General features: G+C 34.5%; 4 protein-coding genes across 5 annotated transcripts; 3 read left to right on the top strand and 1 right to left on the bottom strand.

Annotated features, from left to right (window-relative positions):
• Nucleotides 1–6,058: 6,058 nt before the first annotated feature.
• Nucleotides 6,059–10,071, top strand: LOC143913261 (uncharacterized). 2 transcript variants are annotated; one of them, XR_013260699.1, is made up of 4 exons: nt 6,061–6,242; nt 6,341–6,703; nt 7,998–9,869; nt 9,934–10,071. XR_013260699.1 is itself a non-coding variant. In XM_077432942.1 (3 exons), the coding sequence occupies exons 1-3, from the start codon at nt 6,135–6,137 to the stop codon at nt 9,105–9,107; spliced, it is 1,581 nt and encodes a 526-aa protein (XP_077289068.1). In that variant the 5' UTR covers nt 6,059–6,134; the 3' UTR covers nt 9,108–10,049. The 2 variants fall into 2 exon arrangements, 1 of the variants encoding a protein (XP_077289068.1); XM_077432942.1 differs by having other exon boundaries at nt 6,059–6,242; nt 7,998–10,049.
• Nucleotides 10,072–15,185: 5,114 nt separating this feature from the next.
• On the bottom strand, nt 15,186–20,279 carry LOC143913050 (kelch-like protein 7). Its single transcript, XM_077432561.1, has 11 exons — nt 20,195–20,279; nt 19,974–20,115; nt 19,757–19,896; nt 19,491–19,666; nt 17,572–17,769; nt 17,341–17,502; nt 17,110–17,265; nt 16,876–17,039; nt 16,593–16,812; nt 16,323–16,503; nt 15,186–15,474 (listed from the first exon to the last, which is right to left on the bottom strand). The coding sequence occupies exons 2-11, from the start codon at nt 20,084–20,086 to the stop codon at nt 15,332–15,334; spliced, it is 1,653 nt and encodes a 550-aa protein (XP_077288687.1). The 5' UTR covers nt 20,087–20,115; nt 20,195–20,279; the 3' UTR covers nt 15,186–15,331.
• A 2,743-nt stretch (nt 20,280–23,022) lies between these two features.
• Nucleotides 23,023–25,577, top strand: LOC143913651 (kelch-like protein 41b). The gene is made up of 11 exons (XM_077433554.1): nt 23,023–23,107; nt 23,187–23,328; nt 23,406–23,545; nt 23,614–23,789; nt 23,854–24,051; nt 24,121–24,282; nt 24,358–24,513; nt 24,584–24,732; nt 24,801–25,020; nt 25,116–25,296; nt 25,370–25,577. Exons 2-11 carry the CDS (start codon nt 23,216–23,218, stop codon nt 25,495–25,497), a joined length of 1,623 nt encoding a protein of 540 aa, XP_077289680.1. The 5' UTR covers nt 23,023–23,107; nt 23,187–23,215; the 3' UTR covers nt 25,498–25,577.
• Nucleotides 25,578–26,483: 906 nt separating this feature from the next.
• Nucleotides 26,484–50,408, top strand: hfp (Poly(U)-binding-splicing factor hfp). Its single transcript, XM_077432248.1, has 14 exons — nt 26,484–26,603; nt 32,355–32,439; nt 39,817–39,891; nt 41,435–41,654; nt 41,727–41,930; nt 42,663–42,803; nt 43,256–43,417; nt 43,503–43,648; nt 45,636–45,944; nt 46,024–46,094; nt 46,191–46,354; nt 47,960–48,137; nt 48,208–48,385; nt 48,481–50,408. Exons 1-14 carry the CDS (start codon nt 26,583–26,585, stop codon nt 48,588–48,590), a joined length of 2,064 nt encoding a protein of 687 aa, XP_077288374.1. The 5' UTR covers nt 26,484–26,582; the 3' UTR covers nt 48,591–50,408.
• Nucleotides 50,409–61,557: the final 11,149 nt, after the last annotated feature.

The raw sequence follows: 61,557 nt of genomic DNA, 5'->3' as shown, positions 1-61,557 counted from the left end.
GAAACCCGATACTTTTGCGAGTTCTGTAACATTCCACTTCATAAAGGTACCTGCTTTGATAGATGTCATACACGCGTAAACTATTAATTACCATTTGTAAATATTGTATAAAACTATTATTTATGTTATAAGGCATTTTTTAATTAAAACTTTAAAACTATAAAACAATATGTATTTATAAGTGAAAGTAAAACTTTTTTGTGTTGTGGTGTTCATAAATAGAATCTGCAGATACTGGCGAGTACAAATCAAAAATTTTATTGAAATACAATGAGAACTTCGAGAGTTATACGAATTTTAGCGAGTATTGAGAGTAAACCGCAATATCGCGAAAACACGCCCACCTTCGCCTTTCAGGCGGCCGCGCGACCTACCCGCTTACAAAGTGTTTTAACATGAAGAAGATATGATTCATTTTATTTAGCAAGATAGCAAGGAGAAAAATACAATATTACCAGTGGTATAGCAATTTTAATTTTATACTGCATCAAATCTTGCCCTAATTTCATATAATGAAACTAGAAATTGCTGTAAAGTATTTTTTTCATGGTAGAAATTGACTGAAAATTATTGAAAAGTAAAACAGTGCAAATCGTAAATAGTAAATAAGCAAAACTACTTTAATTTCTAATATTTTACATTAATTATATTACTTATTTACTTTCAACCCATAAAGATTTTGTGATTTGTTGTGATATATAATCAGTGGCGGACTGGCCATACAAGCGAACATGCCCGATGGCATGTGGGCCCCACTATCTGTTAGAAAATATGGGCCCTCAGTAAAATTAAATAACTTTTTATATTTCACGTATGTAAAAAATTATAGGTCTTTGGGACCTAAAGTTTGGGTATTTCAACAAAATAAATTTCTTACGATATACACAAACAACTAATACCTGCTTTAACAGCCCAAGGATCGGTTAACTTTTTTTATTAGGCTCGAAATGTAAGTTGCGTGGGCCCTTTTGTCGGGCCCATTTCCAACCTCAATATTATGTATATTCCAATACCTATGTAACAACTACCTACTGAAATAAAAATGGGTATAAACTAATTTTCGTGAATAATATAAACTGAATTGCTTAAAACAATTTCGATAGGAAGATTCATCATCAACCAGCGATTTAAATTTACTTCATACTTTCAAAATAACATTTGATTATGCTTCGACGATATATAATAGTAAGATAATTAATAATAATACACAATTTTAAACAGTTTCCGAATATAAAATCTATTCCTAATCTAGACACATCCATGTATATAGAAATATAGGATAGGGGCCCCCTCCCCAAAATCCCGATTTTCGATTAATATTAATTGAAAATATTATGCATTTTTTTCAGGGGCGTAATTTGGGGGGGCAAAGGGGGGCACTCGCCCCCCTAAATTAAGGAATAGTGTGAATTTAGAAAATATTATGAATTAATGATTAATGAGATACTATGGATCTATGAATGCTACGTTTATTTCTTATGTATGTTACTTTTGGGTAACTAATAAAATAATCGCTGCTGTGTTTTGAAAAAAAAAGATTTTATTATTTCGAAACAAGTATATTTTGGTTTTTAAGTGGTATGCCTTGGGTAAAATTCTTTGAAATTGTTCATCCTATGGAGCGAATCGTTAGAAAGGTCCCCTTTACTTTATTTTGTCTCAAAAACAGATGTGTAACGTTTATTTTTCCCAAAGATCGTATATTTTTTGTTTTCAAGAAAGGTTTTAAATTAGTATTTTACTGAATTGGTTCAATCACAAATGATTTTATTTCTCGAAATTTTATTTTATTTGCAGACGTCCATTCTCTCACAAAACAACGAATAAGATGAATTTAAACTTTATGAGTAACGAATTCGGTCAAAAAAAAGTTTTAGTTATTTAATAAAATTGCTTTTATTATATTTAATTAATTATTAATTAGTTATTAATTATATAAAATTATATTTATTTTTTACCCTTGATTTTTAGCGTGATGGAAAGAAGAAAATTTTGTTATATGGGGGGGGGGGACAAATTTTTTTAACCCTGGTTGGGCCCCCTTTGACTCCTGGCATGCACTGATTTCAGTCCCAGTCCGCCACTGTATATAATACATATATTATAAAAGGTGCTTAAATGTTTGGTTTTGGAAGAACAGGTTTAGTGTCATTAAATACCTTAAAATATTTATAAATATTATTTTACTGATTCAACAAATAGTGGGATTTTTTATATTGGCTTCAAAAATTGAATAAACCGTAGCTCAGTAAATAAGATATGGATATAATGTACACAACATATGTACAAACACTCGCAAGCCCCTCATCTATAGTTGTTATCTTGGCGGTTTAAAGCAGTTCGGCTTGTTATATATAACTAGTGATGATACCGATGAAATATCAGCACATGGATTATGGCACATTAAATTATTCAATAAAAATATTAAAAGTAACAAAAAATAAAAAATCCAGAACTGAAAAAGGAATCCGGAACCGGATCTGGATCCAGAACTGAAATTGAAACCAAACATACATACATTTCGTCCGTTTTTATTATATGAAATGTTCGACGAGCGTCACTGAAGGACACACACACACCCACAGAATAGCATCTTCGTATGTATAAAATATTTAGTCTCCAAAAAAGGACAGTGTCCTCTTTTTACAACCTTTTTATTAGCTTTGTTTGTCTGCTATACGATTCAAGAACAATGCCTTCCATTTCGAAATAAATAAATTTGATGATCTAATGCCGTATTTTTCAATATGTACATATAATATTAATTGTTAGAAACGTAATATATAGTAGTAGATTAGGGAAAAAGCATTATAAAATTTGTTCTAAATTAAAAAATAAGCATAAAATAATTTATTTTTAACATGAAATATTAAAAATAATTAATATAACGATTTGGTTGAACTTTGATTTAAAAAAAAAAATAAAACTACTTTTTTCATATTAAAAATCAATTATTTACTGTCTCTAACATGAAGAGGAAAATTTAAACATTCAAGTCAATCAACGGTAAAATAATGCATTGCCATCAGTTAGTAAGGTAATTGGATTATTACGCACATTGTGATCACCCAAAAGACAATTTCTGCCATGAAAATCGCGAACACGGAATATTTGGCAATCGAGCTCTCGTTAGTATGATAGTTATCGTTAGTATGATAAACTTTCCGGCTGCCAGATGTTCCGTTATAGAGATTTTAGTGACTTTTGGACGAGCTCTTTGTGGGCAATAATCACCGAACCAGTTGGTACTGAACATAGTCGTCGTGGGTATAAAAGATTCTCAGTAATTTCACAGGATTACAATTTTTTTTAAACTAAAATCCATATGACCAACGACTTTGACTCAGTGGCGTAGCTACCGCACCCGCAGATGCTGCAATGCGGTGGGGCGCCACGAAACGCGCCTTTTTCAATGATTTTTTAATTTGTTCCGTAATTTTTTTGAAATAACTTTTTTAAAAACTTCTCTCATTTTTCAACCTATTTGTACTATATGTATGTATATAAATTATTATACTATGGGGACTGATCTAGTTGTGAAGGTGTTCTTCACCACCAGTCCGCCATGTATTATAGACGAGTTCGTTTGTGTTTTAGTAGTTAATACTGCTGTTTGTTTGAATAAGGTACTTTATTGTTTGAATATACAAGTGTATAAATATGTTGTTGAAGCGGCTGGAATCGTAGTGTTCTCGAGACGGCTTTTGGCTGTTGACTTGGTGTCGTGCGGACCGCTGGATCTGCAATGTGTCGTTGCTCTGGATCCGGCTATGTTCAGATGTCTCTGGATATGGCAGTGTGTTGCTGGCTCGGAATTCGGCTATGTTCAGATGTCTCTGGATATGGCAGTGTGTTGCTGGCTCGGAATTCGGCTATGTTCAGATGTCTCTGGATATGGCAGTGTGTTGCTGGCTCGGCATTCGGCTATGTTCAGCAGGTCTCTGGATACGGTAGAGTGTTGCTGGCTCGGCGTTCGGCTATGTTCAGAAGGTCTCTGGATGTCGACTGGTCCGCTGCTGTGTGTCGACTCTTGTTGCTGTGGGTCGACTGGTCTGCTGCTGTGTGTCGACGCTTGTTGCTGTGGGTCGACTGGTCTGCTGCTGTGTGTCGACGCTTGTTGCTGTGGGTCGACTGGTCTGCTGCTGTGTGTCGACGCTTGTTGCTGTGGGTCGACTGGTGTTGTTTTGGGGTGGACCTCTTTTTATATTGTTTTTGGGCATCACGTGACTCGTCGCAGATGGTGTTTATGCGTGTGCGAGGAATGTGTTTTTGTCGATTAGGGTGGACGTTTCTCGAACGTTTGGCGACGTTTCTACTCGATTTAGTTTTTACTGGCTGCAGGTGTTCTTTGACTGGTGTCGTTCCGCTCGACTTGTAGGGGTGGAACATGCTAGAATGTTTGGCGCCGTTCCACTCGATTTATTTTAATGGCTGCAGGTGTTCTTCGACTTCGGGTAACGTCAATGGTTGATCGTGGGAAATGTATTCTGCGTCGCAGTAAATGTTTTGATGGCGGTGACGATGACGAGATTCCTACAATACATATTTTGAATTCATCCTCATTGTGTAATTTATCTATGCTAATAAGACTAGAAGACTCGTCTTTTTCCATCTTTTGAACGTCAGTGCCACTTTTCAACCTATTTGCTGAGAGTTCTCTCTTATTCTTGTATATATTTTTCAATGTGTAAACAATAAAACAAAATTATATGATTAAAACCAATGTCATTCCTCGTTCACGCATCAACAACCACATGCGCTTACGCATCAACAACCACTTCCATCAATCGTTCCAGAAAATTCTACGCCTCGACAAAAGCAAATTCCTTTCTTACGCATCAACAAACCACCACCATCGATCAGGTGATTCCAGAAACACTATAAAAGGAGGTACAACCCAAACAACGCCAGTCGACCCACAGCAGCAAGCGTCGACATACAGCTCCTGACCAGCCACCACTACACTACGCGGACTTGGAAGATCAACCAGCCGGACGAGCCAGCAACACACTGCCGTATCCAGAGACCTTCCGAACATAGCCGAACACCGAGCCAGCAACACACTGCCGCATCCAGAGACCTTCTGAACATAGCTGAATGCCGAGCCAGCGACACTCTACCATATCCAGAGACCGCTGAACGACATACTTTTGCCCACAAATACCATACCTTTGTACAACCATAGGCAAACAATAAAACTTTATAAAACTAGCACAACAGTGTTTCGTTAGGCCGGGATACGGTCAACAAACATGTACCCCGCCTACAATATGAATAGAAATGTTATAAAATGACATATTTGAAACGGAGTCGTGCAGTGCTGTTAAGTATGAACAGACCTTTATGAGGCGATCGAGGGACACGTGCGGTTTTATCGTTTTACGACTTTTCTGGATCTGTGTCGCAGTGGCCTGATGAGATCATCGTTCGTTTGAGAATGCGAGCGTGTGCCATGCGTTAATGGGGGAAGCGTGTTCTTCATTTGTTCTTCGGGCACGGTCACAGGGATCGTTGCCCTTGAGTTTATGCGTGTTTGGACAGGATCGATGATGAGATAATATAGCATGAGTTGTACTATATGCCTACAGTAACATAACTAGAGGTAGGATAGCCAAGGGCCCGCTCATTGTCCCATTGTTGTAAATCCTTTGTAAAAAAGGTTCGGCAAACCTTTAACAATGCATTTACAACATTTGAACAATACGCGGCACCTTCTGGGTCCGGGCTTTAACCATAACATAACTAACAATCATATTATTTCATTAATCTTCAAATTCTTATTGTTTCTAAATTCACACTATTCCAAAACTAAGGCATGGCAGCTGCCATGGCATGCCCCCCCCCCAAATGACGTCCCTGGTACTGAACATACATATGTAGTCGTCATGGGTATAAAAGATTCTCAGTAATTTCACAGGATTACTATTTTTTTAAAACTAAAATCCATATGACCAACGACTTTGACTAGTGTTTCCCTTAGCACTGAAAAATATAAAACATTAATTTTCTTTTCAAATATTTTTCAAGCCATATGTTCTCACAATTTTTCCACCTGGCAACCCTGGTATCAGCAAACGTTATCTTTCACAAGTTTGGGTGGCGTTCGATGGCGATTAGTTGTGAAGTTTGTCGCGATGGAATGTCGACTTTGTCTGCGTTTCTCACCAGCCGAGACGGTCGTCTCCATCCATGGCGATCGCGGCTCTCTGGCCAACTGCATTTGGAGCTGCTGTCAGCTACAGGTAACTTCATCTGCACACGTACATATTTATCATTTGACACGTATTTATTTCACCACATCGTAATATGCAATACGTAACCAGTCGAATGACGATTGCAGGTGCAAAAAGAAGACAATCTGCCGGCCTCTATATGCTCATCGTGTGAATTCAACTTGCACTTTTTTGTCAAATTTAAAGATGTCTGCATCCGAAGTGACGAAATCCTTCGGTCGAGGTTAGCCGGGGGTTTGAATATAAAGACTGAAGAAGTTGTACTCGAAGATTTAAACTGGGAGGAGGAGTTTGTTAACAATTCTCTATCGTGTTCTCGTTATCCTTTCGCCGCTGACAAGGAAAATGAAGTTAATTCAAAGAAAGACGTTGTTAAGAACGAAATCTTTTTTGATTCTACTCTTTGGGAGGAGGTGCCAATGGTTGAGATTTCATCAAGGAGTGGTGCGAGCAACATAGAAAACCCACCGGTTAGTAAATTTCTCAATAATAATTATCTTAGAAGTTCATATTTTTTCTGATGGCATTTTATTTTCCATAAAGGACGCATTTAATATGTCAATACTAGGGATTGCAATACCGAAAGTACTGATACTGGTAGTTTTTTTTTTTAATTGTGAATTATGAGTGCACTTTAAAAAGTGTGTTTTTTATATTTACAATTCTTTATTAAATAATAAAAATCTATTTATAAACTTATATCTATCTATTTGCAAACTCAAACAAAAAAAAAAGGAAAACTTTTTGAGGTTTTGATGCCTCAAATTTATTTATTATATTATCACAATCTAATAAATTCACCACATCACTTTCAATAAACATCACTGTTAAATTTAATGAAGTTATCTTGATTTAACGAATTCCTTAAATTATTTTTAACTCGTTTCAAAACTGAAAATGAACGTTCGCCATTTGCATTACATATAGGAAGCGTTAGGAATATTCTTAAAATTGTTTTAATATTCGGAAACGTTGACTTTATACCTCGAATTAATAATTTATAAATAGATTCGTAATATTTTCACTTTTGACACACATACGCCATAAAATGTACAATTTCATCTTTAAAATATCATTTTTATATTTTGAAATTATTCGTTAACCCTTTGCCCGCGGCAATAAATATAGCGAACAAACCCTGTACGCGGCACCTTTTTCGCGAATTTGGCAATCGATTTTTCGACCTTAAATACAGATTTTAATATTTACTCAAGTAACCAGATATGTTTATTAACACATAAAGTATTATTTTAAACAATAAAATACATAATATATCTCGTAGTTGTGGATTAATTGTCAAATAATCATTCTTCATAATTGTATGAAGACGTGACGTCACATAAACGAGGTTTCAGTATGATTCCACAAAAAACTAAGTTTTGACTGGTATATATTCATTTTAAGCAAATTGAATAGATGGCATTCAACTCTCAGTAATATATTCAACCAATTTTGAACCTTAAAACAGTTGAAATAGGCGCATATAAGGCTCAAAATCCCGTGCAAAGTTCAGAAATTCTATGGAAGACAGCCGCGCTACAAACCTGTCGCCCAAAGCTTCCATAGAAGACGGCCGCGGGCAAACGGTTAAAAAAAAATACTGAAAGTACCGGTAATACTGGTATCGATCTATTTTTATTTCGATTCGACATTCCGGTATTTCTGCAATCCCTAGTCAGTACCATGCAAATAATTACATTTGGGTTATAAAATAAAATAAATCGGTGTTTTTTTAAATATTTTAATCTTCGTTTTATTTTACAGTCTAACGAAGAAAGCGACTTCACATATTTCGGAACCAAAAAACAACCACTGCAAATAGATAATTCGTTACAGGAGAATTTAGACGAATTCGAATGTGACCATTGTGGAAAACTGTTCTGCGACAAGTCCGAATTGAGATCACACATCTCGACACATTTCAAACAAAAACCGTGCAAGGCCGAATCTAAAGTGAAAATTAAATGCAAATCGTGTAAGAAAAACTTTGCACACAGCTCAAGTTTGAAAAGACATTTGTCGGGTCGCTGTCAGGTGAAAAGTCTACAATGCGGCATTTGCTTCAAAACGTTCAAATCCCGATCCTACTTAAAGGCACATGAGGCGATCCACACCGGCAAGACAAATTACAAATGCAACATCTGCTCCAAGTACTTTGTGACGCAAGGAAACTACCAACGACATGCCAAACTTCACTCCAATGTGAAACCGCACAAATGCAACGTCTGTCCGAAGTCATTCGCCCGCGAATACAGCCTCAAGACACACAAGAAGGTGCACACCAGAGTGAAAAACAAGCAAGTGTTCAAGCAATCCAAACTCCACCAAGACCGAATTCACAAATGTAATGTATGTTTCAAATCATTCTTCACCAAAACCACACTGGCCAGTCATATGAACGTTCACAGCTCGGGCAAACTGTACAAGTGTGAGGTTTGTCCCGCTATATTCAATCGCAAGGGGAACTTAGACGGCCACATGATCGTCCACACCAAGAATAAACCGTATAAATGCGATGTATGTTTCAAAACTTTCTCTCGAAAATCTAACTTAGTGTTACACGTAAAGCTGCACACCGGCGATAAGCCTTTCTCTTGCCGGATCTGTTTCAAGACGTTTGCCCGTGCGACGTACTTAACCTCGCACATGGATTGCATGCACGAGGAAAGACGGCATCCGTGTGACATGTGCACGCTGTCCTTCCCGTCCGAGTCCAAGCTATTCAAACATGTGCAGAGTCACGATACGGACAAATCGTACAAACCGTTCCCATCGGAATCTGAAAAGAAACCGTACACGTGTCACATTGAATCGAGTCAACATTCGAGATATCTCACCCGGCTCAAAGCACCGATAAGCGATGTCTTGGATTGATACGAGGTTGGGAATTGGAAAACAACCGGGGGCGCCAGAACGACGGCTGTGTCAGCTTGATAAGTGTTATCAGTCTCGCCCACTCGAGAATCGGCTCCAATCGGGCAATTCTCTGAAGACGCGTTCGAATCGTTAAGTAAACTTTTCCCCCAACGATATGTATTGAACACATCGGATATGTGTTGTCAATATCACTTGAAATGTTATCTACGGTGAATATCTGATGACAGAACGTTTGAAGACGACCTTCGTGATTCCGATAATTGATTATACACTATATTATTGGTAACTTCTCATAACTTTGGTTCAATTTCGCCTTTGGAATTTCTATGTATGTCACGTCTATGTGTGTCGTAGAGCCACGTGGAACTTGGATTTTGAAACCACGACATGTTCCTTCACTGTTAGTTGCAAGATTTTATACTCTTCACTATGTAATATTTTATTTTTATTTAATTTATACCAGGAAATGCGCCGATGCGCCTTCCTGGCCAAAGACAATTATATAAACATATATGTAAACCATCCATATATACACAAATACTTACACGTATACACAAATACACATACATACATACATACATAAATATATAAATACACATATATACACATACATTCACATATACACATACAGTGCCGGCTTTACACTCAATGGCGCCCACGGGCAATTTTTTTATAAACACCCTTAGAAAAAAATTTCGCCTTTAACGCTCTAATCTAAAATTTTGTATGGCTTTAGGCGCTCTAATTTAAAATTTTAGAGCGCCTTTGGTGTATCGTGTGGCGCCCTAACTTATTTGGCGCCCTCGGGCGTCGCCCAACCCAGCTCCCCCCTAAAACCGGCACTGCACATATATATATATATATGCATATACACATTCATACATACACACACAAATACATACATACACACATTATACATGCATATACACATAAACACATAAATAAAGATAAATTACTCATATACATATATGTATATATGTATAAAAATAAAAAATATCATACATATATAAATAAAGATAAAACCAACATAGATACACATTATGCTAAATAATAATATTACAAAATGAAAACAACATGTGTAAATATGTAGCTAGAAGTCATTTAAAAAAGGCTGCCTGACGGAACTGTATGATGCAGTAAAAACATCAAGGCTCCCAGAAAGCAGGTTAAGTAATCGAATGGCTCTTGAAAGGGGTGAGTCATCAAGCACATTAGTTCTGGACCGAATAGGCAGAAATAGAGTTCTGGAGCGAGATTCTCTCAGTTTCTCAGGTACCCAAAGTTATTTATATGTATCTTTGTAAGTCTGGCATTCGGTTTCTTTGGTATGGTGATGACGGTTGACACGTGCCAGTTTTTTAGAGTATCTATATTTCTATAAATTTGGTTAAATAATTTGAAATGTTAACGCTTTCATTGTTTATTATGCGGAGATGCCGTATTTCCGAAAGCATTTGGTTTGCTCCGTTCATGAACTGAGCTGCTTTTCTGATAAGTTCATGTAATCGACAATTTAACATATTTACATTGCGTGTAACCTATAACTTATTATGTTCAAATACTTTTTTTTTGGATTTTCCTAAATAAAAATGGTATCCATAATTTCCGGATCGCACCGTAAGTTTTTTTATTATGGTATTTTGCGACGCCTTTGACTCTTAACTTGTGAAACTTTTAGACTTCTTTAAAGTTTTTTTGCGAATACGCTTTCTGACCAATTCATTTTAATATTGTTCGACGGTGAAATATATGATGTTTAAAATTTCCAAAGCCTTTTTGACGATGCTTTACGTATTTTGAAATGGTATCGATTATATTTCTGAAATTCGAAAATTTTGTTTCCTCAGAAGCAACACCAATTGTAAAATTTCTTCTGCCCATTTTAAAAATCTTTTAATCTAGTAGATACTTTTTGGGCATTGTTTTTCAATATACACAGCAAACAATTACTGGTGAGCCGATAATGGCAATAATTAAAATTTGAACGAGTCGTTTTATCTGTCTCGTGAATTTTTATCCGTTCGGCTTTTTTTCAATCAGTTTTATTGCGTTTTCTGGAGTACCAAATATTTGTGTCTCTTTTTAAACTAGCTCTCCGATTCGTATTAGGAGAAGTTTATTATTATGAAGGGCAAATTTCCTTCATTTTTATATTTATTTTCTTTGTGCTATGATAGAGCGACCTTCTTCTAGCACTAAAAATTTAAGACCCACTTTTTGAAATTCTCGATATACTTCCTTAACAACTATGTGGATGTCTTTGAATATCCCACTAGTTGCCTTCGTGCAAAATGTTCAATGTTTCAGCTACTCTTCAGAATTTTTTATTGAAGTCATGTGCATTCTTCCATCGATCCATAGTATTTTGTTTTCACGTCGGCAACAATATGCAAGACACTCTCTCACCACTTTCTCTGACTTTAGTTGGGTGAACTGTCTGAAAATAATAATACTAGGTGATGCTACAGTCGGTCAATGTGTACACTTTTTGACCATTGGTCAACTGTAATTTTTATCATCCCGTTCTCCAATTACAAAAATTCTTCCATTAATAATTGTTTGTATTGCGTCGTAGTTTTCTTTTTCATCGATGCCAATTCTTTCAACGTCGTTATGAGCAGATTCAAAGAATGAACCAAAGATTTTATTAAAATTGTCAATTACTGTAGTGACTTGACTATGGGTGACCTGATTACAAGGCGACCCCATTTTTTGAATCTGCTTTTTGGAAAATATTCACTCGATTACAAGACGGGGGATATTTTATTGCATTAATTTTTGATTTCTTGTTTAATACTTTGGAAATTCCTTAATCGATTTGATTTTTTGGATTTTCTTATATTTCAATATGTTCACTTATCATATTTTCAAAGGGCTAAAAATTTCATGTTGAAATTATTGCCATAGGTGGTGAATTTATTGTTCATTTACTTAAAACTCGAATATAAGGCGATCTCCTATTTTTTGGGTTACTTTTGAATAGTACCTTCGCTGATAGTCTGGTTAAAATGATACACTTTTCACATTTGTATTCGATGTGAAATTGGAACCTGAGCGTTTGCAAGTAACAATCGGTATAAACCATAGATATATAATTCTATATCTATGGTATTAACAGTTCAAATATTGGACGCTAATCATGAAAAAATAATGACTGAACTGACGATTTCTTCATAATTTATGTTGAAAAAATAATTACATATACGTATACATATTTATTTTGTGTTAGAAGAGTTGAAATTATGTTTTTGTTAATTTATATGAATAAAATCATATTTGTTTGAATAGTACGTGTTTTATTACATTAAAATTTAACGCTAAAAAGGTTCCCAAGCCTTCCTTTCCCTCGCCAATTTCCCACCAGTTCTTATTATTGTCTATTACAGGGTTTCGCAAACTTTTTCTGCAATGGAACACTTCGCAAACCCGGAAATTTTAACGGAACACTTATTTTACTTATTTTTTAATTCCTAATAGTAAAAATAAAAAAAAATGTCATTCAAACACATTATTTATTTAGTAATTATTTTTAAATATAAAACTATAATATAATATAAAAATTGCCGGTCTCTGTGACGGGCCCGAATGTAAACGCCCGAAAACGCAAAGATCGAAAATCGAAAGATCTTAAGTCGAAAGATCAAAAAAAAAGGGTGCATGTTAAACGGTACATACTCACTTAATTTGCGCGAGCAGGATACAACAGGAACAAGAGGAACAGGCTTTTCCTTCCGTATTAATGTGCGCGCGCAGAATACGGGAGGAAAAGCCTGTTCCTCTTGTTCCTGTTGTATCCTGCTCGCGCAAATTAAGTGAGTATGTACCGTTTACCATGCACCCTTTTTTATCTTTAGATTTTCGATCTTTGCCTTCTGATATTTGCGTTTTCGGGTGTTTCACATTCGGGCCCGTGAGGTAGACCCAAAAATTGCATATCTTCTTGATATCTGGCACAATATTGGTAAGTTGCATTCTGTTGTGGCGTCGAGCCGGTTCCTGCACTTTGACTTCGTTGCAGCATAATAAGAAAATCCCACTTCGCATAAATGGTTGTAGAAAATGGAAGTGAAACAATAATAGCTTGTTTTGAAAAATTTAAGTACTATTCTGAGGAACTCCCCCAGAAATCATTTAAAGGTTGATCTTTGTATTTTTGTTTCAAATCAGTCACTAATTAAATCAATTGGATTTTCATAGTCACTTGCGCTTAAGCCTACTGGTTTAGCTGTATCGGAAAATGGATAGTTTTCGGAAAATATTGCAAACGAATTATTTTCAAGTTATATATGTAGGTTCTAAAAATACTTTGGAAACTTCTTCATCTACTTTAAAATTTAATTTAAACATCAGTGATCATCACTCGCCTTTCAATATGAAGTAAAAGATCTTTAAATGTGTTGCAGTGTATAAAACCCTTTCAAATTGTCGCAGAACACCAATTCAGGTTCAGCGGAACACTGGTGTTCCGCGGAACATAGTTTGGGAAACCCTGGTCTATTATAATTTTTATCAAATATTGAAATATTTTAAAGAATTCAGATCATTCAGCTGCTTTGTATTATTTTGGGTTGTATTTGGACTACTCTATAATTTGAAATTTTGGTTTTCTTATGTTTAAAAACCAAGTCAATTAATCAACTTTAATATTGGAATTGCGTTTGATATGAAATCTGAGCCTAAACGTGCGTGTGTAAGTGAGAATTTATATTATTATCAGCATCAATAGTTCAAAGGTATGCCGAATGCTTTTATTTAACTAAAATACTATAATTTCTTTCAAGAATAGATTATTTACAAAATTAAAAAGGAACATACATTCTACGTATGTACATATAGCAGTGCTACTCAAACTATGGTCCGCGGAGAAAGACGTAACTAAAAAAATAAAACAATAGCTTATGTCAGAACTATTTCAAAATATAGACTGGATAGCCAAGTTAGCTTATTTGACAGATATTTTTTGCATTTTGAATGACCTTAACTTATCCATGCAAGGAAGAATGACATATTGTTTCACAATGGCAGACAATACAGATGGGTTGAAACGAAAACTAAAGACATGGAAGATTCGTGTTTCAAAAGATTGCTATGACATGTTTCACAATTTGGCTGATATTATTTACAAATGAGGAGAGGAGCTTAATGTGACGTCTCTGCGCGATCAGTTGTCATTTGACATATTTATCAGAACGATTCGATTTCTATTTTCCACCAGATGACGATCCACGAAAGGGAAAAGGATTGATACGAAATCCATTTTTGCCATGGAATTATGATATATCACCTAATTTGGAAGATAAACTAATTGATCTGACTGCAAATCAAGAATTAAAAAAAATGTTTTGAAACCACAACTTCACTTGCAGGCTTTTGGATCAAATTAAAAATATAATGCACATATATTTATGAACTTGCAGTGAAAACTCTTTTACCATTTGCATCAACTTACCTTTGCGAGACTGGTTTCTCAACCATGAGTATAATTAAAACAAAACATCGTAATAGTTTGGATATTTATGATCCATTGCGTGTGGCATTGTCTTCGATTAAACCACGACTGGATAAGTTATCTAATAACAAACAAGCTCATATGTATGTCTCATTAGTTTTTTTTTTTGTATTTTCATCTTTTATCTTTGTCTAAGTATATACATATTGTACTTCTTTGAATTCAATAAAATAAATTTTACTACTTAGATTTTATTTTATTTTTATTTGTTTACAAGTTTTCAATCATATACATATATAACCTTTTTATTTTAAAATATGATGCTGGTCCGTGAGAATTACTGAAAAATATATACTGGTCCTCCAGCTGAAAAAGTTTGAGTAGCACTGACATATATGTAGCTCTTATCTCGCTAAAAACTGATATGAGTATGTATGTTACAGTGCCACACCCCAAGACGGTTGGGTTTAAAAAACCACTATCGAAGTATTTCATAGTTTTTCATAGAAAATCATTTGTATTTATGAAGCCTTTGGCCACTCTCTTATTTATCAGCTCATTTAGATAATATTATTTATTTATGTAAATAAACATTAAATATTGGCGGAAAAATAAAATAAATTTTGAAAAGTTGTTGCATATTATGTATTTATTCAAACATTTGGATACATTAAAAATTCAAATATTACAAAAAGTAATGTTAAAAAAGTAACATTTAATGATTATTTTATGTTACATTTATTTTCAAATAAAACAAAAAAACTGCAGTCGATCAAATAATCGACTCATATGGAATGACATGTGCAACCGCGTAAACTCTCGTTCTGCTAAGACTTGTTGAAGTTTTCCAAGATTTGTTCGTCTCGTCGTATTCCCAAACATCACTCAAGTATCCGTATTCTAGAGAAAATCCACCTGCAAATGAAAACAATAAATTAATTCTACATTTGAAGGCCTCGGGGCAAGAGAGTGCCAACCCTCATTTTGGTCAAAATTGAACTGAGTATGCCATCTATGTATGTAAATTAATCATAAGCTTATAGCCCTTATGCATTTATAACTTTATAGCCCTTATTGATGACTTTATAGCCATTATGCATTTTTTTTACGGAATGAATGTGTTATGAATAACTTGTGACAACAAAGTGTCAACCTCAATAAGTAAGTGACGAAATGTTTGACGATGCCGAAAGAAGACTTGATTGTGATAACTAATCACCGGAGCCTGAGGGGGCCGTGTATTGTTCAAAGGTTGTAAATGCATTGTTAAAGGTTTGCCGAACAATGGATAGCACTGTGACTATCCTACCTCTAGTGATAACATCAGTATTGCTGAGGATTCTAATGATTCTGTACTTGATCCAGATTATGTTCCGATGTCTTGTAACTCTTCAGGAAGTGAAAATGAGGTATGTAGCTTGACACTATATTCTCCAATATTTAAAGAAAAGATGAAAAGGTGAGGTTAAGTTTGGAATATAGTGTCAACCCACAATTTTTGATATGCACCATTTTATTTTTTAATTTTATGTTTAATATATTAATGTTTTGATATTTTTTTTGTTACAGGTATTATTAAGGATATATCATTAAAGCAAATAAAAATAAAAAGTATTAAAAAAAGTACGTGTTTTGATTTATGGATTTGAACAAAGTTTAAAATTGATTTATCTCAAAACTACCAAAATGAGGGTTGACACTATCTTGCCCTAGGACCTTAATTTAAGACTCGTTCATTCTAATTAAGTTGTAAAACAACTCACCCATGCTTAGCAGTTTATTTTGGAAACAGCAGAGACTGATTCCGTATGCAGGTTTCGGTAGGTTGACGATTGCTGTCCACACATTAGCATTCGAATCGTAATGCTCCACACTGTCTAAATAAGTGTAAGTTTCCCAAATAATGCCACCAGCGACGTAAAGTTTCCCTTTGAATGTGACGCCCTAAAATGGTGAAATCAAAATTTAGTTAATTTTATTTTGGAGAGTTGTATATTATTTGCGATAGTTGTTAATAACTAATTGATATTCACCGAATGAGCATGTCTTGCCTGAATCATCTGAGTGCGGTAAGTCCAAGAATTGGTCTCCACTGAATACATCTGCACAATATTCGTAGACATATGTTTTCCGTTTTCCTTTCTACGCCCGCCTGTTATGTATATTTTATCGGCGATGACAGAAGCACTATGATTCTCAACACCCACCAACAATGGAGCGATGATCTGCCAATCTCCAGTCTTGCTGCTCCACCTAATCGTTATCAATAATCGTCAAGTTCTCTTTCAATCGATGTGATGAAATGAATTTAATCACCTTTCTACTGAAGATAAAGGTGAAGAGCCACCACCGTAACCACCAATGGCGTAGACATCTGTAGACGAATCGCGACAAAGTGTCACTGCTGAGAAATCAAGACGAGCTTGATTTAATGGCTTCAATTGATGTTTTTGACCGCTTTTCAAATCAACGTATTCCACCTGAAAACAAATAAATTGGTTATATTCCGATTTCTCTAAGCAGGTACTTTGCAACACCGGAAAACGTTACGGAAGACGCTGATTTTTTTGAAGAATTAATTCCGCCGATGATAACGATCCAATTTCCTACGAGGACAGACGCAAAAGAATGTTTATTAACTCCAATATTTTTTGATAGACTCCAACTGTTTTTTAGTCCGTCAAGTATATCGATGGTGCTTGCCACCTGAAAACATGTTATGCAATAAAATAATTAATTAACAATCCAATCACAATATTATACGTGTGATACAAAACTCACATCTAAATCATCCCCCCCAACCAGTGCCATTTTTTGTATTTTTCTACGAGGTGTTTTTCTTTGGATGAAAGATTTATCAGTCTTGTTTATAATTTCTTGTCTAATAGTGGTCATACACTCTGCACACGAATGACAGAACGTCATTACTTCATTGACGAAAAACTGAAAATATAACACATTATTCGAATGGTTTCTATCACTAAACTGTAACATTAATTTAATTCCAAATACCTCCATGGAGAGTAAGGATAACCTCACGAATCTCATCAGCTGTGCCAAGTCACTTTTACGGTTCGCATTATCATGATTTACCCACAATTTCACAGCATTGAATACGCTTTCTTCGGAACGCACCAATAAATCATTCGATTTCAAGATTTCCATCACGTTGAAGAGCGGCAGATTGAGAAAACCTTGGGTTTTGTGCAGCTGAAACAGAAGTGGAATTGAAAAATATTTAAGTGACATATTTTTTTATATAATCAACACTCACCGTCTTGAAGTTTTCCGAAGTCAATTCCGAAGTTAAAAAATATTTAAGTGACATTTTTTTATTATTTATTTTGTTTTTATACTTTTACAGTTGTTTTCAGCATACCTCAACGTATTGTTGCCAAAAAGTTTTAAAGTCAGTTTCCCCCAGACTTTCAAGTAGTGCGTGTCTTTTTTTAGTGTTGTGAGCGTTGAGCGTAAAATATGAATTTTTGTCGATCGCCGAGAAATCAAAAATTGTCACTTTCTGGGAGGAAAATTATGCTTTTGGGGAAATTTATCGACGAACGGGGACATATTCTACCTACAATAACTATGTTTTTTAAGAAGTTTAAAAAAACAATGGACATAACACCTGTCGAAAGAGGAAAAATGGCAAAATAACTGACTTCTCGAGACGAACGGATTTTAAAGAGAATTTTACTTCAAAACAGTTTCAAAACTGCGTCAGAAATTAGGTCTGAGTTCATTGAAGTTGGAAAAAACAGTAAGCCTTAGAACAGTTCAATATAAACTAAATGAACTTGGTCTATTTTAACGGCGCCGTGCAAAAATAACCCTCCTCACGAAGAAAATGAAGGATACTCGTCTTTGGTGGGCCAAACAGAAGAAAAATTGGACAGTTCAAGATTGGGAGACGATTACTTTTTCAGATGAATCCAAATTCAATCTGATTGGATCAGATGGGATGGTGCTAGTACGAAGAAAATCAGGCGAACGCTATAAAGAATCGTGCTAAGCGCTGACTGTTTAATTAACATTCGCCATGGTATGGTATTGGGGGCCATCACACGGTATGGTGTTGGGTCAATCATTAAACTAGATGGGATAGTCAACTCACAGGAGTATGAAAAAATCATCGTCAAAAGCGTTATTCCATTAGAAGGCTTACCGGAAATGGTTAAGGATCTTGTCTTTCACGATGATTCAGCACCGGAGCATCGTTCAAAATTTGAGAGTATTCAAATTGTTTTCACAATTAATTTTATTTATTTTTAATGCATTGGTATATCACCATTTGTTTTTTTTTTAATATCGATCAAGATAAAGATAGTTTAGGTATAAACTCCATTGAATGGCCAGGAAACAGCTCGGATCTAAATATAATCGAAAATATGTGAAGCAAAATAGGCAAAAAAATTAGAGATAAGAAACCAAAAACCATAAAATAATTAAAATACATTATTTATGATGTATGCTACAATGAAATTAGTGATGAATTATTAAAAAAATAATAAAAATCACTATTTAAACGAATAAAACTATTTATGAAAAACAAAGGGGGTCCCATTAAATATTAAAATAAAAAAACATTTTTATTTGTATTCCCTACTATTATTTGAAGTCCCCTTGATATGTTGAAAAGCTTGAAGAAAAAAAAATCCGTTTTTATCAATTTTTTGATTTATGAAATCTACTACAGGTATAAAAAAAATGTTAATTTTTACTCCAAATTTACAATGATTCCCTTCATAATGTTATCTATTGACGCAATCGCTTTTTTTTTGTTGCATATTGATGAAGAGGAGTTGTAGAAAGTAATACGAAAACTGTTATTTTATATTCCTTTCCTAGTCTTTTAAAATATATCGTTATTTGCATGTGATGCAACTGATAAGCTTCGCTTTGCGCTGGGTGTATGTATAATCAACACTCACCGTCTCGAAATTTTCCAGAGTCAAATCCACTGCCTCTTTTAATAATTTGGAATCTCCCGTTGATTCCAAAACTTCCAGGCAGTTTGAGAGATCGACTGTTTTATATTGCTTTGGAATTTTTACTTCCAGTCGGTTGGCTAACTCCATTAATTTTTCAACGTGTTTTTCGTCTATACCTAAAATTATATTTCAGATTATTACATTTGAAGACGAAAATTACATTTTATTACATTGATTGATTACATTTTATGTTTATGAACTCTTACTTATTTCTCCAGTGTAACAATACTTCAGGATTGCTTCGATGACTTCGTCGTCATACTCTGAAAAGATGTCCTCCACTTCACCTTCGTTTGTCCCAAAGAATTTGCTGCACGTCGCTAACACGATCAAGTGCGCGTAGAATCTGCAATTAAGAAAAGTTATAATTAAACTGACGGAACGATTTGAATTTTAAATATTTTTGGATTCGAATTAATATACTTTCGGTCTCGAACATCAAATCCGGTGTCGTAACTCTTATCTCGTTTCATGGCATCATACAAATATGCCACACGTTTTGCAGCAAAATTGGACCTCGCCTTCAATACGAACATCTCGTTTCTGATTTTCTTTTAGATTTCTCCTGAAAAATAAAGTTGAAAATTATTTAAAAAGACAATATATGTAACTATAAGTGCTGAGCATTATAAAGTTAGACTTACCAATTGGAAAGAATAGCAGCGAATGATGTGGAGCACTGTCGTTCTGCGGTTTTATAACGATAGATAAGGATATCTTAACCCTACATACTGTTGCATTGAAACGTACATATAATAATTATTTACGAATAATAATTTATTTTTATAGCTATAATCTAGGTTATTATTATTAAAATCATTATTTTACCACTATAATTATTGTTACTATATTGTTATCTCTTTTTTTTTTCTTTTTTTCTCTTACCCATGTACATATATATGAAAATTGTAAAATGGTTTATTTTCTAATAATTATATTTTGTTATCATTTATAATCAATAAAACTGTAAATTTTCCAAACTAAGTAACGTTTAGTTATGAATAACCTAAGCAAATATATTGTGTCTGGATTGGTGTTGGAATTTAGATTTCTGAAATTTCAAATGATTGGATTGTTAATGCGATATTCACGTCTTTTGCAGAAATAAAACAGTTTTTTGAGTTTTATAAAACGAGTTGAGGGTTAAAAGGCTAACGCTAGATTGCTTACACAGATATTAAATTTTACCACAGAAAAACATGTTTTTACAATATTTTGTTTACAATAATAATGAAAAACCGCATGGAAATAACCACCCATCCGATATTAAAATAATCTTCTTCACAGATAACACACTTTGAAATTAAAAAAAATAAGATCATCGATAATAAAATTCAACAAACTACTCAAATCAGCCATGCATATTTTGCACTCAAAAGGAATAAAATTTAAAGTAAAGAATTAATAATAATTGATTAATAACCGAAAAATGTATTTTCTTCAAGATAATTTCAATGATAGTTGGAAAACCGCACAAAAAAACAACTTATTATTAAAAAAAGAACAATAATTGTTGACACTGGTTTTAATTCTTATCTATAACTAGTATTGTGCCCGTTGATTTCAACGGGTGGTTTCGAAAAGGAATTGAAACACGAATACAAATAAAGTTAAAGAAAGTGAAACGACTGGTTTCGGAAAGAAATTGATGCACGAATTAGAAATTACGAATTACGTTTTGTGCATCGCCGACGCCCCGACGCCTTTGCCCCCAGCGCCCCCGATGCCTCCGACACCCGGGGCCTTCGCCCTTGGCGCCCCCGGCACCCCTGACGCGATTTTCTGCCAATTGGTTTATTGTTTTGGTTCAACTACTGAAGCGTTGTCTCTCATAGATACAGAATAAAATAGATAGCTCCTGACGCTCTAAGCTTGTCACCCTGTTGAGGGATGCTCACTATCAGTAGCTACCTGGCTTCTAAGTAAGAAGGTTGATTGACATGTTCGAAAATGCCTGTTCAACGTGTTCAGTGAATTTGTGTATCAATTACTCAAGAAAACATAAAAAGGAGGATGGCATCACATATCATAAGTAAGAATAAATATAATTTCATCAATTATAATAGTATTGTTGCGTAAGGGTGGGTGGAGGATCTAAGTAAAAGGCCAAAGTCGTTTCACAGCATTTATTGATGATTAAGGAGATACACGCACTGCCAGTTCTCCGTCCAGAATGTCTTGATATTGCCTAAGTACCACCTTATAACGGGACAGGTCACTCAGGGCATCTTCGACGTCCGGTTACTTCCCCATTGTTAAGGCATGTACCCGAATATGTATTCCACGTCACTCAGTCCTATGTTATCGGTCAATTCTGAGAAAAGATCGGGTGCCGCTTACTACGCCGATTCGGTGGCCATTGTTTAGCCTACTTGCACTTAGTCTGGAGATAATCCTTGAAACCAATTATAACGGTCACACAGTCTCTGGGATGCTACTCGGCCTAATCCGATTACACTTACTCGGCGGTGTACGTAACAGTATTTAAACGTTATTGAGATATCAGCGCGATGAATGTACGGATGTTACAACAGTGGTCAGCAACCTGTGCCACTAAATGCACGCGGAATGTCTTGTTGGCAGTGAAAAAGAAATTCGGAAATCACCATTAAGCTTAAAAAATTTGTAGTTTAATATAGTGTGTGTTAAGATGTGTGCGTCTTCTACTGATCTTCAGCAACTCCTGGGCCCATAACCTGTTAAGATGTGTGCGGGATGCTTCGGATAACGAAGAGTGAGAGACGAGGTACGTTTTGACAGTAGTAGGTTTAATGACGCTCTCATAGAAGCTGCAAAGGAAGCCTTACATCTAAAATAACTATGAGTGGTTATTTCCATGCGGTTTTTCATTATTATTGTAAACAAAATATTGTAAAAGCATGTTTTTCTATGGTAAAATTTCATATCTGTGTAAGCAATCTAGCGTTAGCCCTTTAACCCTCAACTCGTTTTATAAAACTCAAAAAACTGTTTTATTCCTGCAAAAGACGTGAATATCGCATTAACAATCCAATCATTTGAAATTTCAGAAATCTAAATCCCAACACCAATCCAGACAATATATTTCCTTAAGTTTTCATCACTCGTAAATATTTTTGGTTATTTAAAGATTACGTTTATTATAAAATTGATTAATAGAGGAGTCGAGGGAAAAATAAATTCGATCTACATACTCAATGATTGAGAATAAATAAATAAACAAAATAACTAAACGTTACTTTGTTTGGAAAATTTACAGTTGTATTGATTATAAATGATAACAAAATATAATTATTAGAAAATAAACCATTTTACAATTTTCATATATATGTACATGGGTAAGAGAAAAAAAGAAAAAAAAAGAGATAACAATATAGTAACAATAATTATAGTGGTAAAATAATGATTTTAATAATAATAACCTAGATTATAGCTATAAAAATAAATCATTATTCGTAAATAATTATTATATGTACGTTTCAATGCAACAGTATGTAGGGTTAAGATATCCTTATCTATCGTTATAAAACCGCAGAACGACAGTGCTCCACATCATTCGCTGCTATTCTTTCCAATTGGTAAGTCTAACTTTATAATGCTCAGCACTTATAGTAACATATATTGTCTTTTTAAATAATTTTCAACTTTATTTTTCAGAAGAAATCTAAAAGAAAATCAGAAACAAGATGTTCGTATTGAAGGCGAGGTCCAATTTTGCTGCAAAACGTGTGGCATATTTGTATGATGCCATGAAACGAGATAAGAGTTACGACACCGGATTTGATGTTCGAGACCGAAAGTATATTAATTCGAATCCAAAAATATTTAAAATTCAAATCGTTCCGTCAGTTTAATTATAACTTTTCTTAATTGCAGATTCTACGCGCACTTGATCGTGTTAGCGACGTGCAGCGAATTCTTTGGGACAAACGAAGGTTACGTGGAGGACATCTTTTCAGAGTATGACGACGAAGTCATCGAAGCAATCCTGAAGTATTGTTACACTGGAGAAATAAGTTAGAGTTCATAAACATCAAAAGTAATCAATTATTTTCAAATGTAATAATGTGAAATATGATTTTAGGTATAGACGAAAAACACGTCGAAAAATTAATGGACCTAGCCAACCGACTGAAAGTGAAAATTCCAGAGCAATTTAAAACAGTCGATCTCTCAAACTGTTTGAAAGTTTTGGAATCAACGGGAGATTCCGAATTATTAAAAAAGGCAATGGATTTGACTTCGGAAAACTTCGAGACGGTGAGTGTTGATTATATAAAAAAATATGTCACTTAAATATTTTTCAATTCCACTTCTGTTTCAGCTGCACAAAACTCAAGGTTTTCTCAATCTGCCGCTCTTCAACGTGATGGAAATCTTGAAATCGAATGATTTATTAGTGCGTTCCGAAGAAAGCGTATTCAATGCTGTGAAATTGTGGGTAAATCATGATGATGCGAACCGTAAAAGTGACTTGGCACAGCTGATGAGATCCGTGAGGCTATCCTTACTCTCGTTGGAGGTATTTGAAATTAAATGAATGTTACAGTTTAGTGATAAAAATCATTCGAATAATGTGTTATATTTTCAGTTTATCGTCAACGAAATAATGACGTTCTGTCATTCGTGTGCAGAGTGTATGACCACTATTAGACAAGAAATTATAAACAAGAATGATAAATCTTTCGTCCCAAGAGAGACCCCTCGTACAAAAGGATATAAAATGGCACTGGTTGGGGGATATTCTGTAGATGTGAGTTTTGTATCACAAGTATAATATTTTGATTGGATTGTAAATTAATTATTTTATTGCATAACGTGTTTTCAGATGGCAAACACCATCGATATATTTGATGGACTAAAGAACAGTTGGACTCTATCCAAAAATATTGGAATTAATAAATATTCTTTTGCGTCTGTCCTTGTCGGAAATTGGATCGTTATCATCGGCGGAGAGAATTCTTCAGGGCAATCATCGACTTCAGTAAGGTTTTCCGGTGTTGCGAAGTACCTGCCTAGAGAAATCGGAATATAACCAATTTATTTGTTTTCAGGTGGAATACATCGATTTGAAAAGCGGTCAGAAACAGCAATTGAAGCCGTTAAATCAAGCTCGTCATGAATTCTCAGCAGTGACACTTCGGCGCGGTTCGTCCTCGGATGTTTACGCCATTGGTGGTAATGGTTTATCTTCAGTGGAAAGGTGATTAAATTGCAATCATTTCATCAGATTGATTGAAAGAGAAGTTGACGATTATTGACCTCGATTAGGTGGAGCAGCAACACTGGGGATTGGCAGATCATCGCTCCATTGTTGGTGGCAGTTAGTGGGCATAGTGCTTCTGTCATCGCTGATAAAATATACATAACAGGCGGAATTGCAATGGAAAATGGAAAATGGATATCCAGGAATAAAGTGCAGATGTATTCAGTGGAGACCAATTCTTGGACTTACCGCGCTCAGATGATTCAGGGAAGACATCGTCATTCGGTGAACATCAATTAATTTTATTCACAACTATCGCAAATAATAGGTATACAACTCTCCAAAATAAAATGAACTAAATTTTGATTTCACCATTTTAGAGCGTCGCATTTAAAGGAAAACTTTACGTCGCTTGTGGCATTATTTTGGAACCTTATACTTATTTAGACAGCGTGGAGTATTACGATCCGAATGCAAATGTGTGGACTGCATTCATCAAACTACCGCAAGCTGCAGAAGGAATCAGTCTCGGCTGTTTCCAAAAAAAACTGTTTAGCATGGGTGAGTTTTTTTACAACTTAATTTGGATTTATGGGTCTTGAATGTAAAATTAATTTATTGTTTTGATTTTCAGGTGGAGAAAATATAAGTGATGTTTGGGAATACGACGAGACGAACAAATCTTGGAAAGCTTCAACAAGTCTGAGCAGAACGAGAGCTGTTGCGGTTGCACATATCATTCCATATGATTCGATTATTTGATCGACTGCAGTTTTTTTGTATTATTTGAAAAAAATGTAACATGAAATGTATCCAAATGTTTGAATAAATACATAATTTGCAACAACTTTTCAAAATATATTTTATTTATTCGTCAATATTTAATGTTTATTTACATGAATAATTAATATTATCTAAATGAACTGAAAAATCAGAGAATGGCCAAAATCAAAAACATATATAATACGGGTCTACGTGACGAGACAGAATGTTAAATTACAGAAAACACAAATATCGGAAGGCAAAGATCGAAAATCGAAAGATCTTAAGTCGAAAGATCAAAAAAAAAATGGTGCATGGTAAACGGTACATACTCACTTAATTTGCGCGAGCAGGATACAACAGTAACAAGAGAAACATGCGTATTTTGCGCGCGCATATTAATACGGGAGGAAAAGCCTGTTCCTCTTGTTCCTTTTGTATCCTGCTCGCGCAAATTAAGTGAGTATGTACCGTTTACCATGCACCCTTTTTTTTGATCTTTCGACTTAAGATCTTTCGATTTTCGATCTTAGCCTTCCGATATTTGCGTTTTCTGTAATTTAACATTCTGTCTCGTCACGGAGACCGATTATATATCTATGGTTCTATGGGGGATGAACGAATGAGACGACTGGCATGTTAATGCACGTGTTTATTATATGACAGCTAAAGGCAGAGTGAGTAGCGGCTCTCCGAACCCAGCCGAGTTGGTCCCCACTCGCAGGAAGGCAACCAAACTCTACCATGTCGTATAAGCGAGCCGCCACAGTTCCTTCCTTTTTTTCATCACTTCCCCGCTTAGTTAAACCCCCCCAACGCCTCTCAGTTAGTGACGACACTTTCTCCAGGCAATTTTTTTATGGACTAACTCATCTATGTTATTCTATAATTATGGTTTCCCCTTACCCTAGTTATTTTATTCCCAAAGGCGTGGTGCGCGCTGGTGTTGGCAGCAGTGGGTGTACAAAGTTGGCGAGCGTGCAATACGCGGCGTGAGGCAGCTGTCAGTTGCATCGGCCGGTGAGCGGTTGATAGAGCTTTTGTTGGCGCCGTTGCGAATCTCCAGATCACATCTCCACATCCACATGAACGGGACTGCAGACCAGGTGCGTGACGTCACACCACAGCCACAGCCACTTCCTCGAGTGGGAGGATTTGGAGACGGAAGCGCATGCGCGCCGCTCCGCGCCTCCCACACCATTCCAATCCATTCGTACATATGTGTATTGTATTGTACATATCTACAATCGACGTTCGCTTGATCAATCCACCCATTTACCCATCTTTATGTATGAAATTCAATCCATTCGAACGCTTCGGCCCAATTTCCAATGACAACTAATGCAATGTAAACCAATCGGCACCCTTTTGGAATAACTTTTACTATTGCCCCATATACAGTAGATGTAACATAACCTAATTTCATATACATTCAGACGAATTGAAAAATACTACGCATAATTTGTATAGTCAAATATTTGTTTATTATTATATATGCATATGTATATATTTTTAAATATTTGTGATTCAATAATAATATGTATTAAATTAGATGTAGTTTCGAATGGAATCAACCCATACGAGTAATTTTTTATTTATCTATCTTCTATATATACCAGCGGTTTCCAAACTTTATGCTACTACGCCTCCCTAAAAAAAAATTTTTTTTCCGCGCCTCCCTACCTTTTATTTTTAATAGATATAATAATATAGACCCGTTTTAAATAATAAACCTTTATTTAAAAAAAAATACTGAACACTACAATAGACAGAATAATAAAAAGGTTTTGCTATAACATAAATTTATACGAACACGTATATTTATTTTTATATTAAATTACTAATTAAACTACATCTAACACATCAAAATTTAATGTGAAGGATGTTGTTGTTTATTGGCACAAAGTTTTATCAAATCTTGGGGGCAATATGGAGAGTGCCACTCGTAACTCCTTTTCGGATATTAACCTGGCTCGATATTTGGTTTTCATTGCAGCTAGTGCCGAAAAGCCCGTTTCGCTTAAATAAGACGTTACAAACGGTAGAAGCACTTGCATTGCTTTGCAATACAAAGATTCATACTCTCCACTAAGATTCATCCAAAATTTAATTATGGTTTCATTTTGAAACTTTTGTTTTAGTGAGCTATCGCATAATAATTCTATCAATTTTTCTTTTTCGATGGTTGTCAGCTCGAATTCGTCTTCTTCATTGTAGTTAAATGGAATCTGTATCCACAAAAACTTTGAGAAATCGAGGTCTTTGAAATAATTGGAAAAATGCAGCACTAAACCATCCAAGTGGTCAATAAAACGATTTTTACCTTCTTTAATATTGGCTGTGGCCCAGAAATCTTTGGAAAGTGAAAGCATATCCAACTCATTCTTTTGTAAATTTGATTTCCATAACTTCAACTTTTTAATGAAAGCTTTTACTTTGTCTTTTTGAACAAGTGGATGTATTTGTGATCCCTGCATTGATTTATTTAAACCGCTCAATTTTCCAAAAATTTCAACCAAATAGGCAAGATTAACAATAAAATTATCGTTCGTCCACAAATGTGCCTCTTTATGTTGGTTTTCTTCTTGAAGGGTTGCTAATTAAATGTGTATATAAAAATTAAAGAAAAATAAAAATAAACATTCATGCATTGAATTTTTACTGTTAAGCTACGATATGAAGTTTTATTTATTTGTAGATATTACGGTATGAAAATTATTTTTTTATTAAAAAGTTTTGGCGCCCCCCCTGGCAATAGCCCGCGCCTCCCCAGGGAGGCGCGCCTCCCAGTTTGGAAACCGCTGATATATACACATAAAAATCAATGTTTGTCTGTCATGTATGCGTTCCTATACCATTGCGATGAATCTTACAGGAGTTATTGTGTGTATGTCCGCGATGGTTTCAAAAACGGAAATGAGTGGCATTGCAAAGCAATAATTTCAAATGTTTTCGCGTCTCCACCTGCGTTGTTAGGGTAAAATAAATAAACGATTGAATAATTTCAAATGTGTTTGCTGCCCGCTTTCTTCCGACAAATTATCATTACTGTAGTTTAATTTGATTATTAAGTATTAATTTGAAACTGAAGAATTCACTTATCGAGAAACTAGAACGGGAATTGTATGCCTTGTTGTGGAATTGCAACGCATGCCCGGTTCAGCTGGTACAATATAAAAATAAATTCTTTGTAAGCAATCGTCCGTTTTATGTAATATTTTGTAATATAATAAATAGGAATACAACGACTTGGAATTACATTTAGAGAGTATACATTTTTAAATTGCACACTATTGTAATATCTGATTTTTTTGGTTGCCAAGTATATTTATGGCTATTATATGTAGTTGTTTGGAAATGGGTATCGCATAAGTTATATCAGAGAATAAGTTACTGCAAACATGCATATCTGATGAGCGAAAGTTCATTCGTGAGGGAATTTGACAAGTTTCTGGATATGTTATATTTTGATTAAAGGGTTTCAAGTGTAGGGTGAGAGTCTGTTTTAACGAAATCTTAAAACCGCACAGTAAAAGTTGCTCTTAGAAACAAGAAATGGGTATTTGAGCTATTTCTATGTATATATGCTACGCCCAGTGATATTTTAATGAGTGTTTTTGGGAAGGAATTGATACACGAACCACCCCCGAGGCTATTGTCGCTAGCAGTTTCAGCATGCACAACCCTTGCGGTCGAAATATTGTACTAACAAGAACTCGAGTGCCAGATATTTCGTATTCGCGATTTTTGTGGCAACGATTGTCGTGCGCGTGAACGCAATTTGCGCAATAATCCGTTTACCTCACATCTTCAAAAATCTTTTCTACACACACACATATATATATATATTATTATTATTTTACATAAATATATACCAGGAAGGCCTAACAAGTAAACCCCAATGTGCCTTCCCAGACAATTAATTATTCAAACATTGCAGCATTTTTTTTTATTACATAAATCGCTGTATTTCGAGAGGGCGAAGAACACGAAATTAACAATTGATTAATTAATGAATTAATCCATAGAGAAATCTGTACATATTTTTTTTACATATTGTACATAAATCAAATTCAGATATTTGTGACATAGCAGTTAGGATGGTTTTTGCCAATTTGAAGGAGGAACCGTTTCCACAATGAAATCAGATAATATGGCAAACTCTGATAGGAAATGATTGATTCGGAGTCACAAAAATCCAAGTCTGACCAGCTAATTATAGCCTAGCACAGGATCGAACCCGGTAATCTCTCGGTGCTAAACTTAAACGCAACCACTGAGCCATACTTCTTCTTCTTCTTCATGTGCCATGTCCTCCTAGAGCGTCGGCAACTAGATGTCCCATTCTTATTTTGTCCATTGCTGCTCGGAATAATGCTCGGGTGCTGGGGCCGTACCACTGCCGAAGATTCTTTAGCCATGATGTTTTCCGCCTGCCCCGACTGCGTTGGCCTACGATTTTCCCCTGGATTATTAGGCGCAGGAGATCGTATTTTTCGTTCCACATCACATATTCGAAGTACTCCAATTTACGCCTTTTCACACTTTTGAGCACTTCGACATGTTTTCCCATCAGGGCAAGCACCTCGGCATTGGTACGACGCGCCATCCATGAGATTCTCAGCATCCTTCTGTATGTTCACATCTCAAATGCCTCTAGTTTTTTGCATGTGGCATCCGTCAGGGTCTATGCTTCTGTTCCATACAGAAGGATGCTGAAAACACACAGAAGGAGCCATACTGCTGGCTAATAATTAAACAAATAAAGAAATATATTTTGCCTTCACGGCGCCCTCAAAGTTGGTGCACCCGGGGCTTCGATACCCTCATCGCCCCGCTTCTTTGCTACGCCACTTCTGGTGTACGCATTCGAGCACTCGAAGGAGGTGGAGGTGGGATAATGGGGTGTCTTCTCCAATGCGCATTGTCATAAATATATATGTATGTGGTATAAATCATGGCAGATAGCACTGTCCAGGACCACGGTTGGGATGTGGCGGGCGAGGTGAAGACCAAACACGTGCGTTTTTCAGGGGTGACCGTCACCGCACCGAATGTTAAAAAGTCGAAAATGTTCGTTTACCATGCATACATATGAAAAACGACTAGTATACATATCAGTGGCGTGGGGTAAAAATCTCTCTCCCCCGTCGTACATCCTCACTTAATTTGCGCGAGCAGGATACAACAGGAACAAGAGGAATAGGCTTTTCCTACCGTATTCTGCGCGCGCACATTAAACAAGGCTGTATGACAAAAAGAGAGATAATTTCACCGCATGTCACTCATATATATATTATATTAGGGGGACCGAAAAGTAATCAAAATTTTTCAACGAGCTCTTTCGCAGTCAGTTTGTGTTGAGATACGGTCCAGTAGACACTTAAGTTTTGTTATTATGTTGAAGTTATTGTTGTAAATTTATTGTTTTTGTTAAAAAAGAAGAATTTCCACCTGAGGAAGGATGTTGAGACCAATAATAGAGGAAGGGCACTTGCGTCATTTTATGCTGTTTATGTTAGACCAAGTAATGAAAGCAAACGAAGCAGTGAAAACAATCAACAATACTTAAGAGGGCTGTACACCTGAAACCTTAATTTTGTTACCGTTCCTTTCTTCGATATATATATTGAGTGTATGTATATATTGAGTGAATGCGACAATATATATCAATATATATATATATATATTGAGTGAATGCGACAGATGCGCTTCGACCAGATAAAACGTATTTTAAATTGACAAAATCGAGGTTTCGTATTCTACTATTTTCTCCTCCAAAACTGGACCAATTTTTAAAAAAATTTCATCATCGGTATGAGAAAGATACTTTCTGTGTATCTATCGGCGTATTTTTTTAAAAATCGACCGTTAAATAAGCACGCTGGACTCGTTTCGTGGGTGTAAAAAAGAGGCGATTTTATAGATGTTTGGCGGCTCCTAGCTCATATAAAAGATAATTAATCAAAAAAATAAAACGATAGATGCACCCCAATGGTGGATATCCATAGCATATTAAATAAATAATTTCTCTAGTGCCATAATTGAGGAAGGGAGAAGTATAGTACGTTTGTATGGACAAGGCGCTGCTGTCCAGCCCTCTTAATAAAATAATAAAAAGTGTCATCAATGGTATAAACAATTTAAAAATAGGAATAGGGACATCAAGGAGATTGGACGAAAAGAAGAGCTCAAAAATTAGATGATGATATCCCGACGTCAATGGTGGAATCAGATCCTCGTGAAACCACCGAGGAATTATCGTTGAAGATTGGCTGTCCATGGTCTATATAGTTCAGGATCATCTTTGTCACAGGAAAATTGCAGATAGGGAATTTGGGAATATTTTTTTGATTACTTTTCGGTCCCCCAAATATATATATATATAGTACCGTTTACCATGCAACCTTTTTTTTTGATTTTTCGATCTTTGCGTTTTCGGGCTTTTCACTTTTGGTCCCGTGAGGTAGACCCGTTTTTCAGTCATCTTGTTTATTATAACTAGACACCGGACCCACAGCGTGCCGTCCATTGTTCAATTGTTGTAAATGCTTTGCTAAAGATTCGCCGAACTTTTTTTTTTGCACTCTAGCTTTGTAAACAGAGCTAAACCGCCCCGATTCCTGGAAAAAGCAAGGTCTGTATCCGTAGTCTTATTATAACGATACAGGCGGTGGCTTGACGGCCGACCGCTAGGAGTTCTAGTCTAACTGCTACTGTTGCTTACATCTCTGCCCCTTTCACCCCCTCAGTCATCATCCCCATAACAATCTTTCTCAGCCATACCCTTTACATCAGCAACTCGTTCAATCCCAACCCTACATGTATGTATATTGATTTTATTTTTCTACTTGCAGATGGAAGACGACACAATGGTCACGCAAAACTGTCCATTGGAGATACCGTCGACGTCGAAAGCAGTTGTTCCATCAGTGGTCGAAGGCAAGTGTTTGTCTTTGCCGTTATATATTTCACCTAGTATGTAATTACTTATTTAATAATAAGCGCACATTCGGTAAATATTTACAATTTGAGCATTTTTTAATTTCTTACATTAATAAATTAAACCCAATTATGTGTAATCAAGTTAAAACTTCATGTATTGTACGAAACGTTTCAGGGTAATAATGAATTGTTAAGCAAAAGAAAAAAAATGATGATAAAATTAATACTGGTTTATATCAGTGTCGATGTTTTCGATCACTACTATGTAGGTTATAAAATTGCATTTGTTACATCTCATTATTAATATAGGATTTTGTGGTCTGCTTGAGATGTTCCAGCGGCTGTGATCTGATGTGGCTGTGCACGCGTACGAAGACCGCGGCTGCGTCCTCTTCAACAATGCCAAAACAATAAATAAAAACGAACAAACAATTAAAACGCCGTTAAACCGAACGCGCTCTCGAAAATGCATGCTATTATTATATATATATATATTAATCGTATGATATATTTCACAAAATTTAATTGATTTTTTAATCTATTCGAACGATATATATATTTCGACCCTTTTCGGTTAAACCTTTTGTATTATATAAAGTCGTACGATGATGTGAGTATATGTACATTACATACGTGAAATATTGAAGATATATTTTAGTACAAAGGTCATTTTGAAGTAAGAATCGTTTACATATGTACATTAACAATATATGTACGTTGACGCTTCGGAATGCAACCTGTTGGAAAGATGGTCTAACCCAGTGCTACTCAAACTATGGTCCGCAGTCCAGTACTGGTACGTGTACCGGCGGTAGCCGGTCCGTGCACAAAGAAGTAAATAAAAAATTAAAATATAATCTTATGATAACGTTGCATCATCTCATCCATTATATATAATAAATGATATAAAGACAAGCCCTACAAACTCGAGATTATTCGGGATACTATGCCAAGATATAGGCGCGGATTATAAACGACTATACTGTTCGACAAATGACGACTTTTTTTTTGGTTCAGAGACAAAATATGACTTTTCTTATAGATCTATGCCCACTGAACACGAATCTGGTAATGAAAAATGTTGATTGGCTCGAGATTCGGAGATATGTGTTTTTTAAATCGCGCGATTTTTCTATATCTTGGTGTTGTTCGGTTGATGTCTCAAAATCTGTCAATTTCCTGTTCAAAATGAATATTGGATTCTATAGTCGGGTATTTTATCTTTTATTTGTAGTACTTTTCAGCTTTCAAATCTCTCTAAGTAGTCGTCCAGTTCAAATCAAAAGTCAAAAGTACGTATTTTCTATTGAAACATGTTTATTGGGATAATGTTCTGGCCACACTATTTTTTGTTTTTGTTGAAAAGGGTTATTTGGAAGTGTGCTAAATTTTAAAAAAGCTCATACTAGTATTTACTCCTATTTACACGAATCTGAATTGAATTAATAGGGATAATATATTAAATTGTCTTTATATGAGAATTAAATAAAATTCCACTTAAAAAAATCATATTTCGACTATCAAAATCAAATTTCGTTTTATCACTGGACTATATATTGTTCATCAAATTAAAAAATCCTTCGGCTGGTGCATTTGTTCCCTGGATAAATGGAAACAATATTTGACCAATTTGCCAATATTTTAGTCCAGTTTAAATCAAAAGTCAAAAGTACGTATTTTCACTTGGGATTTTTTTCCACTATTAATACTATTTTATATTCAATATTTTCTATTGAAACATGTTTATTGGGATATCGTTCTGGCCACAATATTTTTTGTTTTCGTTTAAAAGGGTTAATTGGAAGTGTGCTGAATTTTAAATCGGTAAAATTGCGAGCTAAAAGCTCGTACTAGTATTTACTCGTATTTATCTAATAACAAACAAGCTCATGTCTCATTAGTTTTTTTTTTTCATTTTCATTTTTAATCTTTGTCTTAGTACATATATGATTTATAGATATTGTACTTCTTTGAATAAAATAAAATAATAAAATAATTCAATAAAATAAATTTTACTTCTTATATTTAATATTATTATTATTTGTTATATGAGCAAATTTTCACTCATTCATATATAAATTTTTTATTTAAAAATATGACGCTGGTCCGCCAACTGAAAAAGTTTGAGTAGCACTAGTCTAACTTGTCAGTGATGACCACGTTTACTGACTCAAAAAATGCTTTGATTGTGTTCAATAGGTTGATATATATATTATCATTCTATTAACAAGGATCAGTTTATATTTAAATGGTACTTAATTGAAGAGATGACCTTTGTACGTACGTAACAATGGTAAGTTTTAGATTGTGTAGTATTATTGTATGTATTTTTGGGTCTCGACAAATGTAATTTTTTTATTATTTAATGCTTTCAGTCACATATAAGTCTTTGTGTGTGATTTCTTCATGGCCGGGGTGTGTGTGTGTGTGGTTTTCGCGGCTGTCGTCTACGAGCCGACACGTTCCGACTACTGTCGTCACCGTCGTCGTTGCGGAGCTTTTTCTCACTTTTCAGATATTATTGTCTTTTGTCGCGACTGTTTCTGCTTTATGTTTCAGGTTGACGACGCGGCCGCCGTGTCGCATCACTTTTATTTTCTTATGTTTCAGGGAAATCCGACGTATTCTTAAGTTATTTTTTAAGTTGAACCGTTTTATTTTCCTTTTGCGGACGCTCAAGACGACTGACGTGACGTGTTAAGTTTGAAATGTTCCGTGCAAACGTTTGGCTCGGTTCTAGATTTTAGTTTAGTTTACTGCCTCGGACGATTTTTAATTCAGTATACAATTTATACCAAAGATAATTCATAATCTTAAACATACGATGGTGGCTTAACGTCTTTATTAACGTATTACTACGTCAATGTATCCTATAAGAAGGGGCAGTTTTTTTTTTATGTGTTTTTGCTGACCATAATGTTACCCAATTTTACGGGCTTTACAATTAGAATTTCTGTGCACATTTAAATATTATGAAAATTTATCTAGTATATTAAATACCAAGCGAGAAGCGCTTAAACTTAATCGATAATGTCTACTTAAAAAGTTCAAATTGCAGTATGTTAACGCTTTGCATGCGGGTAGATCGCGCGGCCTCCTGATAGGCAGATTATTTTTAAGGGGACGCGACAATTGGTGCAAGTCCAAAGAGTTCAACGACAAAATGTACCCGAAAATTAGTGCACTGACAAAATGCACCCGCGACAAAATGTTCACGCAACAAAATGTACCCGCGACAAAATGTTCACGCGACAAAATGTCCACAGAAATAATGTTCAAGCGACATAATGTTCAAAAATCCTAAATTTTCCTATTTTAATGGAAAAAGTAACTTTTTATTGTATTATATTTATCGATGTATATGGTACTTTTTTATAGTATAGATCGCGGATGTTATTAAATTAGTAATAAATTACAGGTGTTCTCAACCGCACCAACATATTCTTATTTAAATTGAACAATTACATTTTAAGCGAATGTCATTGTGTCTCATTGAATATCATTTTAAGATGTCATTGAATTAGTTTAAATGTTAGGGGTTCTCAACCGTATCCAATATTTACTTATTTAAATTGAAAAATAATAATAATTTATAATTAACTTTAAAAATTTAGGATTTTTGAACATTCTGTCGCTTGAACATTATTTCCGTGGACATTTTTTCGCGTGAACATTTTGTCGCGGGTACATTTTGTCAGTGCACTAATTTTCGGGTACATTTTGTCGTTGAACCTTTTGGACTTGCACCAATTGTCGTGTAACCTATTTTTAATACTCGCTAAAAATCGTAAAGGATTAATTAAAATTGAAAATCACGAAAGCAACCAAAAGTACTGAAAAGGTGGAGGTCTTACGAAAAACTATATGTAGATTTCATTTTGGGGTGAAATGGGAAGAAACACGGAAAAGATTGAAATAAACGGGTGTGACATATGTATATTGAACATTTTAAGAGTTTAAATGGTTCTACGAGAAGAAATATATAGAACAGATTCCTATTTTATCATTTATATATACATATATTCAGTTACAGAGATGTCGTTGTTTAAAATATTTTAAGAACACAAGTCTTCTCGGGACCCGCAGTTTAACCGTTTGCCCGCGGCCGTCTTCTATGGAAGCTTTGGGCGACAAGTCTGTAGCGCGGCTGTTTTCCATAGAATTTCTGAACTTTGCACAGGATTTTGAGCCTTATATGCGCCTATTTCAACTGTTTTAAGGTTCAAAATTGGTTGAATATATTACTGAGAGTTGAATGCCGTCTATTCAATTTGCTTAAAATGAATATATACCAGTCAAAATTAGTTTTTTGTGGAACCATACGGAAACCTCGTTTATGTGACGTCACGTCTGTTGTGAACAATGGCGACGATACGTCTCAATTGTATGAAGAATGATTATTTGACAATAAGCCAAAACTACGAGATATATTATGTATTTTATTGTTTGAAATAATACTTTATGTGTTAATTACCATATCTGGTTACTTGAGTAAATATTAAAATCTGTATTTAAAGTCGAAAACTCGATTGCCAAATTCGCGAAATTGGTGCCGCGGGCAAAGGGTTAAACATAGACCATGTAAACACGCGAATTCTCGTGACCCGCTAGCAAAGTGTTAATAGAATGTTTAATTAACTGCAATATAAACTGATAACGGAAGCACAAAATCTAGTTTTTTTTATGTATTTTCTGGCCGTGTATATGTAGGTACTCATATTGCTATAGCTATTTGAAATGCCACAAGTAGCCGATTACTTAAAATGCCAGATATCGATTATAAAAAGCCAAATGTCTCAAGAAAATTGTTATTCAGTTATTTAAATGCTTTCATTTTCTGAAACTTTTTCAATATATTCAGTTTGCCTCGATTCATGTGTGAAACGTATAGGGATAGAGAAATGTTGTCATAATAGAAGTGCCTTTACCAATTAATTACCTGTGTCAAAATAATAAGCGTTCCGTCTCATAACTACGCATATATTCGCTACAACGCACAGAATAGAATCAGGGTCATCACATACACATTGATATAGATTTATTTAAAATTTGAGTATATGGTGGTGTTGGGCGTTAGTAGCCAATCCGTTTCTTTTCTCAATTGGCGGATTATTTTTATCCACTTTTTTTGTATTTGTCTGTCCTTGGGAACTCTTAAATTAACGTGTAATGTATGTATAGTTTCAACAAAAATATGTGTAATATAAAATGAACGATGTTTATATTTAATTTAACTTGAATAATTGGTCATTAATATAATTGAGTATTCGGCGTCACCAAAAGAAATGTTTTTACATTTCTCTGGTGCCACCCCTGAAATTTTATGTAGAATCCGGGCGATCGCCATGACACTTTTAAAAACTGTCACACTACGATGTTAATTGAATAATATGTTACTTGAATGATCAATTTACTTATAAAAAAAAATGTATCCCGTGTTGTTTATTGTGTGTTTTTGAATGCATTGTGCAATTTTTAACGATGCACTTGCCCGTCTTGCGAGTAATATAAACAAATAGAGAATTTTTTATTGGACATACGTCGAGCACCAAACATCAAACACGACTGACGCTGAAATTATTTGAAAAGGTCCGTGGACATTCCTCACTTGACAACAATATGACGCCTAAAGCCACTTCTATTATAATAACATTTTTCTGTATAGGGACCAGAAAATTTTATAATAATAGAAGTGTCTTTAGGCGTTATGTTGTTGTCAAGTGATGATTGTCCGCAGACAATCCTAAATAATGTTAGCATCAGTCGTATTTGACGGGCTGAAAACCAGACTGGTACAAGTGACATTTTTAAAAAAGGCTGGTTTAAGTGTTAAAATAATAGCATTTTATATATGCTATTATTTTAGCACTTAAACCAGCCTTTTTTAAAAATGTCACTTGTACCAGTCTGGTTTTCAGCCCGTCATTTGATGCTTGGTGGTCGACGTATGTCCGATAAAAACTTCTCTGGGCAAGGGCAACGGGCAAGTGCAAAGTAAATTGTTCATTCAAGTAACATATTATTCAATTAACATCGTATTGTGACAGTTTTTAAAAGTGTCATGGCGATCGCCCGCATTCTACATAAAATTTCAGGGGTGGCACCAGAGAAATGTAAAAATTATTTTTAAATAAATGTAAAAACATTTCTTTTGGTGGCGCTTAACAACATGGGATACATTTTTATAAGTAAATTGATCATTTAAGTAACATATTATTCAATTAACGTCGTATATGAAAGTTTTCATGAAAGCGTCTTGGCGACAGTTAGCATGCGCATACGCGTACAATATTGTTTATTGCTTACTAATGAAACGAGACATGTATTCCAAAGGGCGCTTCTATTATTATAACATTTCTCTGATAGGGACGCCATTTTGTAAATCATACTGATTTTGATTCTAACAAAAAAAAAATCGGCCTAATGAAATTAATTCGATCGAAATAAAATATGGACACTTTCACTAGCAACGATCAGACTTGATCGTGTAGTGATATTTTTAAATTTTATTTATTGTGTACATATATATCTTGTATAAGAGAAGCATTGAGCAATTAATGTGTAGTCATTTGAATGAAATGCACGTGATGTTTTTTTGTTTTTTTTCTTCATACATTTCTTTTGTTTTATTTTTTGGGAGGGATTATTTGAAATATTAATTTTCGAAATGTAATATCTTACGAAATGGTCCTATTGTGACCAGTTGCAACTTATGATGTATTTTATTATTGATTAGGTCTTTTTTGTTTTGCTCTTGTGTTGGTAGGACGGCTGAAGGTGGGCGTCCGCTCCCCTCGATCACACTGTCCGCCTGCGCCGCTCACCAGGGATAACAAAAATGTACAAAAAAAGTCACATTTTAGTACATGCCACATTTATAATGAATGCAACTTTGGGATGGATTGACTTTGACTATTTATTTATTAATTTAATAATTTTTTTTTATATCACACTCCATATTATTTTTACTTGGATTTAATTTGTGCGATGTAATGATAGTTTTGTTTTTTTTTTTTTTTTAATAATTTGGGTTTTCATTCTAGATTTACAAATAATAAACACTGGATATTATCACCCGATACTGAGAATATGATAATTTGTTTAATATGACACGAAAGGTTTGTGTGTACGATAAATGATTAAATGAAACTGTAATGTCTCAGTGTTGGGATAAATTTTTGTCTTCGCGTTCTTTGCCCGCTTAGAGGTTTTGTGTCATACAGTTAGTTTACGATTTTGTTTTATATAGTCTCGACAGGTTATAACATAGTCAAAGTTTGTCTGAAATATTCAGGTTGTTAGATAGTTGGTTTTTTTAAAACTACTTTTGTTCAATTGAAAACATTATGGTAACATGTATTATGGTTGTTGTAGGTGCAGGTGATCAGGAAACACCTTTCATTTCGACGCCAATATATGATCTTCAGCAGGTCGGCGATGTTTATACAGGTACGTATTGAAATCTTAAGATTACTTCTCAACATTGATTGTCAGTTTGGAAAACGTACGATAGAACCGAGCTCAACTTTTCAGCTGATTGCATATACATAATATACCGAGTGTTGTAAGTGTGCTGTGACGTTGTTTTACACATTACATTCACATACACTTAAGGATTAATTAGCTTTGTGTAATTATGCACTTGATTTTGAATCTGATTTTAGTTTAACGATGACTTGGTGGACAGATATTGTATGTCCATTTTTGAATTTGTATCGAATTTTAGGTTTGTAGAAGCTGGAATAGTTCAGATTTTTCCTTTCAAGGTAATTTATGTATACCACATAAATTACCTTAACCCTTTGAGTGCTGCCGTATTTTCTGTTGAAAGCCCGCCACGCTGAAAATTTCGCCAACATTTCCAACTAGAATTATTTTGAAATCCAATAGAAAGCAGGAATAAAAATTGTAGCTAATCCAAACAAACACTAGATAACTACCACCGACGATTTCGACTTTTGTAAATGTGTGTTTATACTCTCTATTATATTTTGCAACCATTTTAAAATAAGCAAAAGAAGTCTATTAATAGATGTATTTTTCCAAAACTAGTTCCATCTTCTTCATTGTTGTTAAAATGTAATGCTCACAATCTAAATGCCAAGCCACAATCTATAATACTCAACAGCTAGGGATTTCCATCGAAAAATTCTGCTATGGTTATAAATTCAGAAATTCCAGTGTAATCAGTCTTTATAAACATTGACCCGGATTACACGACCCATGTTCAATGCATTTTTTTTTCAATCCTACCTGGAAAAGCTTAGCGGGTAGTATTCTTGTTTATTATTTACATACTCAAAATACAACGGTTATCGGCGTATTTCAGGCTAATGGACTTGTTGGCAAAACGCCGATTGGCATTGGTCAGCCTTCAAAGGGTTAATAGTAGTATGTCTAATTGCCTACTGCAATATATTGTACAAAAATAATCCATAAAATCTTCTTCATACATTCCTATACTCAGCAGTTAGGGATTTCCATCGGGAAATTCTGCAATGGTTTTAAATTCATAAATTCCGGCGTAATTAGTCTTTATAAACATTGACAAATGAATGACATAGATTACACGACCCATGTTCGATGCTTTTTTTTTCAATGCTACCTGTAAAGGTTTAACGGGTAATATTCTTGTTTACTTTGTACATGCTCAAAATACAACGCCTACCGGCATTTTCCAGGCCTATGAACTTGTTGGCAAAATGCCGATCGGCGTTGGTCAGCATTCAAAGGGTTAAAAGTAAAAACCTGAATTATTCCAACATCTACAAACTTAAAATTCGATACAAATTCAAAAATGGACATACAATATCTTTGCACCTAGCCATCGATATAATACGTTGAATAGTTAAGAGGATATTTTTTTAAATAACTCAATTTTGCTTAATTTTGTTTAACTCAGTTTTTTACCAACAGTGAAAGCGTATTTTCTTCACAGTGTTTTGGTATTTATCATTTCATACATCACGCCTTTTTAATTTGTAATCTTCAGGTCCGGGTGCGAAGAATCCGACCTTGCCGGCCATATTGGGTGGCTCCCTTCCACGTCTCACATCGGAGCAGGCCGACTGCGTGGCACGCGCGAAGAAGTATGCCATGGAACAGAGCATCAAAATGGTGCTGATGAAGCAAACCCTGGCGCATCAGCAACAACAGATGGCCAGTCAACGCACGCAAGTGCAAAGACAGCAAGCTCTCGCACTCATGTGCAGGTACCCAACACAACGATGAAGAAACTGAACGTGTCCCATTTCAAATGACTAACGAATGCAAATTGTTTTCAGGGTCTACGTCGGAAGCATATCGTTCGAATTGAAAGAGGATACAATTCGGCAGTCATTCTTGCCGTTCGGTCCCATCAAATCCATCAACATGTCGTGGGATCCCGTCACGCAGAAGCACAAAGGATTCGCGTTTGTCGAGTATGAGATTCCAGAGGCTGCTCAGTTAAGCTTAGAGCAAATGAACGGTGTTATGATTGGTGGACGGTAAATATATTTATATACTATAATTTTGTCTACTAAAATGGTTTAAAAATATATATATATCAAATGTAAGGTTTGCTCTAGTTTTAATTAGGAATGTATGAAGAAGATTTTGTACAATATATTGCAGTAGGCAATTAGACAGACTACTATTAACCCTTTGAATGCTGACCAATGCCGATCGGCGTTTTGCCAACAAGTCCATGAGCCTGAAATACGCCGATAACCTTTGTATTTTGAGTATGTAAATAATAAACAAGAATACTACCCGCTAAGCTTTTCCAGGTAGGATTGAAAAAAAAATGCATTGAACATGGGTCGTGTAATCCGGGTCAATGTTTATAAAGACTGATTTACACTGGAATTTCTGAATTTATAACCATAGCAGAATTTCTCGATGGAAATCCCTAACTTCTGAGTATTTTAGATTGTGGCTTGGCATTTAGATTGTGAGCATTACATTTTAACAGCAATGAAGAAGATGTAACTAGTTTTGGAAAAATACATTCATTAATAGACTTATTTTGTTTATTGTTGCAAGATATATTAGAGAGTCTAAACTCTCCTTTACAAAACTCGAAATCCTCGGCGGTAGCTATCTAGGGTTTGTTTGGATTAGCTACAAATTTTATTAAGGAATTATTTTATATTAGTTTAGTTTTTTAGGTTTCCAAAGACCATTGAGCTGACTTTACACATGGAATAATGCGAATCGTTTGTTTTTGTTTATTCCAGGAATATCAAAGTCGTCGGAAGACCATCAAATATGCCCCAAGCGCAAGCCGTAATTGACGAAATACAAGAAGAAGCAAAGAGTTACAATAGAATTTACATAGCTAGTATACACGCAGATCTAACTGAAGAAGATATTAAAAGGTTCAAATGAAATATCATAGTATAGTATTGTTATTTAAGCACAATATGCGTATATTGTCAGCATACAACAAAAATCTATTAACCTGCATTAACTATTCCTGGAGTTAATTACAATATTTAAAGATTTTTTTAAATGAAATGGGAATTTTGCTATTTAGTAAAATATGCACAATTTTGTGTCATAACTTTTGATAGAAAAAAACGGATTATACTATGTATGTTTATAAAAAAATATGTCAGTTAAAGAATTTTCGTTGTATTCCGAAAGTATGATGATGACTTAATTGATGGGAGTTGAAGTCGACTGCGTCGAGACGCCTTTCAACGGGCAGTTCTCCGCTCTCTGTCCGACTATGACGTTTTAGCTGATAAGATCTGAACATTCCGACAGCTTTAACCAGCTAGTGTGTGTGTTTGAATTCAATGTATTGATCTCGTTGTTTGATTTTTAGCGTTTTCGAAGCGTTCGGTCCCATCACGTATTGCAAACTAGCTTACGGCGCTTCGGCCCACAAACACAAAGGTTACGGCTTCATCGAGTACGAAACTCTCCAGTCTGCCGTTGAAGCAATCGCATCCATGAATCTCTTCGACCTTGGCGGTCAATATCTCAGGTATTGTCTTGCATATACTGCTGAAATTGTTTAAATGGGTATGATAATATCATGTTAATAATAATATTTCTGTTAACTTTATTAGGGTGGGTCGAGCTATAACACCACCGAATGCGCTGATGGGCCCTTCGACGAACTCGATGATGCCGACAGCGGCTGCCGTCGCTGCAGCTGCAGCCACAGCTAAAATACAAGCCATGGATGCGGTGGCGAGCAATGCCATGGCTCTAGGTAGAATTTCTATTTACTTGTATATAAAACAGTGACCGTTCGTTGTGTGTTTCTGATTGGCTGTCGTCAAATTCGTTTCCGATTGGCTGTCGTTAAATATTCATTTTTTTCGATTCAAATCCATGCATTTAACCGTTTGGCCGCGGCCATCTTCTATTGAAGCTTTGGGCGACAAGTCTGTAGCGCGGCTGTCTTCCATAGAATTTCTGATCTTTGCACGGGATTTTGAGGCTTATATGTGCCTATTTCAACTGTTTTAAGGTTCAAAATTGATTGAATATATTACTGAGTTGAATGCCATCTATTCAATTCGCTTAAAATGAATATATATGTATACCAGTGAAAAATTAGTTTTTTGTGGAACCTGAAACCTGGTTTATGTGACGTCACGTCTTCATACAATTATGAAGAATGATTATTTGACAATTAATCCAAAACTACGAGATATATTATGTATTTTATTGTTTAAAATAATACTTTATGTGTTAATTAACATATCTGGTTACTTGAGTAAATATTAAAATCTGTATTTAAGGTCGAAAACTCGATTGCCAAATTCGCGAAAAAGGTGCCGCGTACAGGGCTTGTTAGCTTTATTTATTGCCGCGGGCAAAGGGTTGATAAAAAAAAAACAAATGAATGTTTACTTTTTTATTTGATTAGCCATGTTTAATCCGTTTAAATTATAAATTATACTGAGCGAAGCTGGGTGAAATTACTAATTATTATATATAATAAAGACGCTATTCTGTGTGTGTGTGTGTCCTAATGCTAGCCGAACATAATAAATCGATAAAAAGCCTAAACTTTGTATAAATTCATTCGTCGAGGCCTTTCCGTAGTGTCGAACCCGCGAAACTACAAATATCCTCTTATAGGTATATCTGAATTCAACGAGTCTCAACCACTATGCTAACGTTGATTCTTCATTTAGGCTTTTTTTTTGTTAATATTACTCGAAATTGCTTACTTCACGCCATGTAAAAAATGCGTAATAATAATTTTATTTAGCGAGGCTTTGAACCATTTTTTTTGTTTTCATATTAAACAATTAAATATGATTTAACGATATTTAAAAAATAAAATGAAATAGAAATCGCGGGTGTCGAACCCAGGATACTTCTCGGTCCTTGACGCGCGACACTCTTCATTAGGCTACTTATTGCCTACACCGGGAAAAGCGTGCTAAATAACACATAATATAATGTACCAACGAGTTGTGACCAGTGGTGGCTCGTCCATATGGGCTACGGGGCTGCAGTACTCCCAGTACAGTACAAATACATGCTATTTTTGTCGTCCACATGGGGTAAATTAAACATACATAACTCCTAAACCTTTTTATCCATTTAATTGAATTTCGGAAGTATGCCTTCTTTGCGTCAATATTTATCGAAATTGCTTACTTCACGCGATATAAAAAAAATACGTAACGTTTATTTTGTTCAGCGAGGTTTTGAACCATTTATTTTTTCATATTATCCGATTTCGATTTCGACTTATTATTATTTTTTTTTTATTGCATAATTTAATAGGCATAACCCATGCGATGATATTTCATTAGGTTATTATTAGTGTGAATATAAAACTGAAAATGTGTTTTATTTATCGTTTCTCTTTATAAGCACAACGTCTTATATGTATATCAATGGATCCGTTATAAAAAATGATCTTGAAAGGGATGTAAATATATTAAAACAAATAACGGTCACTTTATTATTCAATAACTGTTTATATTTAGTCGTCAATTGTTTGGCTTTAGTAGCGAGCAAATCTACCCAAAATTAGTTAGCAATGTTTTGTTACGTGTATACGTTTGTCCAGGGTAAAATCATATATCTCATTTTAAGCTCAGACATTACTGAATACAGGACCATATACCCGGCGTCGCCCAAGTGAAAATGGTTCAATAAATAGACCATGTCTAATCGTTTATATATTATGTCGTATATTCGTCGACCTTAGCAACTGAACGAAAATCTTTCAGGTCTAAGCAAATTAGTTGGATCGTCGCATCCCGGTCTTGCTGCGTTGCCGGTCGGCCTCGGAGCTGGTACCGCCGGTCTACCGGTGGCCGGATTACCAGGCGTCGCCACCTTGCCCGGACTGCCCGGTGTTGCGACTCTGCCGGGTGTCGCCGGACTTCCTGGTGTGGCTGCGATGCCAGGAGTGGCCGGCTTGCCCGGGGTCGCCGGACTCTCGGCCGGGCTTCCAACCGTCGCTAATTTGCCAATCGTTCTAGCCAATTCTATCACTACCACGGCGAACGCCGGCGTACCCGTTGCCGGACTGTCAGGTTATTTCGATTCATTTTAGCATTGAATTGTTGACACTGTCAACAACCGTTGGTTCTAATCGTGGTGTTTGCTCTTCAGGTATGCCTGGAGGTATTGGAGTGCTACCGACCGTGGCGCCCGCTATTCCACCGCCAGGTGTTGCGATTCCGGTTAGTGTTTGTGATTCGTTTATCCTTTAAATCGGTTCTTATGTTATTATACTGTATTATATTATATATATATGTATTTTTGGTTCTTGCGTATAGCAAAGACCTGTTTTGGTTGGGTCTTCTACATCAAATGCATCCATAGTTTCGGCGTCTTCTGTAGTTACATCGGCGTCTGTGGCTTCAGCGGCTGCGACAACTACCAATCAATCCATCGCCACTCCGGTTTCTAATGGAAATTCATCGTCACAAGACGCCGTCAAGTAAGTACATATTTTCAATATACATTCATACTTTTGTATTTTAATTAAAACATTAGTTTTATTGTTAAAAAAATTTCAAAAAAAAGATTTCAAACACAAGCTGAATGACCAGAGTAATTATTAGTACCAAATCAATGAACAGGTATTATTAGCGTTGAATATTTTCTATGAACCGCGAGGACGAAAATTCTCCCTCTGATTAATTAAAAAATGTTAATGTGGCAAGCACTCGTTTAGGTTGATAGTGGAAGAAAAGATCGTTGTTTGTTTGTATATTTCCGCTAGCAAGTTGTTGTTACACTACCTTGTTCCAAAGCCTATCTCTAGTGATTACATTTTGAGCGTATTTAAATTATTGTCTGTGTGTGTGTGTGTGTGTCGGTGTGTCTGTGTGTGTGTGTGTGTGTCTGTGTATTTTGGGGATTTTTTGAACACCGTTAGTCCTATCGGACCAAAACTTGGTATCGGGTACTGAAATTCTTATAGACATGACGAAATTTTTTTTCAAATTTTTAAGTTGACCGGAAATGGTACCTCCCCTTATAGGTGTCCTCTTTTTTTTAAGTTTTTGAATTCAATTATCTCCCAAACCGCTAACTAAATCGGATTAAATTTTTTTTTACACGTAATAGAAATAATAATATCTATAACCTTATATTTTTTAAATATTTTTATCTGAACCGGAAGTAGTAGTTTTACTCTAGAGAATCGAGGTTTTTTATGTTTTTCTCAGAAACCGGAAGTGGCAGTTTACTCTTGTTCGATTTATCTTCCACTATTTTTTTCGACCCCTTAAACATGTGTGATCTTCACGAAAAATCCAAGTATAATTTTTGTATTAATGTGATGAAAATAAAAAAAAAATCAATAAATTTAATAAACCAGAAGTGGGATTTTCTCCTCTTAGAAAGGTCAAAAATGTTGTCGCCTGGATCCTGTCCACACCCCTGAACGTATTAAGCTGAAAATTTATATTTGTATTCTTTATGTACTAACTTAGATTTGGTAACGTTTTGGTCAGAATTCGTAAACCGGAAGTAGTATTTTTTTTTAAAACAATATTTCATTATTTTATTTTGACCTTTTAAATTATTTTTATCCTCTTGATATTTAATGTGTATAATAATTATACTGATTTTAAATAATAAAAAAAATTTGAACAAAATCCGACAACCGGAAGTAGAACTTTTGTCTTGTGCAAGTTTCCATATATTTGCGCTCAATTTGTATCGCTATCATAGTTATTAGTTCAATATCGAATTTTGTTTTGTAACCTTCTTATATTCCTCAAATACATAGATAAAGTCATGGGTTGGTCACACCCGAATTTTTTATCTTTAGAACCTCTCTATTGGTGCTGTTACTATACATAACTTGAACGAATCGAATTCTTCATATGATTTAAATCTACAATTGTGCCTTGTAACTCTCTTCAGCGCGTTAATAATGTTTTTGTTTGGACAATATTGTGCATTATGAGAATAAAGAACAAAATCCAGAGAATTGGAATCCATTTTGAAGCTGATTTCCTATAGAAAAATATTAATTTCATCGCCTAACAGTTTCTGATCTTTTCTAAACGCATTTTCTTCTAATTGTTTTCAGACGCATAGAAGCAGCCCGTCAACAAGAGCAGTTGCAACTTAAATTGCTAGCCGGAGCTGAACCCCAAACACTCAGCCAGCAAGAGCATATGAGCATCAAAGGACAGAGTGCACGTCATCTCGTCATGCAACGACTGATGAGAGCCAAAGAATCCAGAGTGGTCATATTGAACAATATGGTACACACATAATAACCGTATAAATACGTGGATGAGAACACACCGCTAACAAAACGCACATTACTTACAGGTCGGTCCCGAAGACGTAGATCAAAGCTTACAGGAAGAAATCCAAGAGGAATGCAGCAAATTTGGCACCGTCAGCCGAGTCATCATATACAACGAGCGACAGCATGATATTCCCGGAGCGGAGGTCGACAGCGGCCAAGTCATAGTTAAAATATTCGTCGAGTTCTCGTCCATGTCTGGTAATACTATATTATATTATATGCCCTTTTTATATTTAAATACTTTATTTATGAAGTGTGTTTGCTGATTGTGTTCATTTTAAATGTTTTTTTAGATGCCGAGTCTGCTGTTGAAGCTTTGAATGGTCGCTACTTTGGCGGTCGAACCGTGCGAGCAGCCATTTACGATCAGGACCTGTTCGATCACGGCGATCTGAGCGGATAGGATTGTCTTCCGGGACCGTCCCGGTCCTAGAGAGCGCTCGCAAATGAACGTTTCCAATATTAATAATAATAAAATGATATTGTGCGTATAGTAAAATGTATACACATATACTTAAAACTAGAGATTATAAGTTTCAGTGTACAAAGTTTAATGGAATGGCTATTTATTTTTATAATTTCGGATTTAGTTTGCGCCGTTAAGAAATAATAAGGCTACTGTTGTATTTCGTGTTGAATTATAAATCTCATTTTCGTACTGCCGATTCGCATCGAATACATGTGTATGTTTCGGAGAAAAGAGTTCATGATGATGTTCTTTTTTTTATTGTATTTGATAGATTATATATGTATGTAAGTTTAAGGAAACTCTGATAAGTTTAGTGCTAGCTTTAGAAATGTAAGCTATATACATATGTTATAAGAGATGAATTGTACATATTGTTTTAAATGTCGTTGTATTGACGAGATCACTTTAAATTGACGTATTTCAAATTTGTATGTAGTGTTCAAATTTTGCTTCCTAAAAAATCATTTTATGTACGAAAATATGCTACATGTGTATACTTGAGATGTGCTTGAGGAAGGAGAATATGCAAAATGACTCACTCCATATATGTATATGTGTATATCAGTGGCGTGCTGTGAAATTCTACCTGTTTTTGTCGCACAGCCTTACTTACATACCGAATATCCTTTTATCCTGTACGTAAGGTTGTGTGAAAAAAACAGAGAATTTGCCACAGGTATATACATATATATCTTATGTTTTTTAATTAAAATTGAAAAAATATCAATATGGAGTTTGCCACTTTTCATACTACAAGTGTATCGCTCATATTTACTATAAACGTTTGCTATTTTTCAATGTGCTAGATTAAATTTTCATATAAAAAAAAACTCAAATTTACTTGTCTCTATACTTTAACCCTTTGCCCGCGGCAATAAATATAGCGAACAAGCCCTGTACGCGGCGGCACCTTTTTCGCGAATTTGGCAATCGAGTTTTCGACGTTAAATACAGATTTTAATATTTACTCAAGTAACCAGATATGTTAATTAACATATAAAGAATTATTTTAAACAATAAAATACATAATATATCTCGTAGTTTTGGCTTCATTGTCAAATAATCATTCTTCATATAATTGAGACGTCACATAAACGAGGTTTCAGTATGGTTCCACAAAAAACTAATTTTGACTGGTATATATTCATTTTAAGCAAATTGAATAGATGGCATTCAACTCTCAGTAATATATTCAACCAATTTTGAACCTTAAAACAGTTGAAATAGGCGCATATAAGGGTCAAAATCCCGTGCAAAGTTAAGAAATTCTATGGAAGACAGCCGCGCTACAGACTTGTCGCGCAAAGCTTCCAGAGAAGACGGCTGCAGGCAAACGGTTAAATTGAATTGAGAAACACTACTTTAAATTTTATATGTAATTTTAAATCTAATAAAAATGGATTCACATTCTCATTGTCATCATGTAGTTGGCAAAATGATTACAATACTGTTGAAAGTGATCTTGTATGCGAAATAAATACCAAACTATCAACAAATGAATTGGAGTTTTTGTCACATGTAATTATAATAATATGTAAGTGTCTATTTTAAAATGTAATAATTCATTGTGCACAATTTGAATACTTAATCATGCATGCATTTGAAATGAAATTGTATATCTTCAACTTACACGCAGCAATAGCATCGACTTATAAGAACAACAATGACTATGTTATTATATATGTTTGTATATTACAATAGTATGCATATATACGTATATAATATGTTATGAATAAAGAATTTTTAAGAATGTTTCGTTTTTAATTTATCACCGCAATTCACGTTCATATCTACCCCATGTGTACAACACTTATATGGTCGTGCGATATATCAATATACTACGTATACCCGTGTAGTATTTATAGAGGACACTCGATGGCGGATTGATTTACGGGTTGTTTGTAAATCAACCGTGATCGTTATTACGAATGTATATCCGTGAAGAGTGTTCCGGATGTTTGTGCTCCGAGTTGGTTCGATCGGGTTCTGAGTACTGTTCGTTTAATTGATGAAAGCTTTGATGCTTTTATTTGACATTCGTTTCTTGATTTACAGCGACAGTCTGCTTGTTGACGATTGTATAAAATAACTTGCAAACATTGTTGCCTATTGAGGCTAGTTTTTTATTATTAAATTAAATGAACGATTTTATACTTAAATGAATAATTTTATAATTAAATGGACAATTTTTGTATGTTTGTCAACTTTAAATTGAAAATGGGTTTTGATGAAATTATCTTTTTCGCGACCTAAAATGAGATTTAGACATGTTTAGACTCAGTTAAGAGAGGTAAAACTCAGTTAGGAGATCAAATTAGCAAATTCAACGCCTTATGTACGGTAAACGACAACTGGTCGCTCTAGATCGGTCACACGTGATCACCCGTCACACTAAAACTGGTCACACCTTAAAACTTGTCACGAGAAAACTGGCACACCCGAAAATTAGTCACGAAAAAACTGGTCACACCCAAAAATTCAACCAATTTTTAATTTTTGGGTGTGACCAGTTTTCGTGACCAATTTTCGGGTGTGACCAGTTTTCTTGTGACCAGTTTTAGTGTGACATGTGATCACGTGTGACCGATCTTGAGCGACCGGTTGTCCTGTGACCGGTTCACATTTAACTAGTAATCACCGAACCCTTATGTACATATGTACTCTTACGCCATTGTCTAGGTTGCAGACACGGAGTGGTTCGCGGTATGTGCTATTTTTAGGTAGTTTTGCACATGCAAAACAGACTCTAGCACGTTTAATCTATGCTGTCGCGATCCTTGGCAAAACTCATCTTCTGGAGTGTTTTTGGTGATATTTTATGCTTGTATTTATAGGACGGGAGGGTATGTTGTAACCGAAACCCGGCCTATGGAAACTCGTTGTAGATAACAGAGGAAATTTATTTTCTTCAATATACAAGTTTATTGTCAGTACAGAAAATTCACGGGGAAGTGGGCTAGTTGCCTGCTTCAGGAGAAAGCCTGACTGAACTCCAGAGGTTCACTCTGGCGTCAGGAGCTCGTGCGTTGGTTTATATACGTTGGGGCTTGAAGCGTGCCGTATGCAGATGTCTTTGTCTTCAGGACACGTGTTGCAGTTGCATGATGACATCACTGTTAGGTTTCGTTCGTTTTACGATCGAGTGATGAACTCTTTCTTCTGGAATAGTCGAAGGGGACGTTGCTCTCGAGTTCTGCATGTTTGTACAGGAGCGATGATGGTGCCATCGTAAAGACTTGTGTATTGTTGTGAAATGTATGAGATCACTGGTTTTGATTCGGAATAGCACAAGTTGTGCTATATTTGGTTTGAACGATGATTCTCATATTTGAAGAAATGTAGGAGAAACTTGTCGAAATAATTAGATTGTACGAATTAATAATGACATGAAGATACGCCCATCCCAGTTGGAAGCCAAGAGTATGTCCATGCTCTACGATTCTGTGTGTTTTTAGCATTACATAGCATTGCTGGGTACATGAATAAGTTTGAAGACTGCCTACTTGACTTGTTATTGGATACAATGTTAATGTTAAACCAGCGGCGAGGACTAGTGATTAGCATGTTATGCTTTCGAGCAGATTGTCACGGGTTCAATTCCCACTAGAGTCCCGGTGCTGGCCAGACCTAGTTCTGTAACTCCAGGTCGATCGTTTATAACGGTTCCTGTAAAATTAGCAGCTCCTTTCCTATCTCTCTTGTTAATCTCGAGTTATTCAGCGTCTTTGAGTTTGCCAATTTGATGATAAAATGCTGCAATTTTTTTTCCATAGATTTGGTTAGTAATCATAGTATTATATTATTCTAATGTTAATCTACAGCATAATAGGAAAAAGAGCTCAAAAACCTATTCAGAGTAGGTACATATAGTAGTGAACAAGAGCACTGTTATGGGCACACAAGGCTATTTGCTATGGACTGGTCAATTACCATACAAAATATATATGAAAGGAACGCCAATAATAATCTATATTACTGTTTATTTTCATACTCACCAAAATTCAGTGGTAAAAAAATGAATTCATCGCCTTAATACCGAATCGATTGAATTTGAACTTGTTTGTTTGGGTATTGAACCTTGCAAAATATAAATTGAAACGCACAAATAGACTACGGTGATGCCGCCACTACGGAGATTATTACTTTTTTCTACATGTTTATAATTGGGATTCACCGCAGACACCATATTTGAATAATAAGGGTCGCCTGGATTAAGATGATTTTCAATTTATATTAATTTATTTTTTTCACGTGAGGGGGAGCAAAGTTTTGAATATTTATTGGAAAAGTTGACGCTGATATCTATCGACAGCGTAGGGGGCGATACAGGTGATCACGTCATGCATTCTGATCGCATTCAGAGATCAAAAACCAAATGTATATACAGATAATTTCGTATAAAATGCAATATGCTCGTACTTTTTAGAAAAATAATGACTGTAGTATCGATTTTTAAATTTGTTACATATGTAGTATGGCAAGTTGATTTGCAGTAATAATTATCATGCGATAAATTGTGTTGACAATTCCAGGCTAATGGTTGACGACTGCTGAAAGCGTGACTTTATAAGGGAAGTAAGACAAGCATTAATCCTTCAAACAGCAAGCTCGTTCTATCCGAGTAGGACAGGGTTTCGTCCAATATATTAGTTGATTCATTTTCCGGTGTGTTTTAATTGTCAATTGGTATTATTTATAATATTATACATTGTTTTGTATTGATATAATATAATATTTTTTTCAGACAAATATGAAATCCTCAACAGTTTTACTAATTCTTACAATAGGTGAGTGTCTTACGTATATATAATATATTTTTTTACTATACTTACACATTAATATGAACATTTGTTTGTTTATTAACCTGCAATATAAATCTACAGTTTTAGATTTACAATAATTTATTTAGAAGTTTAATATACTATATTATGGTATTCTAATTTGGACTATAGACAACAAAATTTTCCAAAAAAGTTCATTATTTTTATTTTAATTAGCTTTTGACTGCTGGGCAATTCAGGCAATATGTACATACATATGTATATAAAATTGAAAGTGAATTTGCTTGTTCGTATTTTTATGGTTTTATGTACCTCGTTATTTTTTTATTATTTTTAATCTATTTTAATATCTACTGATCATTTTCTTTTTTACAATTTTAAATTAATTTTGTTATTAATCATAGTATTATATTATTATAATGTTAATATGTACAGCGTAATAGGAAAAAGAGCTCAAAAACCTATTTAAAATTCTTGTACCATGTTATTAGAATTTGGGTCTGCATGCAAATGTTAGTAGTATTTTATTATTAAAATTAAATTGATTATTACAACATAATTTAAATCTTCTTTTTCCCCACCTTTCAAAGTCACAAATTCTGCAATTACATCTTTCAAAGACGATTTAGAAATTTATTCATGTTCAATCGATAATATTGCTAATTCAGTGAGCTTGAGTTGACTCTTCGAATTCCTTTTATAGTCTTTTATTAGTTTTTATGTACTAAAAGTTTGTTCAACACAAGCGACAATGACCAAAAAAGTGAAAAGTAAAAAAAAGGTCACGTACACTTTATCAAATTCACTTTCCATAGAATTATATTTTGAAATTAATAAATTAGAAAACTGTTCAATAGACATTGTTGCATTAAGATCGCTTCTTAAGAGGGCTGGGCACCAGCTCCCTGTCCATACAAACGTATTACACTTCTCCCTTCCTCAATTATGGCAATAGAGAAATTATTTTTTAATATGCTATGGATATCCACCATCGGGATGCATCTATCGTTTTATTTTTTTGATTAGTTATTTTTTATAGGAGCTAGGAGCCACCGAACATCTATAAAATCACCTCTTTTTTACACCCACGAAAAGAGTCAAGCGTGCTTATTTAACGGTCGATTTAAAAAAAAATACGCACATAGTTGCACAGAAAAAATTTTTATCATACCGATGATGAAATTTTTTTAAAAATTGGTCCAGTTTTGGAGGAGAAAATAGGAGAATACGAAACCTCGATTTTGTCGATTTAAAATACGTTTTATCTGGTCGAAGCGCAACTGTCGCATTCACTCAATATATATATATTGTCTGAATGCAATATATATATTGATATATATACTGTCGCATTCACTCAATATATATATTCAAGCAATATATATATCGAAGAAAGGAACGGCAACAAAATTAAGGTTTCGGGTGTACAGCCCTCTTAACAAAGTTATAACTTGACTTCCAAGACATTCATTTAAAAAAGGTCTAGTATTTTTTATTTAAAAACCTAAAAGGCCTGCATGCCCGTTCGGCATAGTAGTTACGTGCCTGGATATATAAGATATATTATATGTAAAGCATTTAGAATTTTTAATATAAATTATTATTCGTATTTTTAGGGTTTTATCTATTGTACCTCGTTATTAGATATAAGATATATTATATGTAGAGCATTTAGAATGTTTAATATAAATTATTATGATAAATACATTGCTTGATAACATATATAGAGTCGCTATTAAATTGTTTATAATCTTTGGGTTTTATTATATGGGCAAAGTTTTAATATAGAATAGATATATATGAGTGACATGCAGTATATTTGTTAAAATTTGAACTTTGTATGAGTGCTATGTTTAACAATTAAATTAAAAATGTTAAAGGATTTCTCCTCGCAACGGCACAATCGTGTTTGGAGTGCGGAGAGGAATGCAAAAGAGTTTGCGGAACCAAACAATTCAAAGCTTGCTGCTTTAACTATTTGAGGAAAAGAACTTTTCCACCATCAGGTCCTGATCTCAAGGTAATGAAAATTTCAATACTTACATCAAATACAATTTATTAAAAGATTGTTTAAGCTTCTGTGTGTCACATTCGTGATTCTTATATATGTATATCGTGTCCATAGAGTATATTTTCATACATGTGCAAATATTAAATTACTATTTTCATATTATACGTACATATTAACAGAGCATACATGTGGATAATCAAAAAAAAATTGGTAATACCTACTTTTAATTGGGTATTGTGGATTTCACCATTCACTATTCACCATCACCATTGTGCTCAAGGACGCGAAATATAAATATTAATATATAATTTATGTATTCAAAAGCGAAATAAACAAATGGAAATATGATAAAAACAGAATATGGCCAGGTTTTAAAATATTTAATTCACTTTTTTAACCGATCAAAATTTCAAATTCGAAACTTTTCTATACAAAATAAATTTAAATCCTAATATTCATTAGATTATAATCATTTTATTACCAACTTATTTTTAACTTATATATGTACATGTGTAAAAAAAGTAAAAATTGTAAATTTAATACTTACATATATATTACACAATAATTATGTATGTAGATTTCTTAGTTTCATTTGATTTTTGATTTTTAAATGCTTTTTATTATTACGAAATTATGTTCACAATACATCTTATATCTATTTTAATAGCTACTGATCTACTGATCATTTTCTATTTTACAATTTAATTTAATTTGGTTAGTAATCATAGTATTATATTATTCTAATGTTAATGTACAGCATAATAGGAAAAAGAGCTCAAAAACCTATTTACAATCCTTATAAATGCTCATAATACATCTAATACATAATATTAATTAAAGACTCACTAAAGTCGATGACCTAAAGCAGATTGTGTTTAGGTAATCTGTGTGTTATACCTGAAGGGTATAGACATTTTGTTGTAATCACCGAGATTCTTCACAAGTGTGTTAGTATGGTTATTAGTGATTCTGTCATAGAATCTACTGGTTAGTTTGTTAGTAATGTCTGTAACGGACGGAATATTATATATGGCATGCAGTTTTTTCAAGTTAGCATATATGGGTGTATTATAAATTATTTTTAGGGATTTAGTTTGTATTACTTGGAGCTTGGAAAGGTTAGTATTCGAGGCGTTATTCCATACAGGTGAAACATAGGTTAATAATGAGCGCACGATATAATTTTATTTTATTTTGTGTTGATAAAGAACTATGGCGATTAAATATTGGATATATTGGGGATATATCCTGCATCGCCTTGCATTTCGCTGCCTCAATGTGAGGTGCACATCTCATTCTTTTATCGAACGTTACTCCTAAATATTTTATTACTGACTGCCATTTCAGACTTTCTCCAGAGGGGATTTTCAGATCTGAACTTGGCTTATGCTTTCTAACACTAAAGAATATGGCGTCTGTTTTGGTTTGATTAATTTGAATTTTCCACTTAGTGAAGTGTTCAGTCATTGTTTTAATTGCAAATTTTTAGATTTTTAAGAATAGTGTCTGGTTTTTTGCTACTTGTGAAGCAAGCGATATCATCTGATTAGTTTCATCGTTTTTGAATATACATATGTATCTACTTGAAATTTCAATGTTTTGTGTTGCGTTTTGCATTTGTGTTGTATTTTAACGGATGCTGATTAAAGAAATGTATAATCTTCAAAAGATTTTGGATGCCAATTCGCAGTTGGAATTGGCGCTGGCCAACTCGGCCATGAGACGGGGGAGAGATTCAGAGTCTGCTCCACCGGGATCTCAGTATGAGACGAGCCAGTACTTGCCGGTGGCGGCTGTCCTCGCCAGACAGAGTCGTTACAATCCGTTAAATTCCCTAAGCCCTTTGGAACAGGACAGACTTCAGCTCATATACGACGCCTGATGGTTGCAGGAACCCGCCGTCCCGAGCTCCTTATACGACAACACCGACGACTAAACAAATCGCTCACCATATCATGTCAATTTAACATTAATATACGAAAATAAATTAAAAATTAAAAATCGAAGACTTTCCCTTTATTATTTGAATTATTATAATACAATATATTTATTTTATTGTTTTTTTTGAAAATAATTAATCTCAAACATACTTTTATGAACTTCCTAACATCGTTCTATTTTTTTAAGCATAAAATTCATCAAATATAAACTGATTATTCAAGTTTAAAACTATTTTCAATGGCTGGAAAAAATAGTTTTAAGACTATGAATTTTTTACGAAAATTATCACTCAAAAATAAGTGCACATTAATGGTTCAAATTAGTAATTGAATGTCTCTTTATATGTAATTATTAGGTATTGTATAATTTGCATGTAGAAATATTTTATTAAGAATAAACAAATGAAATGTTGAAGATTAAAATTCATTTTATTTAATTAATAAAATAAAAATATGTTCACATATTTAAGAATAATTTTACTTTCTCCATATTTATACATTGTTTTATTTAAATTTATCTTTTTTCATCAATAATGAATTTTAGCTATACTGTAGAACTTCTACTTACATTCACAATTGTTATTTTGAATAAAAACACAAATACATTTTTTTTACTACCGCCATCTATGTATAAAATTAATGACTACCAAACGTCACCGAGATTAAAAATTTTCGGACTTGAAAAGCTTCTTACACGATATTTTATCTCTATCGTAATGGCGGAGTATCCATTTACTTATGTATATTGATGACCAAAATGAGCGATATGGTAAAGTATGAAAACGATCGGATAAGAGGCAAACTTTTTCCTGAATTGTAATCGTAAGTGAAACGTAAAGGAGGTATGTAAAAAATACGAAAAATATACTACAATGAGTCATTAACTTTTTTTGTTAATGATATTTCAATTGATTCGTTTTGTCGAAGGGCATGAAAATTACGATGGATTTGAGATTTTTTTATCCTGAGTTCACCTTTCAAAGGCACATTATGACAATAGTTTACAAGCTTACAAGCTTGATCATTGTGTGGAATCTGTGTAAGTCAGATACTCTTTAATAGTGTAGTAGTTCTAAGCAGAGAAATGTAATATTATAGAAGTGGCTTTAGGTGTTATATTGTTGTCAAGTGACGGTTGTCCACAGACAATCCTAAATAATTTTAGCATCAGTCGTATTTGTCGCTTGGTGTTCGACGTATGTCCGATAAAAACTTCTCTGTTTGTTTATATTACTCGCAAGATGGGCAAGCATCGGTAAAAATTGCACAATACATTAAAAAACACATAATAAACAACATGGGATACATTTTTATAAGTAAGTAGATTGATCATTTAAGTAACATACTATTCAATTAACATCGTATATGAAAGTTTTGGTCAATATTGGAAAAGTTGGTCACTAAGTCACTAAAATCTCTATAACGGAACATCTAGCAGCCGAAAAGTCCATCATACTAACGATAACTATCCAGAGAGATGTAATAAGAATAGAGGGGCCGGGAAATTGAATATTGTGGCAAAATACAATGGAAATATTGTTGCAAATCTTTAAGATCACTAATGCCAATGGTAATAGAAAATTTACATTTTTAAAGGGTTTTTATAAGTTTCACTTCGTCTGACAAACTTCTTACACTCTGACCACATAAATCCGAACTAAACTCTGATGAATTCGAAGGGATATCATATTTTTTTTGGGTGACCTTCACCGCACCGAATGTTAAAAAGTCGAAAATGTTCGTTTACCATGCATACATATGAAAAACGGTTAGTATATATGTATATCAGTGGCGTGCGGTAAAAGTCCCTCTCCCCCCGTCGTACATCCTCACTTAATTTGCGCGAGCAGGATACAACAGGAACAAGAGGAACAGGCTTTTTCTCCCGTATCCTGCGCGCGCACATTAAACGAGGCTGTATGACAAAAAAAAGAGAGCTAATTTCACCGCATGCTACTCATATATATTATATATACATAGTACTGTTTACCATGCACCCTTTTTTTATCTTTCGACTTAAGATCTTTCGATTTTCGATCTTTGCCTTCCGATATTTGCTTTTTCGGGCTTTTCACATTCGGTCCCGTGAGGTAGACCCATTTTTTTTAAGTTTATCATATTTATATGTACAGACATTTTTTTAGAATGTCTGTGTCTTTCATTTAAAATATTGTTACAATTAAGTTTATTTGATCCTTGTCTTATACTTTTTAATTTGATGAATGTTTGCTTAAAGCTTATAGCTCTCCAATTTGTACTAGCCTGATTCTGGGCTATTTAACTATACAGCAGATATTAATTCTATCAACATTAGCGTGGTAGCTCCTTGCTCCATTGAGGAGGCATCAGCCAAAGCTACATTAGGTATTGATTAATCCAATGTCTGCAAACTTCTCAAAATATAAATACACTTTGTAATTCAATAGTAAATATTTACATATTAAAATATGTAAAATAGTGCAGTGCGGTAAAATATTAAAAATACATATAAAGAGGGCTGTACATCCGAAACCTTAATTTTGTTGTCGTTCCTTTCTTCGATATATACATACATATATTGAGTGAATGCGACAATATGGTGACACGACGACTCGTTCACAGATTTTCCGTAAACCGAGGATGCGCTCCAGTTTACGGAAAATCTGTGAACGAGTTGTCAGGTTACCCGACAATATATATCAATATATATATTGAGTGAATGCGACAGTTGCGCTTCGACCAGATAATACGTATTTTAAATCGACAAAATCGAGATTTCGTATTCTCCAATTTTCTCCTCCGAAACTGGACCAATTTTCAAAAAAAAATCATCATCGGTACGAGAAAGATTTTTTCTGTGCAACTATGTGCGTATTTTTTTTAAAATCGACCGTTAAATAAGCACACTGGACTCTTTTCGTGGGTGTAAAAAAAAGAGGCGATTTTATAGATGTTTGGCGGCCCTATCTTCTATAAAAAATAACTAATCAAAAAAATAAAACAATAGATGCATCCCAATGGTGAATAACCATAGCATGTTAAAAAATAACTTCTCTAGCGCCATAATTGAGGAAGGGAGAAGTGTATGCCCTCTTAAGATGTTTAATTTATTTTAAAAATCTAAAAAAAATAGAAAATAGGAGTGTCATGACTTAAGCCCTTAAGTGTAGATTGACAGTTATTTGATAGATTTTAAAGAATAAATTAAATTTGTATTTGTTCCATTGCCACTGTGGTCCAATAATATGACTTTTAATGCCACTACGGTCCGAATTTTCTAAAATAAATGTAATATAACTTCTTCAACAGTATTATTAGAATCTGATTAGAAAATACGTTTCAGATTATGAAGAGGTCTACACATGAGATGTTACCCAAAGCAGAGTTACTGTCCGATGAACAGACAATGTAGAGGTCGAAGCCATGACTCTATAAATCATTTTGTTCAATATTTTAATGCTATTCTTACTTACAACATGTGTTTCCGTTTAGAATTTGTAATTTTTATTGTATTATATTATGTAATACTTTCAACAATGGATATCATTTGAAATATAAATAATTGTTCCAATTTTAAGCAAACTAAATACATATGCATATTTTTTATTTATTATGTTTATTCTATGCACAATATTTTTATCTCACGATGGCGGATTTTATCTAATGATTCGCACTGGAAAAAGAGGTGCATTTTCTCGGGGACGCGACAATTGGTGCAAGGCCAAAATGTTCAACGACAAAATGTACCCGAAAATTAGTGCACTGACAAAATGTACCCGCGACAAAATGTTCAAAAATGTTCAAAATGTTCAAAAATCCTAAATTATCCTATTTTAATGGCAAAAGTAACTTTTTATTGTATTATATTTATCGATGTTTATGGTACTTTTTATCGTATAGATCGCGGATGTTATTAAATTATTATAAATTAAAGGTGTTCTCAACCGTACCAACATATACTTATTTAAATTGAACAATTACATTTTAAGCGAATGTCATTGTGACTCATTGAATATCATTTTAAGATGTCATTGAATTAGTATAAATGTCAGGGGTTCTCAACCGTATCCAATATTTACGTATTTAAATTGAAAAAAAAAACTTTCCGAGCGTATGAACTGCAGATTACATTGCATTAGTTTATATGGCAGGGCTTCTCAACCGTCTCCAAAATTTACTTTATTTCAAATGAA

The sequence above is a fragment of the Arctopsyche grandis genome, chromosome 6 (genome assembly GCF_051622035.1).
Source record: "Arctopsyche grandis isolate Sample6627 chromosome 6, ASM5162203v2, whole genome shotgun sequence".
NCBI classification, from domain to species: domain Eukaryota; kingdom Metazoa; phylum Arthropoda; class Insecta; order Trichoptera; family Hydropsychidae; genus Arctopsyche; species Arctopsyche grandis.
This window is presented reverse-complemented; position numbering and strand designations above follow the sequence as displayed.

What these genes read in the sequence shown, in the direction of transcription:
- LOC143913261 (XM_077432942.1), top strand. Translation starts at nt 6,135, where the DNA reads ATGGAATGTCGACTTTGTCTGCGTTTCTCACCAGCCGAGACGGTCGTC. An exon ending in GGAGCTGCTGTCAGCTACAG is followed by an intron (nt 6,243 to 6,340) that starts GTAACTTCATCT and finishes TGACGATTGCAG; the next exon opens with GTGCAAAAAGAAGACAATCT. An exon ending in GCAACATAGAAAACCCACCG is followed by an intron (nt 6,704 to 7,997) that starts GTTAGTAAATTT and finishes TTTATTTTACAG; the next exon opens with TCTAACGAAGAAAGCGACTT.
- LOC143913651 (XM_077433554.1), top strand. Translation starts at nt 23,216, where the DNA reads ATGTTCGTATTGAAGGCGAGGTCCAATTTTGCTGCAAAACGTGTGGCA. An exon ending in GGTTTATCTTCAGTGGAAAG is followed by an intron (nt 24,733 to 24,800) that starts GTGATTAAATTG and finishes GACCTCGATTAG; the next exon opens with GTGGAGCAGCAACACTGGGG. An exon ending in AAAAAAACTGTTTAGCATGG is followed by an intron (nt 25,297 to 25,369) that starts GTGAGTTTTTTT and finishes TTTGATTTTCAG; the next exon opens with GTGGAGAAAATATAAGTGAT.
- hfp (XM_077432248.1), top strand. Translation starts at nt 26,583, where the DNA reads ATGAACGGGACTGCAGACCAG. An exon ending in GAGCAATGCCATGGCTCTAG is followed by an intron (nt 43,649 to 45,635) that starts GTAGAATTTCTA and finishes AAAATCTTTCAG; the next exon opens with GTCTAAGCAAATTAGTTGGA. An exon ending in TCGTCACAAGACGCCGTCAA is followed by an intron (nt 46,355 to 47,959) that starts GTAAGTACATAT and finishes AATTGTTTTCAG; the next exon opens with ACGCATAGAAGCAGCCCGTC.
- LOC143913050 (XM_077432561.1), bottom strand. Translation starts at nt 20,086, where the DNA reads ATGTTCGTATTGAAGGCGAGGTCCAATTTTGCTGCAAAACGTGTGGCA. An exon ending in CTCTGGAAAATTTCGAGACG is followed by an intron (nt 17,770 to 19,490) that starts GTGAGTGTTGAT and finishes CTTCTGTTTCAG; the next exon opens with CTGCACAAAACCCAAGGTTT. An exon ending in TTGGGGGGGATGATTTAGAT is followed by an intron (nt 17,266 to 17,340) that starts GTGAGTTTTGTA and finishes ACATGTTTTCAG; the next exon opens with GTGGCAAGCACCATCGATAT.